At 38.7% G+C, this 72,089-nt stretch overlaps 1 protein-coding gene and 1 pseudogene across 1 annotated transcript; one reads left to right on the forward strand and one right to left on the reverse strand.

Annotated features, from left to right (window-relative positions):
- The first annotated feature begins 34,948 nt into the window (after positions 1 to 34,948).
- LOC132115901 (NXPE family member 3-like) lies at positions 34,949 to 58,533 on the forward strand (annotated as a pseudogene).
- Positions 42,443 to 44,127, reverse strand: LOC132115668 (carbohydrate sulfotransferase 2-like). The gene is given in 2 exon segments (XM_059524077.1): positions 42,443 to 43,909; positions 43,912 to 44,127. Coding segments are annotated over 2 exon segments (1,359 nt in total). The 5' UTR covers positions 43,996 to 44,127; the 3' UTR covers positions 42,443 to 42,634.
- Positions 58,534 to 72,089: the final 13,556 nt, after the last annotated feature.

Here is a 72,089-nt window from a genome sequence, read left to right on the forward strand (position 1 = left end):
TTTATTTCTGTGCTAGGAACGAGAGTGTGATATATTCAGGCTGCTGGAGGGAAAGTGGTATCAAGTTGGCATAGCAGTCATTTCTTTATTCTGCTGTCTTTATCAGTCCTTTCATTTTTGGCTGACTTTTGTGGGTGCAGGCCCACACAACCCTCTGATTACACCAGAGAGAAAACCAAGTTGTGTGCATTGGTTAGACCGTGTGGGGAGAGCTCTGGATACTAGAGATATAAAGTGTCTGGCACTGAAAACTAACCGATCACAGTCTGTTACCATCATTGCATTGCATCATATTAAGAAATCTGTTGTGTCCCATGCAGAGGTGGGTAGTAACGAGTTACATTTACTTCGTTACATTTACTTGAGTAATTTTTTGGGGTAACTAATACTTTTCGGAGTATATTTAAAGATCGGTACTTTATACTCTTACTTGAGTAAATTTTTGGGGGAAAATCTGTACTTTTACTTCATTACTGTGGGCGACGCTCCTCTCGTTACTTTATCTTAGGGGTGGTGTTACTTATAAGGTTATACTTATATAACCGTTACTTATAAGGGGTGGTGTTGGCGCAGTGGGTAAGACACATGCCATTGGTGTGAGAGACCTGGGTTCGAATCCACTGTGAGACACCAATGCGTCACTGAGCAAGACACTTAACCCCTAGTTGCTCCAGAGGCGTGCGACCTCTGACATATATAGCAATTGTAAGTCGCTTTGGATAAAAGCGTCAGATAAATTACATTACATTTAAATTACATTACATCTTAATGCAATAAATGTTATAAATGCTTCTGTTTATTCCAAACGTGCCATCTACTTTTCTCTGGGCGATGAGCGATGCCCATTCGTGAATGATTCATTCTTTTGAGTCAATTCTGTTCAAAGGCTTGATCAAACCAATTGGCAAACGAGTGAATTGGTTCATGAATCAGTTTGAATGATTCGTTCAGTTCCCTGCCGCACGCGCTGAGCGTCTGAAGCGGTTCACTCAGAGTTGTAACGTTTAAGAACAGAAAGAGCGTTGAAAACGGGGCTATGGAACTGCATTGAATTGAAAGCAAATCTGCAAAGGCTATTATTTGCTTGCGATGGAGATCCTTATTAGATGAACACCGCGTGTGCTGTCTACTGTTTAACAGGTAATAACTTGGGCTACATTCGATTACAGTACACGATACCACTGTGACATTAGTTTGTTGTACGTGTGTGGCATATAAGAGGGGAGTCAAGTTGAATGCAGTTTCCAAAAGACAAAAAATAGCTGATTAATATTTTATTAATATTAATACAATCACACCGGTGCGAGTATGTTCAGCAAGTCATATCATCAGCTGCTAAATTCAGATCTGTGATTGCTTGCTGGCGCTGAGCCAGAGATAGATGTGTTTTTACAGCACTGCGCATTATAACCAATCACACATGATTCTTTTGAGCTTATTAAAGCATTGGCCAATCAGAGGCGTTCCGATGAGTCATCGCTAAAATTCCGGTTCTTCCTTCACTCGCTCACTGACCGAATACCTCTTTCTGGCGAATTCTCTCGTCAGAAACAACAAAGTGCAGATGTGTGTACGAATCTATAATTAAGATATTGATTTCACAGTGTTAACAGTTTCAGTGATTTTAATGGGAGTTTCTGAGAGTGATTGAACTCTAGACTGTCAGTGAAAATGATCTTTAATAATGTAAATGTTATTTGCTCTCTTTCTGAACAATGAAAGATTAGTAGCAATATTTATATCACATTAACTTTCAATGTTAAATTCACATTTAATATAAAGTCAGTCGTATTAAAAATATGTTATGGCATGACACCTATATCTGTTACTTAAGTAAACAGACAGGGTTTTATAATAAATTAAATAAATTGGAGTAAAGGCTGATGAAATATATACATTTATACACACACACATACATTACATACATTTTATCTATATATCTAAATAAAAATAGGCTCAGCCTATATATGACCCAAAGTAACTAGTAACTAACTACTGGAGTAGATTTTTTATCCGATACTCTTTTACTCTTACTCAAGTAACTATTCAAGACTAGTACTTTTACTTTTACTTGAGTAAATATTTCTAGAAGTACTTTTACTTTTACTTGAGTACAGTTTTTGGGTACTCTACCCACCTCTGGTCCCATGGTAAAATATGAATATGATTACAGAAATTTTACAAGTATAAATTCCAATAAAGTAAGAAAGTAAGTAAGAGATAAGGATTCAGAGTACTGTCCTATAAGCTGAACAATAACCAGAGAGAAAAAGACAACAGGATGTCAATGAAAGCTTTGTCACAATGATAAAGATCAACAGACAGAAATAGGCACACCTTCTGTAAGCCTGATCAATCAAAAAGAGAAATGAGTCCCATGTATTCCAGTGCTTACACAGATACAATGGCAGAAATCATTGATGATTCAATGCTAAAGCAAGGACTTGTTGTGTAGTATGCCATGTTCCAACATTTTTAGGAAAGCTATTTTGAAATTGTAGCTACAAACTACTCATAATTGAACATATTGATAGTTTATTAAAAACAAGCTTTTTGCTTTGCAAGATGTTAATTGCTGGACTGGAGTCATGTGGATAACTTGTAGATTATTGTGATGTTTTAATCAGTTATCCGGACACTCATTCTGACAGCACCCATTCACTGCAAAGGATCCATTTGTGAGTATGTGATTGTAAAGCTAAATTTCTCCAAACATACTCATCTATATCTTGGATGGCCTGGAATAAGGTAAATCTTGAGCAAATTTTAATTTTTGGTGAACATTCATGACCCTGGCCAGACTTTCAGATGGCTGAACATGATTTCTAATGAACAAAAAAAAAAAAAAACCTTACTGGTCATGGAAAGGTATAGTCAGTTGCTTCATGAATTATAATAAACAGAATGAGTCTGGGAGAAGAGGTAGTTCACTTAACTAGATCTTCACATTGTGAATGGCAATGTTTGTTTGTGGCCATGTGCATAGAGAACCTGGCATTATATAGTGAATTTCATATTGTGCACTATACAGTATACGGAATAGGGAGTGATTTTGGACACAGCTCTACAAAACAACATCAAACAACACCTGGCTAAATTTGAGTGTGAAAGCCCTCTGGAGGAATAGGTAATTTCAATACTCACAATGTCAGTCTCTCTTCTTGTCTCCGTGGCTTGACAATGAAATCTGCTAGGAGCAATAATGGCTAAGCATTTGAGTGTCCACATTGAAAAGAAAGCGCCACTATCTGATTGTCATGGGGACTGAGCTTTGCTCTGGAGTCTCTGACACAATAAAGCCAGTCTCTGTAGCCAATAAACCACTACATTGCAGACAGAAAAAGGAGGTTAAGAAGTTCACTGTTCAATCAAACTATAGTTAATATCACATTATTTAAATACACAGGGTTTGCATTTCTATTGTATCCCTCAAAATGTGGTTCAAGAAGTAAATGTTTTACAGAAAACATTAAAATATGTCAACAACAGTAATGCGAAACACACAAAGGAAAATGACTGTTCATTTGCAGACATGTATATTTGCTTTCATACAGTATATGCACTAAGCTGGTTGTCTGTTTTACCTTTAAAGATCAAGGTATGCATAACCCAGTGAATGTTAGTCAGTTCATTCAAATTAATGACAGAAGAGAATGGACGGGTGAGGCACAAATGGTTTTAATATATAAGACATAAAGTCATGTTTTGGCAGCTTTCAAGACTGCGGCTACATAACTGTGGTATGAAATGCAGAGCTGTGGATAATTTTTGGAGGATGTGTATTATTTAAGCTGTTTGTGACAAGTGGGGTGGGGCCATGGCAACGAGGCCGGTGGAGTGATTGGGAAATGAGCGACACCTGCTCCACTCACCAGTCTCGCATCCAACAGAGGAGATGGAAGGATACAAAACAGGAGCAACGACAGTAAAAGACGAGAGAGGACCAGGCCTGGGCTTTATTTTGTGGTTTGGTTTTGTTTGTCTGTTTTTTGTTTATTTTGTAATTAAAATTTTCATTTGAATGTCCGCCAGTTCCTGCCTCTTTCTTCCCAAGATGATGTTTTTAATGTGTTACACTGTTCTTATTAAAATGTTGCTAATACATTTTAAGTGTTTTTGTACACTGCATGACCCCAATAAACTTAAAATGAAAGACTACTCCCATTGGAAACAACAAAACTAATATTGACTGAAACCAGTGTAGTAGACGAAAAAAAAGGGAAAGTAAATGTAGGTGGAAGTAAAGTAAATGCTGGGAAATATTTATTTATATCTATATCGCTTACTTCCTAATTTAAAGGGGTCATATTATGTTGCTAAAATTAACTTTTTTGGTGTATTTGGTGTAATGGAATTTGTTTATGCTGTTTAAGGTTTAAAAAAAAAAACATTATTTTCCACATACTGTTCATTATTGTTTCTCCACTATGCCCTGCCTTTCTGAAATGTGTCAATTTTTACAAAGCTCATCGTTCTAAAAAGTGAGGTGTCCTCTGACTGGCCAGCTATCCAGTGCATTGTGATTGGCCGAATACCTTAAGCATGTGACTGAAATGTTATGCCCTTACCATATTGGTACGAGACAAAAACAATAAAACCCATTACAAATGTGGCATTTGTTGCATCCAGTGCAACAATATAATTACTGATTATAATGAATTATATAGTCTTTTTAAGTGTTGTGTTGCATATCGTGGAGACTGGGGTCTAAAGTGAGCGGAGACCATGGGCTTGAATGAGTGGAGGCCATAGTCTAGAGCAAGTGGAAACCTGGCTTGAGTGAGCGGCAGCAACAGCGTTAAAAAAAATTATGCCTTCTTTCTTCGCATGAACATTTGTGTGTCATTATGCAAATCTTCCAATACAGTGAAGTCAACATGTGGGGGCGTGTTAGAACGAGCCATTTTAGGGGGGTATAGTTGACTCTTAACTTTTATAAAGAATATCTCTTTGGATTTCAGACTTTAGTCTTTGCAACTTAAAAGATCTTCTTTATGCACTAAGAGCTTGTAACACTTCAAAGAAAAAGGAAATTTTAAATCGGATCATATGACCCCTTTAATCCTAATATAAGGGCTGCTGTTAAAAAAAACACAAAAAAGGAAGTACTTTCATGAAATATATTGTGTGCTGGAAAATCATCTTGTGATGATCCTGAAAGAACATTTCTGTCTTAAACCACCAAAAACATCTAAACATCTAACATCTAAAAACACCTGCATGCATATGTTAAATATTCATGCAGTTTACAGTAATTACCAACATCAATCCATATTTGGAAGATGCATTCATTATCCACTTGGTTCAGAAATGAGGGACACGTGCAGTTTGCATGGGTCTGACACTCCCATAACTCCCATTAGGCTCCTCCCATAGGTTTGGGAGGAGCCTAATCATTCAGTCAAGTAATTTGTTATTATCGAGCATCGCGTTCGTTCAGTCAGGCCACGTTAGTCACGCTTGCATCAGCAGACAGTCAGCTGTTCATGACGTGTACCAATCCAGTCGACACCTACACCTGCGGCCTATTTAAATTCCCATTCTTCAGTGTGTCTTCCATCGTATTGCTGCTTGAAATTAACTCCCTCCTCCAACCCCAACTCCACCAACTGAACCTGTATTCCGATCTAACTTTGTTCTTTCTTTACTGTCTCTTCATTGGAAGCAGTCTCTATCACAATTTGTTTACAACTCATGTAATTGTGAATTGTAATTATGTATGCTTATAATGGTGCTGTTCTGTACCCCAGGGGGGTTTGTCTTGCTACTCTCCCCACTCTGTCCAAGCATGGCTGCATGGACAGGTGTGTGGAGTGTTGCCCAGAACATAACCATACCACCAACACTAAATGTATGCAATTATAATTGTCATAAATATACTTGACGGAAGTGGTCCTGATTGAAATAATCTATATAAGGAGCTGTCACTGCGCCATCCCAGCGACAATTCTTCTGGCATCCCTCCACCTCCCAATCTCCTCATCTATTCCTATTTTTCTTCTTCTAGATAGTACTAGCCTGATTACGTCAGACTTCGTACTTCCGCTCAATTTCAGTTTGCTTCTGTACTCAGTCTGAGATAGCAAGATAGCGATCTCCCAGTTTTCCTCCAGCTCCAAAACATCCGGCTAATCAACGATCAGAGGGCGGGCTGTCTTCAAGTGTGGGCAGTACGGTGAACACAGGGGACTAGTTTGTAGACAGGTGAGTACGTGTGATTCAGGAGTGTCAAAGCCACAGTCACAGATCACTCATATATGTTCTCTTCCTTCACAGAGGCCGAAGTTAATACCAGCTTGGGATATACGCAGGAGACTACAGAGACTGTTGAATCACAGGTAACGATGAGGTGATCCGTGGTCCTGAGGGCAGCAGAACAAGGACACAGGTTAGTGTTACAGAAGGGTGAGTATACGTTACGTCTGGTCGACAGTTAAGTGTCAGGAGCTCAGGAGACAAGTGCGAAGGGTCTGTTCCTGTTGGGATCCTGTTGCAGGCTCGACCTAGAACTGGGGCTGAGATGACTGCTTTATGGTGCCTTGATGAGATCGTTAATAAGGAACAGGTGTGGGTGCTTAGCTTGGCAGGATCCTGACACTACCCCCGCCTCCAGGGTCCGCGCCAGCGGACCTTTCCTTCCAACCATGTGGGGGTCTGCCGTGAGGACGTGGAGCCTGGAGAATCTTGAGGCCAACACCATGGTGGAGCAGACAGTAGGGAGAACCAGGGGGGAGCATTGACAGGGGGATTTCACAACACCCCGAGGCCGATCCACGGAGGCGGAACCAGGGTGCATGACGGAACCAGCGGAGCGGAGTGCTTGGGCAGACAGGCCTCGGTGGAGCCAAAGGGATGCAGAGACGGCACGGAGCCAGCGGGCTGACGGCCCGAGGTGGGGACATGGGTCTGGAGGGCCACAGTGCAGCAGGGGACTCCGCGCAATCCTGAGCTGGTGAATGGAAAACCTCTTCGGGTCTGTCGGGACATCGGGAGCCTCTTCTGAGCCTAACGGGAGATCGGGAGCCTCTTCATGGCCTGACGAGAGATCGGGAACCTCTTCGGAGTCTGACTGGAGATCGGGAGCCTCTTCAGGGCCTGATGGGAGATCGGGGACGTCTTCAGGGACTGACGGGACATCGGGAGCCTCTTCGGGGCCTGACAGGACATCGGGAGCCTCTTCGGGGCCTGACGGGACATTGAGAGCCTCCTTGGGGCTTAATTGGGGTTCAGGAGCCAGTTCTGGGCTTAACTGGGGTTCAGGAATCCTCCCTGGGCTTAACTGGTGATCGGGAGCCAATCCTGGGCTTAACTTGGGATCGGGAACCCATCCTGGGTTTAACTGGGGATCGATCAGGGGAAGATTTGTGGAAGAGTCGTCGTCTATAGGTTCCCCAAACACCTCTCTAAAATGGCAAATTAAATTCTGTAGGGATGAGGTGACCGCAGTTTCCTGAAACCACAACACTTCGGCTCATCCCTGGATAATTTGACGGATAATGAACGAGATTTTCGCCCTTTCTGTAGGGTAATGATGTGTGTGTTGTTCCAGGATGAGCAATCATTTTGATAAGAATTAATTGCAGTCCTCCTCCAGGCCGGAGAATGGCACTGGTCGAGAGACTGAGTTTACCATATACACCAACGTGGAAGCGGGATTTGTGGAAGCGCTGTCCTCGGGCTGTGCTGAATTCATTTTCGGTTTGCGCGAGCCTTCTGTCAGGATATGCACGGGAGACAAAAGAAGGTGAATTCAGTACAATGTTTATTTAATATACAAGTGCTCTGTGAATACTTTGTGTCTTCAGATTCACCAAATTTGTTCAAAACGTGGATTAAGGAATAAAATGCGGCTGTGGTTTGCTCGGGGATGAACAGTTCTGATTTGTCTTTATATTTTGGTTGGCAAAATTGAGCAAAACAGACAACATTGTGTCTAAAATAACACAATATTAACTTCTTAATGAACTGTTGTCCAAGATGAGTATCACATTTGCACTTGTGTGATATTGCACTTAGCCTACAGCTCGTGTGATATTTCGTAACCATGATGTAAATCTGAGACAAAATTTCAAACAGGGGCATTTTGCCCTATATCTTGAATTTTAGGGACATTTTCTAGGCTCTGTGACGCAGTAAGTTGTTGCTGTACCTCATATTAGTCATCAGTCGACTGTAAGAAATGGCAGATGATCCACATACAAGTGCTCTGTGAATACTTTGTGTCTTCAGATTCACCAAATTTGTTCAAAACGTGGATTAAGGAATAAAATGCGGCTGTGGTTTGCTCGGGGATGAACAGTTCTGATTTGTCTTTATATTTTGGTTGGCACAATTGAGCAAAACAGACAACATTGTGTCTAAAATAACACAATATTAACTTTATAATTTAATATTATTACTATTTAATATTAAAAGATGAGTATCACATTTGCACTTGTGTGATATTGCACTTAGCCTACAGCTCGTGTGATATTTCGTAACCATGATGTAAATCTGAGACAAAATTTCAAACAGGGGCATTTTGTATGTAAGTTGTTGCTTTACCTCATATTAGTCATCAGTCGACTGTAAGAAATGGCAGATGATCCACATAGGTCTGGGGTGAGGCAAGTTAACACGTTAATTAAAAGTAAAGGCACAACAGTTAGAAATTATTTGAAAGACTTTTGTCTAAAATATGTTGTGTTTGATATCATAGAATGGATTTCTTCTTCAGACCCTCATAACTTTCTGTTAAGGTCAGTAAATATCTTAAAATACTAAAATAAAAAGTTTAACAAAAAAAAGGTTTAAAAAGTGACTTTTCAAAGAATTAATGAAAAAAAATTATAATTCATGATATTTATGCTACATTTATATCTGTTTTACTTAACTTGGTTACACCACATAACTTTTTAAAGTCATTGGGCCTCATTCATGAAACTTAATATGAGTAAATTATGAGTAATTTGCATATAAAACAGACCCTCCCAAAAACTCTCTTTCAGATTCACAAACTCTTTGTAAACATCCGATTTGATAATTAAACGTGTATGTTAATGAATTACAATCATTCGTAAATAGGGTGCTCATGTACGCTCATTCACAATAAGCATAATCCCCGCCTATGAATTACAGATACACAAATTGCTTGTCTAGCAAAGCAGTGGAATATTCTGGTCTACTCTTTCAGGTTTGCATAAATACAAAGAAGACTAGGCCGTATACCTATCAATAAATATTCAATAATGTGTGACCACCATATTGTTGTTAGCCAGCTGAAAAATTGTCAGACGCTCTTCTTAACACAATAATGCACAATATTTATAGTAATTTTGAAACAACGTCTCAGTTACGTATAGTAACCCTTTTTCCCTGAAGGAGAGAATGGAGACGTCACATTGGTGATGACAAACTGGGATATCGCTTCGATAGACCAATCTACTTAGAGTGTAAACTAAACTAGCCAATGCACATTGGCATCTAATTATTGCATCCAGCTGCAGCTGATCACAGCTCCTCATACATCTGGTCATCAGAAGGAGCAGCAAAGGATTCAATTACATTTTATTTGTTTAGCTCTTTTTACGATACAAATCATTGCAAAGCAACTTTACAGAAAATTGATGTCTCTAATTTTTAGTAGTAGTTTATGAGTGGTGACTCAGTTTATGTACATATGGAAGAAATGTATGGAAAAATCAATCAGACAACGAACACTATTAAACAGTGGTGTAATGTAACGAAGTAAAAATACTTTGTTAAAGTACTTAAGTATTTTTTGGGAGTATCTGTACTTTACAGATACTCCCAATATCTTTCTTCCACCTCAGAAATATTGCAAGATTACGTCCTACATGTATGTTAAATTTTACAGTCATGGAAATGCTGATAAATGCCGTCGTCTCACAGTTAATGCTCTTTTAGCCTGGGACTAAGATTGGCAGCCATATTACTCTATTGTAAGAATCTCTGCACTGGCTCCCTTTCAGATTTAGAGTGGATTTCAAAATGATGATGCTTAATTTTAAAGAATTAAAGATTTTAAAGAATAAAAAGATGTAAGATTCTTGATCTCTTTCTCCCTTCCTCAGGTCTGAGTTCATAGATGTCTTTACTTACTTGACGATCAACTGTGTGAATTGTATCCTCCCAGTGATTTCTCAGTTTTCCTGGGCCGCCACGAGGTGTCAGATTTCTGATTAATACATGATCACCTGGCTGTAGTACTGATCTTCTCACCATACTGTCATAATGATGCTTGTTTTTCTGTGCAGCTTTTTTAGCATTTTCTCTGGTTCTCTCATATATTTTTTTTCCATGCCCTGCTTCCACTTTTCCATGTAGATATGATGGTTGCTGTCTCCCAGCTCTGGATTCAAACCGAACAACATGTCAACTGGCAAACGTGGGGAGTGACTATACAACAGATAAAAAGGTGAAAAACAGTCACTTCACTGGGAGTGCAGTTATATGCATAGATCAGTTTGTTTAATAACTGGACATGTACGTTTATTTTTATAAATCAAAACAATATTCTGCCATCTCAAGCTAAATTAATATGAAGGATGACATAATTTCCATTTCTAGGAATTCAAAAAGTTAAATGTTTCTAAAAATGCAATATTTCACTTCATTTGTTTACTATAAAAAATCATTGGGAAAAGTTAAGATACTACATTTTTCTTAAATTTTAATATACACTATACAAAGTGTAGAAACAATTTTCACTAAGAAACTGCTATTAAATTTCACAATTTATTACAAAGAAATAGCAAGACATATACTGAATTAAGCAAAATTTTGAATTACAAAGAAGGATTTTTTTTTTTGTTGTAAAACATACTTCAATAATCAGTGTAATTACTGTATGTCATTAGAAATGAAATTTTTCATGATTTTATAAATTATTTTAATTTTGAATTTACAAACATTGTGCTGAAGGTTGTGAGGGGGGGATGCTTGGATTTAGATTATTAAGAAAATATTAAATTAAAATAAAATATTACGTTATCAATTGTGAAAACCGTTGTAAAATCATGATAACAGGAATGACAATATTGTCCCCATTTGATAATCATAATAGATTCAATTGACTTTTTTTTTCTTTCTTTTGTCTTCTTTTGGAATAGTTTATTATTTTGAAAAATATGATGGTAACATGGTTCACGCAAACCCTAGAGACACAATTCCTTTTGTTTTATGGTAGTGAAAATCAATTAAAAACACTTGCTTTTGCATATTTGCATATTATATTCTCATTAAAATATGCATATTTGTTAATATGGCAAGGATATTTTCTTTAAAGAAAAAGGGGAAAAAAAGATGAAAAAAAATTGAAAAACACAAATGGCGCTCACTCTATAGAAGAACTTGAAATTAATTGGCTTTGGGCTTATATAGTGAGCTTTGCTTTGTCGGGAGCTTGACAAACTCTGCTATTGATTTAGTTTTTACTTTCTCATTCTATAGCTCCCTGAAATACAATATTACTCTCACTCCCTTCTTTTTAGGATTTGTCTATTGCATTCCCAACACAGACACCATGTCTCCTACAGCTGTTACGCACAGGTATTTCTCACCAACCTCTTCACAGCTGGAACAACGCTCAACCATACTGACACACAGCTAAATATGTCAGCAATCAGGAAGAGCTAACATTTCATCAACTGTGCCTGAACTCTGAGCTGACGAGTTGATGTGGGATGTAATGTGTGAAGAATGTTAATTGCACATCTTGCTCAGAGGCTCTGGTAATGAGACAGTGAGTTGCAGCAGGGATTACAGCACTGATGCTGATCAGAATTGAAATGTTATCTTGCCTAATCAGACAGCCCAGACACATTTTCCCCTCTTTCTCTCTGTCTCGCACTATTAAGATGCTAAGTTGCAGCACTCCTCATGGGGTTCTCTGTAAGTCTGTTCCAAAACTCAGTGAGCTGTCTTGCTATTTGCTGCCTACATAGACAGACTGTACTTTCACAAATGTGTGTGTGTGTGTGTGTTTTATGCAACATTAGAGGCATACATTCAAGTATCCAGCCAACATGTCCATTTGGGCCCCATATGGGATTTATCTGGGCTATGTGGGTGTCAACTGAGCATGGGCTCAGAGTGGGCACTTTGACGGGCTGAATGTGGGCCCCAGCTTGGATACAGTGTTTTTTTTTTTTTTTTTTTTGCAGATTATCTATTTTTATGCAGTTATGGGTAGCTACATAACCCTATCAATTAAATAAATTGATTTAATTGTATGTATTTCTTGTATTTAATGTTTTATATCATTAAGGATTATATCATAATGTAACAATCCAAGATTATTTGTTTTATGAATAATCTCATTTTATTTATAAGTATCTAATTTTTATATATATATATATATATATATATATATATATATATATATATATATATATATATATATATATATATATATATATATATATATATACATATATATAATCTAAAAGCACTTGTGTTATGCGGTCATTGAGTCATGCAATGATTGGCTTGCATGTCTTCCCGCCCCTTCTGATTTAAAAAAAAATCCTTGTCAATGGATAAATTCTCTAATCTATCAAGGTAAGATAATTAAATTTCACTTTATATTAGCCGAATTACTGCTGCTTTTATATAATTTGATATTTTTTTTTTTAAATATTAGAAAATTCAGTAATGACAGTCACTAATAAAACCCTTATAATATTGTTAATAATATATACATAAAATATATGTTTCTATTAAATATATGTTTAATATTATTTCTCTTTAATAATATTAGTTAACAAAAATACAATTTTTCATTGTTAATTCATGTTTGCCATCAAATTTAATAATGCATTAGTAAATGTTAGCTCGTGGAATGAACCTCATTGTAAAGTGTCACCCATATTTCATGTTTAGTGTACACTTAAGTATTACATGAATAGTTTGCTGAAGATGGATGATGTAGTTGAGCATTTCTTCAAATAATTTTTTTTTTTGCTTTCTACAGAAAGGATGTGGAGAAATTGTGTGTTATATGTCACTTGTTCACCAAGGGGTTATTTACAGTGAATGGGTGCTGTTAGAATGATAGTCCAAAAAGCTGATAAAAACATCACAATAATCCACAAGTAAATCACAAAACTTCAGTCCATCAATTCATATCTCGTGAAGCGAGAAGGCTGCATGTTTGTAAGAAACAAACTGATCATTAAGGTGTTTTAAATTCAAAGGGTTGCTTCTGGCCAAAATAGTTTGTACTTTATCTGTTTTTAGATTGGTTCTCCTTATGGCATTTGGGTATTTGTTTAAAATAAATAAAAGGATATACTGCTCTCATTCTGACGGCACCCATTCACTGCAGCTCAAATTGGTGAGCAAGTGATATAATGCTACATTTATCCAGACCTTTCCGATAAAAATCTAACTCATCTATATCTTGGATTGCCTGAGGGTAAGTAATTTTTTTTGTTTTGGGTGAGCAATAAAAAGATTGTGCAGATAGTCAGCTCAGGTTTTATAACAGAACTTCTCAGTTTCTCTCTTTCTCTCTCCACATCATGGGCCTCTTGGTCTCTCTGCAGTAGATGGTGCTGTGTTAAAGAGATAACATATGACAGTGCTGCAGACAGTGGTGAGAAGGGGACTGTTTAAAAGGGAAACCAGAGAAATCAACACCCTCCACTCGTCTAATCAAGCCAGCAGTCATTAGAACTGACATGACATCAATATCAACACAGTGAGAGATATGGACACAAAACTATAATAGCATGTGATAAACTGGCACCCTCTAAACACAGAAACAAGGTAGACTGTAGTGCTGTGTGTAGTTAGCTCCATCATACAAGTATCAGTGCTAGCGACCTGCTACATAACACAATTATATACAGTAATAACAAGTTAAAACTCATTATTGTCTGAACTACGGACTTGTCTATGTGTGTTTTTGCCCCTGTGACCCAGTTTCTGTCTCCCATGTCGTTAATTGGTTTCCAGGTATGTCTAGTTTCTTCCCCATCAGTTCCATGTCCTTGTATAATTTAGTCATTCCATCCACCTGTGTTTCCCCAAATATTCTGAGTTTAAAACCCCAGTCATTTGAGTTCAAGACTCTACCTGTGTGTGTCTTCACCTGCTCCTGTTTACCCTTTGGAATATTGAAAATAAAAGAAGAGTGTTGTGCATTCCATGTTTCCCCATTCCTCGCTTCTCACAACGCGCATATTGTGACAATTATTTATCTATCTATAAATAAATTCCACTATTTCATGTACTGTGTATTGTCCTGGGGATTTTTCTGTAACTCTCTCTACAGATCACGTCGTTACACCAGTATGAGGCTACTATAATTTATAAGTATAACTTAATAATAACTAATATAATCATTCACCCAACTGATTCATTTATAGATGCCTATTCAATTTGGAAATAAACATCTAAGGTTACGTATGTAACCATGGTTCCTCGAGGGAATGAGACGCTGCATCGGAGAACACTTTGGGAAACCCTTCCAGCGTGACAGCTCTGAATCACATGGGTAATCATTCCAATGGATGGGCGAGACGTCATAGGCAGGTGACGTCAGAGACGTAAGAAACCAGGAAGCTTAAAAGCCCTTGTGGTGAAGCCAGCATTTAGCCTCAAAGGATGAAGCAAGCACTGGCCAGAGATGAGTACCAACACACATGGTGACTTCTTAGGTCTGGGAGAAAGTAATGTAGTGCTCGAAGCACGGCCAGCATCTTCGGGCAGATGATATGCCATGTCAGATGGCAGCCACTCCACAGACCACGGGCAGGGTGGCCACTAATGACCGCACCCCAGCCGGTGAGGGACACGTCCGTCGCTAGTGTTGCATGGTGACAAGGAGCTCCCGGCACCGGGCCGAGAGACAAGAATCAAGGCTGCCTCCATATGTCCAAGACCTAGACCTTTAGCATGCAGAGCAGGTTTTCCCTTGGAGAGAACCCCTTGGTCTTGAGCAACCACTGTAGGGGTCTCATGTACAGCAGGCCAATAGTAATCACGTTGGATGCAGCTGCCATCAGACCCAGCTATCTCTGAGACTGCTTGACAGTGAGTGACTGGCCTTCTCTCACTCTCACGACTGCAGTGAGGATCGACTCGATCCGAGCAAGTGACATACGTGCCTGCATCATGGTCGGATCCCACACCACGCCCAGATACGTAAGTGGTACTCTGTACTGGAGAAAGCACACTTTTCTTGTCGTTAAGTCTTAACCCCGGCTCTTTCATGTGAGTGATAAAAACACCTCGATGCCCAACCGCCATCCACATTGTTCGAGCTAATATAAACCAATCGTCGATGTGGCTGAGTCATGAAAGTGTGGGGGGAGAGTGCAAGTCCAGAGGAAGAACTGAATTGGTAGGCTTTTGCCACCGGAACTCCGAGACCTCCGTAGAGGTAGTAAGCCTCTTAGCACCGTTACATTTCCGGGCGGCAACTGAGAAAAGCACTCGCCGGAGACTGCTACACCCTGGAACACCGGCAGGGTTGGCAGATCGATCTCCTGAGGGCCATGAGGAGAGACGGGCACCATGTAATGCAGTGTACACCGCTCATCCCCAGAGGGAGCTGGCCCTCAAAAAGTCCTAGGCCTTTTTGGCTATAAAAGGCTATACAGCGAAAATGAGAGTCCGCAGAACTGCTTTCCACTAGAAGCCTTCGGCCTGGGAGCGCCACTCTGACTCTAGCGTCTAGTGGCACGAGGGGCTGGAACACGGTAGGGTTGGGACTGCTCTGCCCAGCAGCCCCTGACCGCCTCAACCTCCTCAGAGGAAGAGAGGTAAACACATGTTCTCACTCGAGAAATTACATCCCAAGAGCCCCTATACATCTAACTTCTCATAGTCAGATTAATATTTCATTTTATTCTTCAGAATTAAATGTAGTCAACAACCAGATGAGTAAACACGGTTTGGTGTAGAATAATTCACATCAAAATGAAACTATGTAATACACGTTTCTTTTTTCTTTTCTTTTTTTGCCACTCTGTCACACAAACAACGTCAATCTCCTCAGAGAAAGATGAATGCTGCAGTGAGCTCTGCCTCAGAGGCAAGGCAAGGCAAGTTTATTTATATAGCACATTTCGTACACAATGGTAATTCAAAGTGCTTTACATAAAAGAATGTAAAATAATAAAAATAATAACAAGAATAAAACAAGAAATTTTAAATCTTTTAAAATTATTTAAAAAATTACTTATTTAAAATGAATTTGTCACGGCTGGGAGTAAGGACAGGAAGCAGTTGCGAGTAATGGATATTTATTGAACAGAGTAATGGTAAGAAGATGATGGTGGGTGACGCAGGGACCTCGACGGCAGCACAGACAGGTGAGGAGGTGTTTGAGTGCGCTGGTGGAGATGGTGGTGGTGAGTAATCCATGGCGATGACTGGTTAATCCAAGAGTGACCGAACTGGAACAAGACACGACGAAGTAGAGCTGGTGGAAGACAGACATGTAGCACGGAGGACCTCAAACAACGATCTGACAAACAAGAGACGAAAGACAGGGCATTTAATAGGCTGGTGGAATGAGCTGCAGCTGATCAGCGGTAACACCCACATGAACCAATCAACATGACGTAACATGAGACGAGCAGGAGACGGTGCATTCATGAACCGTGACAGTACCCCTCCTCCTAAGGACGCCTCCTGGCATCCCCAGATTCCCTTACCTGTCGATTGTAATCATCGATAAGAGAGTGATCCAGGATGTCTCTAGCAGGCACCCAACTTCTCTCCTCCAGTCCGTAACCTTCCCAGTCCACCAAGTACTGAAATCCGCGTCCCCTCCGTCTAGAGTCCAGTGACAGTACCCCTCCTCCTAAGGATGCCTCCTGGCGTCCCCAGATTCCCTTACCTGTCGATTGTAATCATCGATAAGAGAGTGCTCCAGGATGTCTCTAACAGGCACCCAACTTCTCTCCTCCGGACCATAACCTTCCCAGTCCACCAAGTACTGAAATCCGCGTCCCCTCTGTCTAGAGTCCAGAATACGATTGACCGAATACGTAGGTTCCCCATCTACGAGTCGCGGCGGAGGGGGGAACCGGGGTAGGCGGATTAATAGGAGAATGAAATACGGGCTTTATTTTAGATACATGAAAGGCGGGATGGATTCTCCTGCACGCTGGAGGAAGTTTGAGCGGACTGCCACCGGACTAATGATTTTGGTGACAGTGAATGGGCAAATAAATTTGGGAGCCATCTTATTAGAGACGGAACAGAGAGGAATATTCTTAGTAGAAAGCCACACTTTTTGACCCACGACATATACGGGAGGCCTAGACCGGTGACAATCGGCTTTAGCCTTGGTGCGCGCCCCCACTTTGAGTAGAGTCTCGCGGGCTCTAGTCCAAGTGCAGTGACACCTCTGGACGAAGGCGTGAACGGAGGGGACCGCGACTTCGGATTCCAGAGCCCCTACCCCCACCTCCGACGCGTCGACCTCCACCACAAACTGACGTGATGGATCAGGGGTGATCAGGATAGGGGCTGAAACGAAGTCAGATCTGAGTGGTCTGTTAGGCTTATATTCAGTGAGCATATCTGAAATATATTTCGGTCCTAGGTCATTTAGTGACTTATATACGAGTAAAAGTACTTTAAAATCAGTCCTAAATGTAACTAGAAGCCAGTGTAAGGACCTGAGGACGTGTGATATGCTCAGATTTTCCGGTTCTAGTCAGAATCCTGGCAGCAGTGTTCTGGATGAGCTGCAGCTGTCTAATGGTCTTTTTGGGAAGGCCGGTAAGGAGCCCATTACAATAGTCCACCCTGCTGGCGATAAAGGCATGAACAAGTTTCTCCAAGTCTTGGCTGGAAACAAAACATCTAATTCTTGCAATGTTTTTTAAATGATAGTATGCTGATTTAGTTACTGTTTTGACATGAGTACTGAAACTAAGGTCTGTCTCCAGAATCACACCAAGATTCCTGACTTGATTTTTAGTTGTTTGACCCCTAGAGTCGAGGTATGCATTCACCTTGAACACTTCATCTTTGTTTCCAAATGCAATGACTTCAGTTTTTTCCTTGTTTAACTGAAGAAAGTTCTGGCACATCCAACTATTAATTTCATCAATGCATTGGCAGAGGGAGAAAGAAACCCCAGCGTGGGCTTACAAGCCTCGAGAATGAGCTCTAGGTCTAAGGAACACGGGTGGAGATAGGACGAGCCGTTTCCAATCCGTTCACCAGATCATGTGCGATTCCCACGATCTTGGTCGCCGCCATGCCTCAGCAGCAGCATGACCGCAACCACAAAATTGCATGCACGGACACACTCCTCGGAGCATGCCCAGCAAGAGCAGAGTGCTCAACAGTGAGAAAAGCACAATCAGCCCCCCAAAGCCGACTGTGCGAGCTCCACTCCTCATTAAAGCAGCTCATTATAATATCAGGCATAATATGCTTGTGTAACTGATGCTTGTGCAACTGGTGAGCTCATCGATGCCTTCCACATCAATCTCCTCCTCCTTAGTTATCTTTTTATTTATTAAGTTAACACTTTGATGAAATTATTGTAAAAATTATTAGTATACATTAATTTAAATTGGACTATCACTTCTAAACACCACCACACAACCCTCAAAATGACTGACTGACAGTAAAGTGACATTGCAAGATATGTTGGATACTTATGTGTCCTTGTACTTGCAAGAAATTTAAAAGAAAGAGGTGCTAAGATGCATTTTCTTGTATGTAGCATTATTATTATTGGCTTTATGTGGGTTGTCACAGAAGAGTGTGTACAAAGGAAGAGGAATGAGTCCTCTGTTACCCATAACTCATCAACCCCCATTCCACCGTCAAAATCTGTCAGAATGAGCAGAACTTTTTATAGCAGAGCTATTCCTGGTATGTTAATTTCAGTCATGTTCCTCCTGATCATCAAAAATAAAATGGTTATGTTTAGAAATTCAGTCCTGGCAGAGAGGTTTCTGTTAAAGATGAACTAATATATTATTTACAGTGTACATACATATATACATATATACTGCGGGTAAAATACGTTATGAACATGTCACTATTTTTCTCAGTAAGTAAATTTCTAAAGGTGCTGTTGACTTGACATTTTCACCAGATGTCGATAACAACCCAAGTAATACATGCAAATAAAACAAAACTAATAAGTTCAGAAAATAAGTTAAATTGTAATAAAATGGAATGACACAGGGAGAAAGTACTGAACACCTGAAAAAAGGGAGGTGCAAAAAGGCATGGAAGGCCAAGACACCAGCTGAAATCTATCAGTAATTAGAAAGTAATCTGGGAATACTGGGAAACAGAGGGACATGTTGAATACTTATTTTATCTGCTGTATGTTTGCTGCATTGAATTAGTTTTTTCATATGGTGTTTGTAGCACTACTAAAAATAGTAATCTGACAACAGAGTTCTTTGCAAAATAAGAACTTTTTCAAGTAGCAAGCTACATCTCCAGTGTACAGTGGTATGGAACAGTAAAATGCCACATTGCTGTTATTTTAATGCCACTTTATGTTGTGCAAGCAGTTTTATAGCTGTGCAAGGCAATATTCAAACATACTGTCTTCTGATTCTGAAGTAGCTTCATTCAGACAATTGAGACAGTTGAGATACACAAACACAAACGGTGCAAACACACACACACATAGTCTTTGAATCTATGAAATACTGTATATTGAGTGTCTGTTTCTTGAAATAAAATACTAATACTTTCTCCAGTGTTTTTTTATTCAGTGGCTCTTTAGTGTTTCTTGGTTCATTAGGTGTATTCATGCATTATGAAACAATTATTATTATCTAGTATGGTTAAAAGTATAACCTTTATAGTTTAACTTTATAGTATAACATCCATGGAAGCTTTCCATTTCACAAAAGGTTCATTATAAGAAAAGGGTTCTTTAGATTTTTAATGGAGATCCACAAACCTGCAGGAAGAGGCCATTTGACAATATTTAAAATTGGCATTTTTTTTTTTTGATGCTACAACAAAATTTCTTGATTTAATGACAAAAACATGTTGGATTGCAAAAGTAGGCCATGTAAGTGATGTTGAGACTATCATTTATGTGATTCATTACCTGTAACCCTGGTTTGCAGTCCATATTCCTTTGTTTTTTCTAGTTATTGTTCCAATCCTGCATTTGTGCCTAATTTTGTTTCACTCCACAACCTTTTATTATCTGATCACAGACTAAAATAATTTCAAGTCGTTTCCAAACACAACAAACAGAAACACATGCCTTATTGATAGGTGATGCGTGACAAATGAAAACAGTGTTTTCTAAAACTGGCTCAAAATATCTAACATTTTTTATATATCCTTAGACTGAAAGGAAAGCTAGTCTAATGCTTAAAAAAAAAAAAAAACCTTTCATGAAATCTGTTAACTCAAATCTGCAGACTGGCTCTGACTTTAGGGAACTGGCATCAAGTTGTACAGACTGTAAATTGGGATAACTATCTGTGCAAAAGTCATGTATTCCAGCTATAATTACTTTTTTTTTTTTACATCTCCATTCATGTCCTCTCTTGGAATACACACATGTATTTTTTTCATTTATGAGGCCTCTTGGTTCACTTGAGTTCTTAAAATCTCAGTGCCTGAGCCGCATGCTATGTCAGCACACATCCCCCTCCATTAGTCACAGTGATTTATCTATAGTATAGTCACAAAGGGGAGCCATGATCATCTTCTTCTGCTTGTACTTTCTATTCTTGGAATATTTAAAATGTTTAATATTACTGGAAGTAAGTCACGAGACTTAAACTGGGAGTTGTTGTTATTTTCTGTTGTGCATTTGGCAGAAACTAATATTTTCATTTGGGCACAAAACAGACTGGGAGACATAAAGAAAGAATGAGAAATGAAAAAGGAATAAGGTTGTAAAGTGGACCATGAGAGTCACAGTGTAAGGGTCGAGTGGCTGGACTTGGCAAGCCCAAAGTAAGACATCTGTTCTTGTGTGTATAGCACAGCTGAATTAGTTCTCCTCTGGTTGTCCAGTCTGGCTCAGACCTCAGCCAAGTGCCTCAGATTCTAGCCTCCGCAACTCAGCACGACAGCACAGATGGTGCAGAACATGCTTATTTATGCTTGCCTACACTACCTCTGTGCCTATGTTGTTTGATGATGACTTAGTAAATGACTTGAGATTCATTTTTGTTTTGTCTGGATCTATAATAAGAAAAATTAAAAGAAATGTCAGGGAGATTGAAATATATATATAAAAAGTAAAAAAAAAGTAAAAAAAAAAAAGTTTTTATAACACTTGTCCACTAAATCAAAATCATGTGTTGTAGCTATAACAAGCATAAAACATAACATATGAAATTATATCATAGAAAGGACCCCTGAAGACCCATATAACCACTTGTTAAGGTCAATAAGTCTTTTAAAATGCTAGATAATTTGACATTTTAAAGACAAGGTTAGTATAGATTTAGATTGTAGAACGTTACAAGGTGCCTCAAAAATGTACCATCATCACAATAACGTATAATAAATATATTTCAAATTATTACATAGAGCACATCAAATTTGTTAAACAGAAGTTCAGCCTTACACTGTAACCACATTAATTCTTACAGAACTTCAAATTTACTGTGACACACAAGAACAAATGTCACTGGAAGGTTGAACAATCTTTATATGTGAATAAAAACCTAAATTGAATCTGTTAAACCACTCGATTCATATGGATTTGTTTGTGTGAACATTTTTTAAAAGCATGAACATTTTCGGTGTATGGACTTTCAACAGAGGGACATAAATAGTTTACATTTCATTATGAATTTCTTTATTTGTGTTTTTGAATATGTATGGAAGTCTTATGGGTTTGTAATAATTTTAATTCTTGGTTGAACGGTCCCTTTAAGAGCACCTCACAAGACGTTCTGTATGCCTCATAACTCCTTGTCATCTGACTGACTGCTGCTGTGATCCATTGGCTGAACACACTTTTAGCGACAGTTACTGGACAAAATGTCACCACAAGCAAGTTATTCCAATAAAACGTACTCGGTTACTAAACGTAACCTCGGTTCTCTCTAGAAGAGCGAACGAGTACTGCGTCTTAGATAAGACGCTACGGGAAAAGTCTCTTTTCACGAAATACTGAAGCAAAAAATTATCCTTAATTTTGTATTTTTGCAAAGCGCATTTGCAGCAGTACACAGCCATAGGCGAGACGACTCGTTCGCTCATTGGCTTGTTCTGCGGCAACTGCACAGCCTATTGAGCGCAGGCTGATGCAACATCAGACCAATAAGGGTCTTCGTGCCCTTCTTGCCACTTCCCGCCGAAACGAGTGTGGCCCAACCTATAAAAGGAGCTCGAAAAGGCTGACTCACCTGATTTATTTCATCGCCGAAGCGAACCAGAGTGAATCGTACGCATGGCAGAGAACGCAGTACTCGTTCGCTCTTCTAGAGAGAACCGAGGTTACGTTTAGTAACCGAGTACGTTCTCTTACGATAGCTCTCTCGTACTGCGTCTTAGCTAAGACGCTAAGGGAACCCAATGTAAAACGCCGTGCGCGCAGGGATCACACACCAATAAACCTGAAGCAACGCCCAGGATTTACAGTGCACAGTCACCTGAGGAACTCACAGAGAGTCCAGGACAGGAAGGGGGGAAGCCCTCTGTCCCAAATCTAGCAGCATCCGTAGATGCGGCAATATGACATCACACAGCCGAGGCAAGGGCTGACCAATGTGGCAATGCGGGTCTTACGCAATACTGCCCATATAACAGTCGGCAGCGCATAGCTCAGGGCCCTGATTCGACTATACCGACAGCAGCCTTGCTTGCAATGTGGGAACCTCCAGGTTATAGAACCTGATAAATGTAGACGGCGAGGCCCAACCTGCCGCCATACATATATCCTGCAAGGAGATCCCAGTAGACCACGCCCATGACGAGGCGACGCCCCTTGTGGAGTGTGCTCTGACGCCCAACGGGCACTGAAGGCCCCTGGAAGCGTAAGCTAACGCTATGGCGTCAACTATCCATCTGGATAGAGTCTGTCTCGAAACAGCCATTCCCTTGGAACGTCCACTGAACGAAACAAACAGCTGCTCCGTCTGCCGAAAGGCAGCAGAGCGAGACACATAAGCTCTTAAAACCCTGACAGGGCAAAGAAGACTCGAGTCTCTATCCTCTCCTGACACCGGCAGGGCAGACAGGGCAATAACCTGAGCCCGAAACGGCGTGTTGAGGGATTTCGGCACATAACCGTGCCTAGGTTTGAGTATGACCCTTGAGTCATTAGGCCCAAACTCCAAGCACGACTGGCTCACCGAGAGCGCGTGCAGATCACCCACATGCTTCACTGTAGCGAGAGCCAACAAGAATACTGTCTTGAACGACAGATGCTGAAGGCTAACTGATTGGATAGGCTCAAAAGGGGGACCCTTCATGGCCTCCAAAACCGCCACGAGGTCCCACATAGGGACTGACGGAGGTCTGGGAGGATTCAGCCTCCTAGCTCCTCTGAGGAACCGGATGACCAAATCATTCCTTCCTATGTACTGACCGAGCGCTGTTTCAGAAAACGCTGCGATGGCCGCCACATAAACTTTGAGCGTGGATGGGGCTCTGCCCTGTAGGAAGGAGAGAACCTCCGTCACCTCACAACTAAGGGGTGAATATCCTGGAAAATCTGCAGCGTGGCCATGGTGTGTAGCGCAGACGCAGCCTGCCCAGCAGCAGAGAAGATCCGTGCGAGCAGCGATGACGTCATGCGGCAGGCTTTGGATGGCAACGCCGCCTTAGTCCGCCGTCCAGCAGAGGGCGGGCAAAGGTGCGCTGCTATAGCCTGTTCCACCGGCGGAAGTGACAGGTAGCCTCTGTTTTTAGCACCGTCCAGTGTGGAGAATGCTGGCGAAACAGATGAACGGACTGTCGACGAAAATGGAGCGTTCCAAGCTTTCGCCACTTCTTCGTGAAGCTCAGAAAGAAAGGGGGCGTGCTTTGAGCTTGAAGAAGAACGCTCATCCGGGAGATAGCTACCATCCAGCCGGGAACGTGAAGGGGGCGCTGGTGCAGACCACTCGAGGCCGAGGCATCAGTTCCTTATCGATATCCCCCCGTCTGTGGGGCCTCTGAGCAGAGGGCGCGAGATCCACGGAGCTCGCCCAACCCTCACTGCCCGAAGCAAGCAGAGAGCACGTGTCCTCTTCCTCCGACGCGGGCCTGAGATCCACTTCCTCAGATGACGCGTCGGCAGACAGCGGACGCTGAACATCGGGAAGCGATGCAGGGGAGGCCGGCGAAGCGGAGGGAACTGGCGAGCTCGGCCGAGCTGGAGGCGGTTCCGGTAGATGCTGTGAGCGGCACTTCTTACGGCGCTGCGGCGCAGCGGATGATGCAGGCTTCGAGAAGAACGCCCGGCGAGTCCTCAGAGTCACCATAGGCAGTAGCTCGCAATGAGGGCAGCCGCCATCAGCGAGCGCGAGCGCTGCATGGTCCTCACCCAGACAGGAGACGCAGATGACGTGACGATCTCCTTCGCTGAGCGGGGCTCTGCACGAGCCGCACGAGGGCATCTTTAAAAAGACGCAGCTCTTTTTGTGAGTGTGCGTCGCAGGGCGAACACACACAGGATATATAAAGGATACAAAGGATATAGGCGCCGGACAGCGCAGCAGGAACGGCAGTGGAAGATGGCGAGGCCAACAGCTTCAGAATGGCTCGTCCCGCTGATATGCTTCTCAGACGGCGCCTGATTTTTTTTGGCGATCTAATTTTTGCCCTGTGTTCCACACAATCTTAGTAATGCTACTGCATCTGTAAAATTAATGAATTTAAATTTAAAGTGTTAAAAAAGAGGACCTGTAGGAGCCAGTGATTCTGTATCAAATTTTAACAAGTTAGCTTAAAAGAGAAGGGAAAACAGAGCTGGACTAAAAGTACAGTTTCTTTTAGACACTGAGAGGGGGTTGCAGCTTGACAGGCATCACAAAGTGAATCTGACAGAGCCTTTAGGGCCAGAACGGACCCATCTTCTACAGCTGCAGCTTGCTATGCCATGCAATTATTATTCTGCTCTTCAATTATTCAAAAGCACTCTTAAAATTTTATCACCTGCATAGAAGTTAAATATTCTTTTAAACCAGACAGAGAGAAAGAAGATTGCATGTGAAATGAAGAAAGATGACAGGGTAAGGAGATGAAAGTGGATTCGAACAAAGGATGCACAAATGTCTCACAGATTACTCGGGACATGCCATTTTTTCTTTTTGTACCCCACAGATTATAGAGCATATTTGAAGACCAGGTCAAAATTATATGATTCTGCTAAAAAAGAATAAGACAAGTGTTCATGTTCATCTTCTCACTGCTCTGCAGACATATAGCGAGAGTCCCCGGAACCAAATAAAAGTAAGTTGTTGTTTATACAGAAGTGTCTACTAGGGCTGCAACTAACGATTATTTTGATAATCGGTTAATCTGTCGATTAATTTTTACGATTAATCGATTAATCGGTTTATGTACTTATATTTTAGTTTTGCCCATTTTTTTCCCCAAGTAAATTATTAATAAAGGATCGTTATCATTCAACATAGACTTTTTAGAGATTTTAACCATTTTGCATTGTCTTATCCTCATCAAAAATATACCTGGAGTTGTTTTATTATGTGTTAGTAATCCTATGTCAAACTCTTCTGCAATCAAAACACTGACCCATACGTACTCTAGCAAATTTTGCAAGGAGATTTCAAATAATGTTTTCACCATGGCAGTCCTCAGGGCTCCTAAAGTAGTTTAACATCCCAAACAAAGCTTATTAAGGAATCTTTCAGAACATATTTTCACAAAGAATAAGAATAAAACAGAATAAGATTTCAGTACATTGCATTTTATAATTTTTTTCCTGTAAACACACAGCTTATACCTGGGAAACAGCTTTATAGCTTATGCTGTGAAATTGTAAACGATCCTTCGAATAAAGTGCCAAACCTGAATGGAACTCACATTTTAAATTAAAATCCATCAGAAGGTTGTCCAGAAAAAAAAAATTGGACACACACAAAAAACCTGCTGTGTGAAAAAGAGCAGTGAATACTTAGAAAAAAAGTGCATTTCAAATACATTTAAAAAATGTACCCCTCATTCAGTCATAATTAGGCTGCAAGACTGAATTATGAACTGGTAAACGACAAACTGATCACAGAACATGTTTGTAAAGCTTTAAATGTTAACTGTTAAAAAGCAATGTTATCAGCTTTTACGACTTTTGCAAACATTTGCAAACAACATTATACTGGAGAATCTGCACAAATAAAAGTCTTAAACAGTTAAACAGTTCAGTAGTGCAGAGTTTACAGGTTACTCTTCTTTTTTGAAGGCTCAAAGTAAAGTGCTCCCACACTTTGGATGACTTTGTTTGATTAGTTTTATCTTCCGCTTTTTTCTTTTTCTTTTCCTATTGGAGCGGACGTATCAGCGCGGCGCCATCTTGGATGGGTCCCCAATGCGCCGCCCGCCGAATTTATTTCTACTGAGGAAGGTGTATCCTCAATTACAATGATCATAACTCCCCGAGTTTTTACCGGATTTTCACACGGTTTGGTTTGTTACAAACGGCAGAGACTTAGTTATGACTTAGTTACGCTGTCACACATTGAAAAATTCTGCTTTCATGTTGAAAGACTTTGTATTACGCTCTTTAACAAAGACATATGGTAGACTATGGCATATTGATAAATGTATAAATGAATGAATTTGATATTTTAATAAAGAAACAAGTTTGATTGTTCATTTGAATTTATTTCTCTCTTTGATAAATTCATTTGAATTTATTTCTCTCTTTGATATTTTAATAAAGAAACAAGTTTGATTGTTCATTTGAATTTATTTCTCTCTCACACACACAAACAATGGCATATTGATAAATGTATAAATGAATGAATTTCATATTTTAATGAACAAGTTTGATTGTTCATTTGAATTTATTTCTCTCTCACACACTCACACAGGCATATTGATAAATGTATAAATGAATGAATTTTATATTTTAATAAAGAAACAAGTTTGATTTTTCATTTGAATATATTTCTCTCTCTCTCTCTCTCTCTCACACACACACACACACTCTCTCACACACTCTCACACACACTCTCACTCTCACACACTCTCACTCTCACACACTCACACACACACACACACACACACACACACTCACCTTCTGTAACTCATATACATACAAGCTCCCATATATACTGTACCAGCTCAGAATTTTTTTTAAAGGCCTAAAGTAAACGTTATAATTCCAGGTCATTCCAGCATCTTACATTACCCTGTCAGGCTTGCAACTGGGACTGGGGAGCTAAAATCCTTTAAAAAGAACTGTTTTGCACAGCTTCTTGCGTATGCTTGCACTCTGTAACTCCAGGGTAGTTAATTTTGCGATGTGGTGCAGCCTTACTTTGTGAAATACAGACACCACAAATGACACAAGCATGAAATGATGGTTCTCAATTCCAAATTGGGTGTCTGCAATGTGCTTCCCAAGTAAGAACACATCCTCTGAACCAATCTCCGCCCGAACGAAACGGTTGACGAAGGACACACGGACACCTTGTTCCCTTGAGTTTTGTCGAATCACCCTCTCTGCTGCTCTGACCACCTTCACTGTTCCCTCTGAGGGGATCATCAGCCCACCATTGTTTTTAAGTTCAAGCAGGTGGTAGCTCTGGTCAAAAGATGAGGGTACAGCAGCTGTGACGAGGCTTGCACGGCACACCTCACAGGACAGTTTTTTCAGAAATTTTCTGACAACAAACCCTGAAATGTAGACAAGGGCATTGTCCACAAGACCACCAAAGCGGGTGGGCAGGTAACTGTGGTCACATATGACTGAAGATATGTTTGCAAATGGAGACAGGAGCTCTTCCTCTGCCGTTAAAGCAGAGTGCATTTCTGCAGCTGATAGGGACACAGTTTTATCTTGTGCTGCCACGTTGCCTGACCCACTTGGTGAGACACCACAACGGACCATCAGACGACGGAAAATGCCTTGGAACTGCCCTGCAGTTGGATTGTTATTCCAGCCTCCTAAAAAAAAAAACACCTTTTACACACTTAGATTACAGAGATGTTTAATGAGGACAGTCAGAGTCATAATAGATATATCTTCTGAGGTTAAGTAAGGAAACTGTATAACCATTTTTTCCCCACAGGTAGGCTATAAAAGGTAAGTAAGGTAATAACTGTATAACCATGTTTCTTCCAAAGGTAGGCTATAAAAAAGATACACAATGGTGTCTGATGTGCCGTTTGCTTTAGGGGGTGGATTACTTCATGAAGTGATAGCCACCAATAAGTGACCAGTCTGAGAGGTCTATCACATCAAATCATACTGTAAACTAGGGATGTATAGGTACTGTATATATATATATATATATATATATATATATATATATAAAACTTCTACTATGATTTGCCCACCGAGAAGGTACCAATATCCGGTCTGGCCCGTGGACTAAAAAAACTAATTATAAATGTGAAAATTATACCTGATGCCCTGACAGAATTGAACAAAAGCTCCAAGTGATCCTGACTGAAGCGGTATGTGCAGATATAACGCTGAACTTGGAGCAGGTCAGGAATCATCATCAACAATGTGTCCATGTTGATGACAAAGCCAATGACTGACAGATACCTTCAAAACAAAACGTTCCATTAACAAGATCATGGCAAAACAAGACACCTCGAGAGCACCTAGTAATTGCAGTTATTGAAAGACATTAATTGACTTTTCTACAAATATTCATAACATGTAACACAACACATGGTGACAGAGACAGCGGCAGCAATACATGTTTTTCTCCAATAAAGTTCCTGAATGGTAAATGATTTAAGTATAGTACAAATCTACTGGGTGCAAAATTACTGGGTGCTTCTTGAGAGTATAAGTCAGTGTCAGGAACAACTAGGAACTATATTAAAACTGAACAAGGAGAGCTTAAAAACAAGAACATGTCATACATACCATTTGACACCTCTATGACCTGAAAAACACTGAACACAAGAAGATTCCAACATGCAGAGACAAACATCAAGAAGAAAAAGTGCAATACAAGAAATGCTCATTAAAGCAGGAGGGACTCACATTACCTTTTATGCCACGTGCATGCAATTCCTCCAGAGCATGGACAACCAGGACCTTCTGTGTGTCTGGAGACAGAGACTTTGTGAGGTAGTAGGCAATTGGAGCTTTCCAGTGACCCTGTATTCCTACCACCATAAAAACAAGCACCTCTTTGGCTAAATCAGTCTCATCCATGCCATTCCCCATATCCACATATCCAGACATTTTCTGGGTATGGGGATTGTACTGGACATGTTTTTTGATGGCCATGGCATCCAACATGAGGGCCACAGAGCCATATTTAGCAGGGTCTTCTTCACGTCTTCTCTTCAACATGTCCAACATCATTGTGTTGAGCCCAGGCCTGGCATCCACTGATTGCATCCACCTTTACAAAAAGAAAATAAATAGCTATTTAGTGCTTCAACCCTTGGATCCCTATTTTGGGAACTTTTTAATTTTTTCCTATGATTGTTCTTTTTTCCAATACTTTGGAAGACATTTTCCAAGAAAAAAATAGCACATACACGCTCAAAACTTCTACATCAGTTCCCTGTTTGTTGTACATTATGTAGGGCTGAAGTGTTTTAAGTATTTTAACCAGTATGTTTAAAAAGTGTAATAAAAAAAACATGTACTACACCGTTGCAATGTATGAGGATGTGGCAGGGGAAGATGCAGAGAATCCCTCAGGTAGCTGTAGGCTTTCGGACCATGGAGGTGCAGTGTGAGGGCAAACTCTCTCTGGTCCTTGGTGTATTCATGGCCCCGTTTTGAAAAGAGGTCTACCTGAAGATCTGAAATTCAGTTAAACTAGTTAGACAGACTAGTTAGAAAGTTCCCTTGAAATAATACCTTTTGTAAAGTCTGACAAAGAGTGTAAACAACATACAATTCAAGGTTGTATTATCAATTTATTTTTACCAGAGTGGAAGCCAAGCCTTTCATTCAACTCCTCATTTATAAGGTTATTTTCCTTCAGATCTTCCAGAAGACTCTTTACGGTTTTCTTTGCTCTCCGTTCTCGGGTCTTTGTATTTTGCTTCTCCCGCTCTAAACTCTCCACTCTAGCCAAAGCTTCACTGAGTCTAGCCTTTAGACGAGTAGGAGAATTGGGCAATGCATAGGAGTGGTCCTAGTAGAAAGAAGGATGAAAATATTTTCAGTGATGTTAATATCATACCACTCACAGTTGTTTGGTGCATAGCACTGCATATGTGCAGGCACACATTCTTAATTTCTTACCCGTAATATCACTGCCAGCACCATGAGTATGGGAAATAGAGAAAGGGTGCGTGTATGAGAGAATGTCAGTGAAAGAAGGTGTGTATTTGTTCATGTGTGTATTTATTTAATTATAACATATACTCATACACATATAAGTGTATGAGTATTTCTGAAAAGAGTTGCAGAAAGCAAGGGAGAGATTTTTATATGACCACAGCCATGATGCTCACAGCTGTATGGGACATATCATATAGCTTACAAATACTCACATCATTGGGCTGAGGTTCACTTTCAGGAAAATCTGAGAAAGACCCACTGGTAGGCTCTCTTCAGCTTTCCTTGAAGTTTTTGTTTTCCTCGTTACTACAGGCTAAAATATAATAAACATAATACTTAAAAACAACTTAATTAAAAACACTCGAAAAGGTTGTAGTATCCCACAGTGTATTTGAATACACAATACATCACTAATACAAGGTTTTACCGTTTTTGTTTTACATATGAATCATAGACATCTCTGTTAGCATGTAGAGTAAAATACACCTACTCTTTGGAGATGACATGGGAAGTTGAAGACAGATGGGGTCACACCATCTCTAAGCCTGACAATCTGACCCGTCCTGTCAAAATCATCAGGCTTGAAGTGTTCACTGCAGAGCTTTGACGACTCACTCAGTCACAACAAAACCCTGCCGTCTTATAGCAACTTCCCATTGCCTCCTCAAGCCTGTATCACTGGGAAACCTTCAAAGTGTGAAGAGAGAAAAAAAAACAGCAAGAGATAATGAGAGAGAGTAAGTTACCAGTTCCTGCTGAACGTTACACATATGTAACGTTAGTTACGATGACATAATTGTATAAATGGTAAAATAACCTAAATTATTATTCAATCTTACTTGTGAAATGTAATCCCATGCGATCTGGTATCAATACTGTGTCGGTTATTGCAACCGTAAGCTGCACAAAATACGGGCATAATTGCTCGCTCTCCGTTGACTCCGATTGACTCTGGTGCTAGCGTTGAGTGGAGAGGCCCAACCAATATGGCGGCGATGCTGGATCACGCTCCAGCACGTCATGAGGCGTCTACGTATATTATGTCTATGGTCTCTGCGGTCTCTGCGGTCTCTGCGACATTCAGCGAGATGACAGAGGCAGGCGGCAGTGGAGTAAGCTCGAGAAAGAAAAAGAAAAAAGCGGAAGATAAAACTAATCAAACAAAGTCATCCAAAGTGTGGGAGCACTTTACTTTGAGCCTTCAAAAAGAAGAGTAACCTGTAAACTCTGCACTACTGAACTGTTTAACTGTTTAAGACTTTTATTTGTGCAGATTCTCCAGTATAATGTTGTTTGCAAATGTTTAGTCCTAAAAGCTGATAACATTGCTTTTTAACAGTTAACATTTAAAGCTTTACAAACATGTTCTGTGATCAGTTTGTCGTTTACCAGTTCATAATTCAGTCTTGCAGCCTAATTATGACTGAATGAGAGGGGTAAATGTTTAAATGTATTTGAAATGCACTTTTTTGCACGTATTCACTGCTCTTTTTCACACAGCAGATTTTTTGTGTGTGTCCAATTTTTTTTTCTGGACAACCTGTATCTGGTAACAATCTGGTATCTGTCAGCAAAATTAACTACCCTGGAGTTACAGAGTGCAAGCATACGCAAGAAGCTGTGCAAAACAGTTCTTTTTAAAGGATTTTAGCTCCCCAGTCCCAGTTGCAAGCCTGACAGGGTAATGTAAGATGCTGGAATGACCTGGAATTATAACGTTTACTTTAGGCCTTTAAAAAAAAATTCTGAGCTGGTACAGTATATATGGGAGCTTGTATGTATATGAGTTACAGAAGGTGAGTGTGTGTGTGTGTGTGTGTGTGTGTGTGTGTGTGTGTGAGTGTGTGAGAGTGAGAGTGTGTGTGAGAGTGTGAGAGTGTGTGAGAGTGTGTGTGAGAGTGTGTTTGTGTGAGAGAGAAATAAATTCAAATGAACAATCAAACTTGTTTCTTTATTAAAATATAAAATTCATTCATTTATACATTTATCAATATGCCTGTGTGAGAGAGAAATAAATTCAAATGAACAATCAAACTTGTTCATTAAAATATGAAATTCATTCATTTATACATTTATCAATATGCCATTGTTTGTGTGTGTGAGAGAAAAATAAATTCAAATGAACAATCAAACTTGTTTCTTTATTAAAATATGAAATTCATTCATTTATACATTTATCAATATGCCATAGTCTACCATATGTCTTTGTTAAAGAGCGTAATACAGCGTCCTGTATCATAACTAAGTCTCTGCCGTTTGTAACAAACCAAACTGTGTGAAAATCCGGTAAAATCTCGGGGAGTTATGATCATTGTAGTTGAGGATACACCTTCCTCAGTAGAAATAAATGCGGCGGGCGGCGCATTGGGGACCCATCCAAGATGGCGCCGCACTGATATGTCCGCTCCAATAGGCAGCGTCAGTGTATGAGGCGTCTATTATACGTATATTATGTCTATGGTCTCTGCGGTCTCTGCGACATTCAGCGAGATGACAGAGGTAAATGTTTAAATGTATTTGAAATGTACTTTTTTTCTAAGTATTCACTGCTCTTTATCACACAGCAGGTTTTTTGTGTGTGTCCAATTTTTTTTTTTTCTGGACAACCTTCTGATGGATTTTACTTTAAAATGTGAGTTCCATTCAGGTTTGGCACTTTATTCGAAGGATCGTTTACAATTTCACAGCATAAGCTATAAAGCTGTTTCCCAGGTATAAGCTGTGTGTTTACAGGAAAAAAATTATAAAATGCAATGTACTGAAATCTTATTCTGTTTTATTCTTATTCTTCGTGAAAATATGTTCTGAAAGATTCCTTAATAAGCTTTGTTCGGCATGTTAAACTACTTTTAGGAGCCCTGAGGACTGCCATGGTGAAAACATTATTTGAAATCTCCTTGCAAAATTTGCTAGAGTACGTATGGGTCAGTGTTTTGATTGCAGAAGAGTTTGACATAGGATTACTAACACATAATAAAACAACTCCAGGTATATTTTTGATGAGGATAAGACAATGCAAAATGGTTAAAATCTCTAAAAAGTCTATGTTGAATGATAAAGATCCTTTATTAATAATTTACTTGGGGAAAAAATGGGCAAAACTAAAATATAAGTACATAAACAGATTAATCGATTAATCGTAAAAATAATCGACAGATTAACCGATTATCAAAATAATCGTTAGTTGCAGCCCTATACCTTATTGACACAACATGCTTTTTTTACAAAGGTTCTTTATAGGGACATATTGAGAAAGCTTTTTTATAACACAATTAACTTTTACATAGTACTTTCAAAGCATGTTTCTTAATAAAACCTTATAAAAAATATTCTAAAGGTTCTATTTAGCAGTAAAAAATATTTCTGCTATTGTTACAAGCTTAAATACTATAATCTGGTACTGTTTAGGAGCATTTTTCTAAGTGTGTAAGATGTCCATTACATGTTTGTAATAGATGTAACTTAACCAGTTTGTGCTTTATGAGAATTACAAATACGCCATCCATCCCTCCTTAAAACACTAAATAGATGAATGAGTGTCTATTTTCCAGTAGTGCAACATTGGACCAAATTAGAAACAGGCCTTTTCACAGAGCTAAGCTCTCATGAAGTCCATTTGAAGGCTTGATGACTAATTTTCATTTTCAAAAACTGGTTTAGTTGCTTGATTCTGTTCATAAGTGTTCATCCGTTTCAGCATATAAGTTTCACACAGAGATGTGTTTAGTGAAATAACCATAAAAGTTTTTTTGTCTTTGTATGTATAGATTACTTGGGTGGTTACCAAAGTCTGGTGAAAATTTTAAGTCAACAGCACCTTTAGAGACATATTTATTGAGAAAAATGGTGACATGTTCAATACTTATTTTACTCGCTGTATATCTATCTATCCTCAGTCATCCAGTTTGTCAAAGATTGTGCCTAGTCTATGAAGTACACTATTTAACTATTCAGCTATAATGTACACACATATCAAGGCTGTGTCACCATTATATTATCCATTCCATCTATTTTCCAAATGCCTATGCATTATATTATATTATATTATATTATATTATATTATATTATATTATATTATATTATATTATATTATATTATATTATATTATATTATATTCATATCACTTTTATTTTTGGGTGAACTATCCATTTGATTAAGTTTTTATTAACACTGGTTTATTTTTATGTTCAGATTTTTGTATTAACAATTAAATATGAAATTATTTTTGACAAATTTGTAACAAACAGCCTTCTGGAGTCTGTAGTCAAGTGTATTTTTTCTCATTCTGAAAGCACCCATTCACAGTAGAGGATCTATTGGCGGGCACGTTTTTGTTAAATATAATTTGCCTCAGAGATTGATCAGCTTGATTTCAGTACTCTGTAACTTTGTCTCTTTATGTAAATATTTGTGTAACTGTAAAATGTAAAAAACAGCATGTACCTTTGGACTATTCTAATTAATTTCATTGGACGATAATGAAACAAGGGTTGGGGGTTAAATAGATTAGATTAACTCTGTTAAACAAACTCTGTTTGTTCATGAAAGTTACATAAACTGATGCTGACCATAGTACACTTTGTGTCTGTATTCCTTTCATCCCTCAATCGTGCTTTCTTTGGAGAGGTGGACTGAGAACTGTGAAGAACAAGGGCTTCATAGACTAATTAATCTGTTTCGATGTAAAGCAAAATTTCTCCGAATCCGTTCTAAGGAAGAAACAAACTTCATCTTGCATGGTCCAAGAGTGAGTACATTTTCAGCAAATTTTCTCATTTATGTGAAGTTTTTTGCTTAATTAAAAATAATTGTCTGCTTGGATATGGGCCTTATACTGTATATCTTAACAGATATATGATTTGCTATTTTATTTAATATTTATTACTAAATATAAACTTATTAATTGATAGCTGATGTTTAAAAAATCATCACTTCTTTTTAAATAATTTATTGTATGATCAAATTCAAATTTTAAACTTTGGTTCATAACTATTTCTATCCTTGAATTTTGGGAGGTTCTGGTTTTCTTTTTAACTTTTATTTTCAAGGCTGTTTAACTTATGGTCACTACATTATTTCTTAAGATTTATTTGTATTATCTTTGACATAATAATGCATGCAAGTGCTTGAATTTGGTGATTGTTATTGTTTAAGAGCTGATAACTTTATTAATCCTCATCATCCACATCTTCCTGTCATCTCTGAATATGAAATAGTCCATTATAACATCTTTTAGGGCACTGATAACAGGCCAGTGTTTCTTCAACAGGGGGCATATTTTCATAACCATTCTCATGCATCCCCTCGATTTTGGCATAACTAGTATGCTGGAATTTGTGGATTAGGATGAGAATGGATTTTTCCATGCCAAGGAATGGAAGGCTCACCTCAGCTGGAGGGCTATTGCACACTGAACTTTCTTTGTTTGCAAGTGTCAATGTTTACGAATAGATTAAATGAAACGGGACAAAATTAATTTTTAATTCACAGATTGCTGTTTTTCAGTGGAAAGATTATAAAGAATGTATTTGTTAAATGTGTGTAATCAGTACACATCAAATATAAAACAAAAACGCTGTACATGCAAGTATAAACAAAACGCAGTACATACCAGATTTGTCATAATATCAAGTCATAAACGCATCCACAGAGGTAAATCACAGTTTAGTTTGGAAGGTAAGGGTCCACTGAATGACATCTCATGGAGCACGTTTAGTCCAACGAAGCAATAACGTTTTTAATATGTATGATAATTCCTTTGTTTACATTTCAGTTTTTCAGGGACAGTATTGTCTGTGTCCGTTATGGAATAACTCACGTTTAGAAACTGCGTCTTGGTAGTAAAAAGACAGCATGGTTTGTGACGCACCTGTCATCTGATGGAAGCGTAAATAGCGATCTGCTTTTTCTTTCTTTTTCCACATTTTTCATATATGTGTGAGTGTGTTTTATGGGAAATGTGTCTGTATCTGCATGATTACCATCTGTTTGAGTTCAAATCAGTAAGCTATTACTGTGTAATCACAGCTATTAATGTGAACGGTGTCTATATGAATAGTGTGATTATTGACTTTATAGCATATTTGTATGATTACCGTCTCTATAACTGGCCATCAGCACGTCAACACGTGATAATTGACTATATGACCAGAATTAATTGTAAATGCAACATTTCTAGCAATCTCAGGATGTTCTGTAATTGGCATACATGGTTAAATATTTTTTATTTTTCTTATTTAATTTTATTACTCAAATTATTCTCATTGTATTTTTCTAGTGCTCAAATAAATCACTTATATGATGTCTAAGTTTCTGTCTATTGTTTTATAATTGAAACTATGCAGTGGTATGTTTAATGACTAAAATAGTTTGTAGAACCCTTCAATACAGTTGGTAAATATTTTTTTTTATATTTGGGTGGTGGGGGGGGCTTTTCTTAGACTCAGAAAAATGGTTGCATGAATCAGATTTTTCATGTTATCTTCTTCGGATTTGAAATAGAAACTTGTGAGACGTGACTTTCAACCCATTACTTTTCTAGATTGCTCTAGGACTGATTTAATGTGTTTTATATAAAAAAAAGGAAAAAAAATCAAGGCACTTCAGTGACTATAACTTTTAAAATGATGTGTGTAACACACTGAAGTAAGGAACTGTTGCAATTATAAGTTAGGTAGGGCACTTTCAGCTGTGAGTCCCATAATGGGGGGTCTGGTTAACAGGTTAAGCCAGTAGATCACTAGCCGCTGCATCAGACGATGTAAGATAAATAGCATCATCATCCAGCAGCTCACACTCGCCTGTGACTGACAAGCGGAAAAATACCCTTTAACTCATCAGCCAGGTCCATCTGCAATCCCCATGAACTCATTTTCCTCCGTGCCTCAGAAACAGAGGGTCCTAAACCATGGTGAGCCAAAGTGCTGTCCCTCCTTCCTCGAAAAAAAAAAAGACAAATGACAACAGAGTCTTTCATAGAAAAAAGGTCACAGTGCATGCAAGCTGCCCCCTCGAGTACATTGTGCACGTGATCTTCACCCAAACAAAACAGCCCTTGAAGATGAAGAAGAGGATGACGTGTTCTCCTGGCTCCCTTTTATACTGTTGTCATGCCGGGTGATGACATCACAGGCTGTTGCCAGCCAATGTTATAATCATGTTTAGATGTATTTAGATGCTTCAGATACTGGTCACACTGAAGGTGTTCCCTCAAAGTGACCTCTAGGGAACGCAGTTTGAAGTTCCCTCAGAAGGGAACTTACAATCTCTTTAGGACAATTACAAAGCATTCTGCTCACTGTGTTTACTGTTTTGAGAACAGTGACCTGAGTTTGAAGACATGTGTCAAATTGATTGAGAAACTTTAATTATTTTGTATGTCATACTAAATATATTTATTTGAAATGTTAAATTTGAATTGGGATGGAAAACAGGATGCACAATTGTAAAGTTAATTTGATTATAAGAAAGTAGATGTCATGGATCAATCAGGCTCAGAACCCAATCAAAGTGGACTCCCTCACCCGCGTTACTTAAGCAAACACCTCATATCACCTAATTGTTCATCTCATTCATCTGAGGACTGCTTACCTGTTCTTCTGATCACCAGTGAATATATCCAGCAATTCCCTTCAGCATGTCTTCCCTTTCTTGTGATACCTGGATATACTTACACAAATGATAGAGTGTGTAACTCTCCATCTCTTTTCCCATCCATGATCTCCTGCACTTGCCAACAAGGAGAGTTTGGTTTACATTCTTATCATCAACTGTTTTAGTCTCCAACATAAAAATGTTGTTTACCTGTCATTAACTGCCATTTCCTTCCATTGCTCATACTGGTCACTAAAAGCCTGTTTGCTTCTTCAGTCTGTGTCCGTGTCCACATTCTGTAACAGAGGACTGAAACAGAACTGTCAACAGTATGAGCTCCCCTGGGCCCATTCCAGGAGACTTTGGATACCCTCAAGCGAGTCCTCACCACAGCTTCACTGAGAAAATAAAAAATTGTTGCAAATAGTTGCAATCAATTTATTTTAGCTACATTTAAATTAATTTAGTTGAATAGCTTTCAGCAAAATGTGTTTACTTAAATGTAGCCAAAATAAATTGATTAAAACCACTTACCTTAATAAAAAATGTTGTAAATTAAAAAAAAAAATTCAGTGTTCCTCCACTCCATCCACCATCACTTCCACAACCGCTCAACCTGCAATCAGCACAATGGACTTCTTCAGTGTACACTGGCCTTGGAAATGCAGCTGTATCGCTTTACCATACATCTCTTTGGGCCCTATCACACACCCGCCACTGACTCATCTCGCGGAGCTTTGGTGGATTCCTGCTTGTCCTGTAGATGATCGGCTCGCAAGTTTAACTTTGCACACGGGCAGATCGGTTTTTTCACCAGAGATGTGTTCAGCTTTTCCGCCATGTAAATAGTGATCCGCCAGGCACGAGTGCCTGTTTTGGTTGTGTCAGTTAAAGTGTTTCCTACACTATGCAACAAAAATGCTAACCCCTAAACCTACCCCACACCTTACCTTAACCAGTAAAATTGACTGAATGACAGGATTGGCACTGAATAGTGTGGTACATTGCAGTTCAGGAGATAAACAATTAATAAGATTATGCGATATGAGACTCACCGGACAATGACATTTTTTAGTTACACCCAACCTCACTACCCCCTCCTAGCCTGCGAATGTCGTGAACCGGGACAAACCCGTTGCTTGGAATAAAACGATAGAGTAAAATCTTTCCCTTCCGCTGGGATGGCTCCTGAGTGATTCCCGTTTACATCATGAAGAAGAGGTTCAAACTTGGGTCCAAACACCACTGGACACAAGCTTTGGGCTCTGCTCTCATGGAGAACATTTATTTATATAGCATATATTATTTTAGATGAACTAGAAACAATGTTTATAGTTTTATTTTAAAATGTAAGTCAGTAACAATTGGCTGAAGCCACAGCCAATGGTGAAAGTCTTTGCGAAAGGAGACCCCTCCCCATTTTGGAGGTTCTGCCCAATTTTGGAATTCACGCCCCATTTTGGAGAGCTCCGGTCTGCAGTTATACCCACTTGCGGCACATGGACCATTTTTTCGTCGTCAAAATAGCAAAAGTGGATTTGGACACGCCGTGAGTGCACCGTGTGCTTTACACTTTGTGTTTAGATCGTACATACCAGGGCCCTATGTGTATTACTTTACACCCAAAGTGAATATAAAATCACCATCCTACTTTTAAAATCACTTGCTTTGACAACAAATAAAAAGTTTAGTACCACGATATTTTTGCAAAACTTTAAAAAACTTTATTTAAAGAAAAAACATTTCATATCATAATAAATTAAATTATTACATGATTATGGTCTCTGGTCTGAGAAAAAAAAAAAACCTGCATATGATTTGGTATTTCTTTATATTTACACAGTTTACTAATGCTGCTCAAATGTGCCATTAATGTACTGACACAAACATCAGCAGATTCGGCAAGCTGCCCTTTCCTACTTCAGTAACATGTTATGGTATTACATCTATGAAATTACAAACAAAAATACACATTCTGAGATATGAACTGAATTAATGAACTGAATGAATTGTGAATTTTATTAACATTAAATCCTTCTCCCATTTTCATCTCAAAATTTTAGGGAAGCGTGCCTCCCCTGCGTCCCCCGACAAGCAGCCACTGGCTGGCTTTTGTCTCTTTTTATCATAAGGTTGAGTCTTCTTCACTACCTCCTCCGATAGCTTCAGTTCATAAACAAATAATAGCTACACCACCTTGAGCTGTGTGTAGTCATGGCAACTACACAAGACATTGTCAGAGGCAAGCAGAGAAATGCTCTGGTACCCGGTTATTATGATATTCATGGGGAATGAACTGTGCACAAGTGTGTTTCTGAGTACAACATTTAATATGAGCCTTAATATGATGCAGCATGTGTTTGTAGCCACTGTACAGAGCTCCTTTGAAGGGGCAGGTGCTCAAAGTATAAAAGGGGCACATGGAACACGGCTTTTAATAGGGCTATGCTCCTTGCTTAGACATGTACCGAAATGGGTGCTTCTGTGCTGATAGCAGCAAATGCTGTGAAACAGTTGTGAAAAAAAAAAAATATTTTTTTTAAAACTAGTTATATTCAAGTCCTGTTTTGATTTTATTTATTTTTTTATGATAATAATAATTATAAAAACAGGATTGATAAGTTTAAATCGGAGGATGAGGAAAACAGTGTAAGCCTGTTTTATCAGTGTTGTGATAATTATTTTTAAGGCACTCTACGTTGTTGCTTTTAAATAAATACTGTACTGTAATAATTAAAGTTCAAAGTAATAGTTTTTAGTAAGATAACATAAAGACAAGACCCCTCGATGCCCTTTAAACATTTCACAATCAAACAGCAAGAAAAAAAAAAGAGAAAAAAATACAGGGACCTTTGTTCATATTGTTTGTGTGTAGAACATTAGCTACATTTTCAGTATTTAATTTTAATGAAATGTAAATTTGTGCCCCGCCCTTTATTCGGGCATGTAGAGGTTTCTAGATTTAAATCTAGATTAGAATTCAAAGAGACAGTATGGATAGTCGATGCATGACCTAATGTTTTATTCGTATCCAAAATGAGAGGAAGTAAATATCTGGATGTAGTTTATGTTTATTAATTTATAGGCTACTCGAAGCTGGAGTGTGCTCTCATGCACAAAGTCCAAAACAGACTCGTAGACGTAATGACATGCTCGTAATAGCCTTTATAAACTGATCATAAAATTGTCATTAGGAAAATATTGAACAAAATTATTAAAGCCCCTTGCTTATATAAGTAGCCTATACCAGCACACGGCAGCCGCAGACCTTATTGAAGTCATCCTTATAGTCCGCTAAATTAAAGGTGTCTGAACGGGTGAGATCGTCAGTTGAAAGGTCATCATCATGTGGATATTTCTTTTTATGGCTAAATTATCATTCATAAATTTTACTAATAGATTAGGCAAGCCTTCACAAAATGACATTTATTACAAAATAAAAATAAAATTGCATTCACAAAAACGGCCACTTTGGGCATCAAGGTGAAAAGGGGCAACTGCTCAAGCACCCCACTCTGCACGTGCCTGCTGCAGCAGCCAAGTTTAGTTCCTCAAAGGCCTGTAAAACAGTCCCAAATGCCCCTGAAAAATACTGCTTATGGTAAAAGAAAGACAATAGCCCTTGTTTCACCTAAATATTCAGAGAGCTATCTTTGAGACTGTGCTGTCCATAGATATGCTCACTCTTCTTTTACTGCAAGTAAAATGCATGATGAAAATAACTTGAGAAAAGAAATGTTGATTTGTAGGCTTTGCCAATGAATTTGGGCCAAAGATTTATCTGATTGTGGTAGATTTTGGTTTACTTACTGTTCTGGGATTAACAATTTGCAACTTTCAGGAACACAAGTAAAGGTCTGTGTACACTAACTGTAATGATACGTACAACACAAGAACTCAAGACTAGTTATGTCATCTGCTGCTTTAAATGCTTAAGCAGAAAGGATTCTGATTGACTGTCAAAAATTTTATCATTCAACTGCTGGGGGAATTTTTTTTAAGTGATTTCAACAACATTGTTCCACTGTTCCACCATAGATGTGAACTTTGCCATTTTTTTTATTTATTTTTTGCATTTAGTGATTTTTAAAAGTATATCTTTAACATTATTGTTACAAAATTGTGCTGTTTTTGTTAAAACACTGAGCAGTTGATCTGGATTTTTCTTTTTCTTTTTTTTTTTTATTACAATAGGCTGAAAAATAGATGATTTAGTCTTATTTGCTTTCTTCCCAGCATGTACGAAATGGTGCTAAAGTAACAATTTGCATTAAATGATTAAAATCTGCATAAAATCTGACACTTCAAATAATTCCACAGTCAAAGTGGAAAGACAAGTGTCTAATTCTGGTTAATTGTTTACTTGTTGCTTTGGATTGTTACCATTGAAAACTATTTTCCAAATAATCTTATGCAAACATTTTTTTTATGGGGGGGGGGGGGGCAATGCGACATTTGGTTTGTATGTACAGTATAAATTTTCCAGTTGTGGTTCACAGATGCTAATGTATCAATCATCTACAGGTCCATTTAGAAAAGGAAGGGTGCTGTACTGAATGATCAGAAAAGAACTATGACATTCCATAAAGAGATTTTGAAATCCTACAAAAGCACTTTGATTTAAACAAACAAATCCACTGTTACTGAGCTGATGCTCTGTTTCAGGTAGACATTTGAAAGCTGTCACAGTTTGGAAGCAGTCAATAAAGATTTACTCAAGTCTTTTGCTTCTCCAGCTGTTCTTACACGTTCATAATTAAGGATTGCCATTGCATGATGACCGTACTCCTCCACTTGTTGTATCTGTTGAATACTTAACACTGTTCTCCATGCACTGGTCGCCTGTGTCGCATTCCTGGCAGACACAATAAATGGCTTTGAGGAAGAGCTTGTGCCATTCGTCATGTTAAGAGAAAAAGACTCGATGTCAAGGTTGGCACTTAGATTGGCAAACTGATAAACATTCCGGAGCGTTTTGACAGGGTTTTCCACCAGATCCTCATAGTGCACCACCAGGTATTTCCCTTTCAGCCAGCTGGGCTGATTTAAGGCAATCTTCAGGCTTCTGTAGGTCCGATCACATATTACCTCCATAGCTCCAACTGAATGGTAATCTGCTCCGTCTTTTTTGCTAATTTTGTGGCTAGGATCCACAAAGGGTATCCTACGCAATTTGGGATCCCTGCTTCGAACCACTTGCAAGTTCTCACGAATCAACCCGTGCCTCGATTTGATCCTGGAGTTGGCCACGGCTCTGGGATCTCGCACAAGGTGAATCACCTTGAGATCCAGAGACGGATCCTTCATAAGGGGTGCCAAAACATTGACATCCAGAATCCAGACCCCTTTTATGACTATAGTGTTGTACTTAAAACATTCTTCTTCTAAGAGCCTGAGGCTTTGTGGAGGACATTTTTTGCACACTTTGTCATCCACCATCCCAACCACTTCTTTCCTATTAGAGGAGCAAAGAGGATACGAGCAGATGACTTTATTAAGCGTGGCCCCAAAAAGTTCAAGGGAGGTGAAGTTTTTGCCCCCAGGGCTGTTGTACAGCTGAAAAACTGAAAGATCACAGCGGTACAACGAGCTTAGCATGTCCCTTGCTACTCCTTGTAAGGACACAGCAACACCCGGGTACAGCTTTTGCCAGATGTGCCACATCGGTTCATAAAGAAAGAAAACCTCTGGGTGTTGATTAAATAGCTCTCCAAAAAAAGATGAGCCGGACCTCCATGTGGTCAAAACATAGATGAGCTGTCTCTTCCTAGCAAGAGATAGTCTGTAAAGGAACCGAATGTCTGATCTACCCTGATATGGAGTGCTTCTCATCTGGAGATTACACTGTTGGGGTTCTTTAGTCCACCTGTAGTTAGCCAAGTTCAACATGGTAAGAACTAACAGCAGAAAATAAGCTATAAATAGCACAATTGTTTTTCTCCGTTTTTCGTGTTTTTTGTGGGATATGTTTCGAGATTTCTGCCATAAACACCATTCTTTTCCCCTAGTGCAGGCAACTGAAGTTGTAGGAATTTGCTTCTCATTTTGCTTTGAACCAGTCAGTCACACTGGATGAGCAGCAAACGCTATTAAATTCAACTGATGTTTTCATGCAAGCTAAATTTGTTCTTAATGAAAACCCAAATGTGACCTGTTTTGCCATCAAACACCTAATATCCATCTATGGAATGATATCGCGGACTTTATTCAAAAGGCATTGCAAATTGTATTTGCAATTGCGTTTTCAATTTGTGGACGCATAAAATGTGACATAATCCAAACGCAAATGCAAATCGCGCATTACCGTTTTCATTTTCGATTAAGTGAACGCACAGTGTCTGCCAAATTTAAAATGGAAATGCAAAGTCCTTTTGCAATTGTGTTTCCCATATCTTACGAGCTATGAGCCTGTCATATTTAAATAGCAATATTAATTACCACATTTGCCTTTTCACTCTCTCTGCACTGTGCATGTAAACTGCCAAAACTCAAATGGAATCGCAATACCTTTTGCATTTGAATTTCCAACGTCTACAAGGAAACCTGTCAATCAAGTGACAGGGGTGGGGCCATTTTATTGGGCGTGTTTGCATTGGGAAGTGACGATCGTACTAAAATGTACCATGTTTTTACTAGGGTAAATATGAGTTAACGATAGTGTTTATAATTAAGCCACAGTAGCCACAAATGTACAGTTGTCTGAGACGTTATGAAATGTTTTTTAACATCATGAACCATAAAATGTAGTCAGTGTTCTGATATTGTTTATTTTCATAATAGGTAAACATAGGCCACAAGTTAACACGGTCACATTTCCTTGATTCAGCAGCTGCACGATGTAGTCCTGTCTTGAATCTAGAGATCTAGTGCTGATTCAGTGTAGCTTGGTAGTTCAGTGGTTAGGTGACTGTCATCTCTCACGGCATACCGTCTTTTAGCGCGTGTTCGAAACCCGGGCAAACACAGAAGTTCTTTATTTTTTTGTTTATCCTACTAACTTCAACCGCTGATTTTGGACTTGCTTCCTCAGTAGTTCAGACTTTGTGCATTCGACTCGGGAGTGTGATGTCGCCCGTTTGGCGGCTGAAGTTAGTTTGAATAAAGTCCGCAATATCATTCCATATCCATCACATCCACAGTCCAATCGCGTGCATTGCCGAATGTAGCCTTACTGCAGTGCGCAGAATCTCCCCTCAGTCCTCAGAAAAATATCACGGACGTTTACAATATCATACCCGTTTGTAGATCCATCAACAGCGACCGTTAGAGAAATCCTTTTAGCAGCGATTGCCTTTAACGTGGCTCCTGCGAAGATGGAGAACCACTACAGTCGCGGAAGAGACTTCATTAAAACATTTTAACTGCGTCAGCGTAGTGAATGTGGCCACGATGAATTCATCACTTTGCAAACATCAGCCGGCGTTTTGTTTTCCAGTCGCGTGTCGTGATGCGCGTCTGTTTCTGCCGATGCGGCGTCTGTCTCCGGCTCCAACTGAACTGAACTGACTCAGTCTCGGTCTGGAGGTACTAAAGACCCTCCCCTTCTCCACAGCCAGTCGAAATACCGTGTGCTTTCGCCACTTCAAAAGCCCCCCACCACATTGTTTGCAGTGAACAGCAAAACAGTCGAGAAGACTGAACAAAGCAAGTGAACACGGCTGGGAACTAGAAAACGGAGTTAAATACAGGAAAAGGGCACAACCTTATTTTTATTTTTTTTTCACTTTAGTCTTTCATAACAACTAATAAAATTCCAAAACGATTGTCAGGCAGATAACACAACAATATAAACCAAGCAAAATGCATTTGTCAGTTAAGTTTATTGACCACCAGATAAGTTACTTGTGAATGACCAGATTCTTTTCCATTCTACTGTTAATAATATTCATTAATACTATTCAACTTTAAGAGGAAAATACATTTTCACACCATTTTTTATATATTTAAGATTTCTATTTAAAGTCATCAAGCATTTTATTTAAGACTTTTAGGATGAAATGTGCAATTTTTAAATGATTTATTTTTCTATCTGTCTCTCTCCCAATGAAGCAATCAAACAGGTTAACAAAACCTGGGACTATCGTTGGAATAGAATACTAACTCAACTCGTATCTTGTAATGATAAATGTTTCCAACAATATGCTAAATGCAAAGCAATCAGTCTGACAGATGAATTATGAGAAATATCACTAGGTTTGGTGGTCTGATTTGATAAAAGTGGTTTGAAAAGCCTTGGGTCCAAGTTGTTTGATTACCAATTTGTCTTGAATTTGCAATCAGTCAAATGAAGTTTGCAATAAAAAAAGACAGTTATTATAACAAATGCTTATTGTTCGCCATGTTTGCAATTAATTTCCGTCATGCTTCCCCTGCACCCTAATGCTATAGTTATGAGCTGAGCTTGGTATAGCCTACAGTCGTGGCCAAAAGTTTTGAGAATTACATAAATTTTGGAAATTGGAAAAGTTGCTGCTTAAGTTTTTATAATAGCAATTTGCATAAACTCCAGAATGTTATGAAGAGTGATCAGATGAATTGCATAGTCCTTCTTTGCCATGAAAATTAACTTAATCCCAAAAAAAAACCTTTCCAGTGCATTTCATTGCTGTCATTAAAGGACCTGCTGAGATCATTTCAGTAATCGTCTTGTTAACTCAGGTGAGAATGTTGATGAGCACAAGGCTGGAGATCATTATGTCAGGCTGATTGGGTTAGAATGGCAGACTTGACATGTTAAAAGGAAGGTGATGCTTGAAATCATTGTTCTTCCATTGTTAACCATGGTGACCTGCAAAGAAACGCATGCAGCCATCATTGCATTGCATAAAAATGGCTTCACAGGCAAGGATATTGTGGCTACTAAGATTGCACCTAAATCAACAATTTATAGGATCATCAAGAACTTCAAGGAAAGAGGTTCAAATCTTGTAAAGAAGGCTTCAGGGCGTCCAAGAAAGTTCAGCAAGTGCCAGGATCGTCTCCTAAAGAGGATTCAGCTGCGGGATCAGAGTGCCACCAGTGCAGAGCTTGCTCAGGAATGGCAGCAGGCAGATGTGAGCGCATCTGCACACACAGTGAGGCAAAGACTTTTGGAAGATGGCCTAGTGTCAAGAAGGGCAGCAAAGAAGCCACTTCTCTCCAAAATCAACATCAGGGACAGATTGATCTTCTGCAGAAAGTATAGTTAATGGACTGCTGAGGACTGGGGCAAAGTCATATTCTCAGATGAAGCCCCTTTCCGATTGTTTGGGGCATCTGGAAAAAGGCTTGTCCGGAGAAGAAAAGGTGAGCGCTACCATCAGTCCTGTGTCATGCCAACAGTAAAGCATCCTGACACCATTCATGTGTGGGTTGCTTCTCATCCAAGGGAGTGGGCTCACTCACAATTCTGCCCAAAAACACAGCCATGAATAAAGAATGGTACCAAAACACCCTTCAACAGCAACTTCTTCCATCAATCCAACAACAGTTTGGTGAAGAACAATGCATTTTCCAGCACGATGGAGCACCGTGCCATAAGGCAAAAGTGATAACTAAGTGGCTCGGGGACCAGAATGTTGAAATTTTGGGTCCATGGCCTGGAAACTCCCCAGATCTTAATCCCATTGAGAATCTGTGGTCAATCCTCAAGAGGCGGGTGGACAAACAAAAACCCACTAATTCTGACAAACTCCAAGAAGTGATTATGAAAGAATGGGTTGCTATCAGTCAGGATTTGGCCCAGAAGTTGATTGAGAGCATGCCCAGTCGAATTGCAGAGGTCCTGAAAAAGAAGGGCCAACACTGCAAATACTGACCCTTTGCATAAATGTCATGTAATTGTCGATAAAAGCCTTTGAAACGTATGAAGTGCTTGTAATTATATTTCAGTACATCACAGAAACAACTGAAACAAAGATCTAAAAGCAGTTTAGCAGCAAACTTTTTGAAAACTATTTATGTAATTCTCAAAACTTTTGGCCACGACTGTACACTTTGCATTTATACAGTGCACTATGTACTCAAGCATCTAGTGTTTGAATTATATGGGAGTATTTTGTCATTCAACATGATAGCCTGATAGTCCCGCAACCTCTGATACATAAATAAAGCTGCATCTGTTGCCTGCATGAAGTGTCTAAAAATCACACACTTTGGTTTTTCATAATGTGTATCATCCCGATATTTAATGTGTGCTTTTCGGTGTAAACATGCTTTTAAGAGAGAGAGAGAGAGAGAGAGAGAGAGAGAGAGAGAGAGAGAAGAATAGTGCATAAGTATGCAAATTGGGACACATCTAAAGATACACAAAATAAAATTTTATTTGTAGACCTAATTGTCTCGGACCAGGGGGCAGGGGTTTAGAGTCTGTATGGGTTTGTTTCCCCTCGGCTAGGGGTGGGCAATATGATTTTCTATTTTGTAATTAATAGATTAATAGAAAATAATTATCTATTTTGCAAGCTGTTTGAGCATCACAACCAAACTAATTTCCCTATTATAAAGCCTTTTAAGGTATAACTGCGATTCCGGAAAATACACAGGTAATGTGTCCCAGCAATTGTTCCCGGGTCGCTAGATTTAGCACTTTCACACTGCCAGTGATTACCCAGAATATGTGCGTGCGTTCACACACAACCTGTAAAGGTCCCATAAAGACACGTGACATCAGGGTGTGACGTGTAATGTACGAGTCGAAAACGCTAGGCACATTAACTTTCACTTAAGCTAGCGAACGATCTCAGCTTCAGCGCGGAAAGTGAGGAACTAACTGATCTCTGCTTCATTACAGTTTGCACATATTTTTTTTGTCGCGAACATTGATCTACATTCAAAACACCCAGTAAAAGAGTCACGCGATAACGTGCGTCATCACTACAACACAGCCTTTATGGCATTAGTTCTGGCTTTTGTTCACACAGCGCTCGTTCCGGGACTGAACCCGGCAATGTTACTAGGTCAATGACCCAGGACCAATCCCGGAATCAATCCCGGGATGTGTTTGCTTTCCCACAGAAGGTGACCCGGCAATGTTATGGCAATTTTCCGGTTCCAGTGTGCTGTGTGAAAGGGGCTTAATTAAATTTTAGGGTGAACTATCCCTTTAATTACATTTGGCAGCATGTAGCCTACTGTCCCTTTAAGACCTGCAGGCATCTAATATACAGACATGCATCTGTTTCTTTCAGTTGTTTACTTTCATTTTAGACATATCTAAGTCTATACATAAACCTTGTGTGTTTTGACAGTATTAGCAAAAAACATAACTTCAGGCACAGTTTGACGTCGACATGCATGAAATATTTAAATAACTGATAAGGCTTTAAAGCAGATGCAAAAATAATGTTCTTTTGTGAAAAAGTGCAGTGTCCCGTGAGAGCAAATCTACCACTGAGCAACACTGATGTTAATGTATGTCGCATTATAGCTTATTGATTCGGTGGCGCCAGAACTACAGCTGATAGAATGTGCGCTGTAGCACAACACAATGATATTTCCTCAAAAGCAGATGTTGGAGACATTTTTATCATCCACGATCAAAAAATTTCTTATCCTACCCTCAGCAGAAATCGTTGACTGGGGGCAGACCGGACCGCAAGGGCACTTTAGCGCCAGACCCCATAGGGGCTTTATAGAAATAGACACCGGCATTGTAGGCTACTCTCACAGGAAAAGTCCTCGTACTCCGTAAAATGCGCTGCACGCATCTGAATATTCCGGTTGAAATTTTCTGGAACAGTGTTGTAAATACAACTTAACCACTGATTTCTAGTTATGTCCTCTTTTGGAAGACCAAACAATGAAGCTTTGCTTTCACAATAGCCATGTTTCCACTATCAGGCCAAAAGTGAGTGTGCTGGTGCGTGCCAGGGCCAGTTGCGTTTCCACTGTCACTTCCGGTGCTTGATCGTGCCTCGTTGGTGCTTCCTCAGGTGCTAACGGCCTTGGTTTTTTGGCCCGACAAAAACCTTGGGCCAAAGCGGGCCACCTGGGGCTAAAGGAGTGGTTATGAACAAAATTTGAAATAACTTGATCCGATGTGGATTATAATCACCATACAAGGAAGAAATATGTATAAGCGATGCAAAAGACATGCATGCTAGGCTTTAACGTTACCATAGTAAACATGGTAAATATGACTGCTTAAAGATATTAGACTTCAGCTTCTTATTCTCTATCACAACTGTGTATTTAGTTAGGTACAATTAGGCTATCTGTAATAATTCTCATCTCGAGTTTAGCTCCGCATAGCCTATGTCATTAAAATATAATAATGTTTTTTGTTCGGGAGCTTTTATAAAAATGTGGTGTATGTGACTACAAATAAACAGAAACCGACTTGACTGAATAAGCAGGCTAAGTTCATAATGCTTTATTTCTGTGTCACTAATTTTCAATCCTGATAAATTAAATAATTATGATCAATGTATCACGTATTATAGTAAAACACTGATACTTTTGGATAAAAAACAAAAAAAACAAAAAAACAAAGCATGCAAAAAAAACAACCGCTTTTATCATGTTTGTTTAGTGATCGCGTTAGTTCCAGTGACTTATACCTTATTAGTTTTCTAATAACTTCTCTTTGTTTGTGAAATGATTGGGTTGGGTGACGTTGTTTCTGAGAGGCAGGTTTTAGTGAAGCCAAGCGGAACTTCTGGTCTGACGGTGGAAACGCAGTGCTATTTGGCCTCTGTGCTACAGATCCGAGGCTATTAGCCCCACCCGGCCCATTTGAAGCGCTGGCTCACACTGGCCCGACAGTGGAAAAGTGGCTATTGAAACATAGAGTGTATCCACGACATGTCGGCAGTGGCAACAGCAAGAATAAAAGTTTCACCTTTTCTTCTTTGCTAGAACACTAGGTTGGTGTTGTGCAAATTTTCCCACATTGTGACGTAAACATGTGGGGGCGTGTTAGAATGAGTAATTTTAGGTAGATGTGGTTGACTTAACTTTTATAAAGAATATCACTTTGGATTTGAGACTTTAGTCTTTGCGAATTTACAGATCTTCTTTATGCACCAAGAGCTTGTAATGCTCCAAAGAGAAAGGGGAAAAAAATAATCGTATCATATGACCCCTTTAATAGAATTAAGCATATACTTGTGAAAAAAATAATAATAATTCTGAATGTACACACACAGGAGCAGGACTGGCACTGCACATTATACTTGTTAATGTATCTTAAAAAGAAGGAAAGCATCGGATGTGACCATGTTCATTATTTCACCCACACCTGATTATTTAGGTAAATAGCAGCTTATAGAGAACGTATTTTGAATACGATTAGAATATAAACCTATAAACCAACACCAATGGCCAAATCAAATAACTCCTTAAGGTTGCATCTGCAAATTTTCACTCATTATAGTGTCTTATTAGTTCACAGGATAACACGTCGTTGCATTTGCTTTTTGCTAATGTGTCTATGGACAACCATCTGTCTGGTAAGTTCATGTATACTGCTCAAAAGTTAATGATTTTAATATATACTTCAAAACATACAGTAGTTTATTCCTGTGGTGGCAAAGCTGAATTTTCATCAGGTATTACTATAGTTTTCAATGTTTTCAAATTAGGTTTGTGATCATAAAATGATAACAAAAATATAAACATAAATATAAACTGATTTCTTGGTCATCTTTTAGACTTTATGGCATTTCCTGGAGAGTGGTCATCCGATACAACAATTCCAGCCCCCCATTCCTAGACATGATACAAAAAAACAGACACAAACAAATTCTTCTGTAATTTCTGCGCTTGAGATGGGAATCAGCGATGAGGAGTGGGAAAGACTACAGAAGACTCTCGACTGGCGTGGTCCAGATCAACAAATCACTCAGCTGGATCTGAGCACAAGCCCAGTCCACTCAACATTCTCTGTTGTGGAACTGAAAAAGAGTTACAAAGTGGGAGATAACATTTCCGTCATTATCACAGCCAGAGACCACAACAAGAACCTGAAAAGATATGGAGGAGATTTTTTCAAAGCAAAGCTTTTCAATTCAAAGCTAAAGGTGCTTTTTTATATTTTATATTATGAACAATTAAAATAAAAAATAATAAAAATAATTATATACAGATATTTATTTATTTAGTGTTCCTGTAGCTCAAGTGGTAGAGCATTGCATTAGCAAGCGCAAGGTTGGGGGTTTGAATCCCTGGGAACACATGTTAGGAAAAATTGTAAGACTGAATGCAATGTAAGTCGCTTAAACGTCTGCTTCAATGCATAAATTTAATTTTAATTTTTAATTTAATATTTATCATATTGAGTTTGTCTTCTTGTTAAAGGTGTGATAAGTGATTTCTGAGAAACACTGTTGAAAATTTTAATCAACACCCAAACAAATGATTTTGTGGGTATTTGCTAGCTGTCTGTTCTGTGTGTGTGCTAAAACAATATTGTGTTTGTATGCAGTTTTGGCTGTGTAGTCAATCAACAATAGGGGACATTTATGCTCATGGGTTTGTTTAGGTGTCAATTTTTAAATATCAACAGTGTATTACATATTATATGTTTTAGTTTTATAAAATTGCTTGACATACAGACATTAGTCTTCTGCATTACACTTAACCTTTTTTATTCTTCTTGAAGGCAAGTGTGTACGGGGAGGTTTTGGATCATCGTAATGGGACTTACTCATTGTTCTTCTTCTTCCCTGGGAAGGTCAGGCACAAGTTTTTGTACGTCTTGAGCACTCCAGTGAGGTTGTGCAGATTCTTAAATACAGGGAGTCTTCATTCCCACGTAGCCACTATAATGGCCACTTTGAAGGGCCAGGACCCAATAAAACCAGGATCAGTGAAGTAGTAGAATGTAATCTTAAGTGGGGTGGAGAAGGAAGCTGGAGGAAACACAACTGCTGCTGTGAGTATAAGGATATAAAAACTGGAACGGTGTGGCAGTGTGAAAATCCGAAGAAACTTTCCTGTGACAAACTGGTTTATCACTCTTTGGGAGCTTTGGAAAATCCATTAAATCCTACTGAAAAGCAGATTTTCACAAAGTAAGTGGAAAATTATTCAAAACAAATTCCAGAAGAATTGTAGAACTATAGAGATCGTCATTATTTTTCCACAGGAAATTGACAAATGTTGGTATTACTGGTGACACACAAGCCATAAATGTCCTTCCCAACACTGCAAGCAATGGTATGTATCATCTAAAATCAAATGTAGTTACAAGAAAATGAGTAATAAGCATAATCATGACAGTCTTTTATGATAAATCTTTCATTGCTTTAGGCAAAATGCTGAGATGCAGATCAGGATTGACAACACCAGTTCCTGCAGGTTTCTATTTGAAAGATGTTTGGAAGTCTTTTGTATGCTACACTCAACAGTTTAATTCGACACGAATGGGAAACTGCCTTAAAAACAAGATATTCAACTTGTTGGGCGACTCCACCACAAGGCAGTGGTTTGAATATTTAGAAAGAAATGTGCCAGGCAAGTTAGTCAGTTGTCTAAATATCTTTGATATAACTTTGATTAAATGTTTTTAAGACTTGATACGTATCATAAATGTAATATAAATTGAATTTATAGTACACTATAAAAAATAATGAATCAGCGATAAATGATGGATACAGAGGCCCCAAAAGTATTTTTGGACACTTAAACTGAATGAATGATAACTGCCAAATATACAGGCTAATATATAAATGCATGTCCCTGTTACATGAATATTACATGCTGTTAATTACCACAGATGAGAATTTTGAGTCTTTGCCCATTATTATGTAAAACCAAAATCTAAATACTATCATAATTTATTCACCTTAATGTTTATGTCCACACTTCTGTGATTTGCTTTCTTTTGTGAAACAAAATTTTTTTTCTTCATACATTTTGATTACCTTTAATCTAGGGACTTGAAACATTCTCCAGTGTCTGTTTTTTTTTCAAGCAAAAGAAAGTCAGTCATTCCGATTTTAGAATAACATGAGGGTGTGTAAATGATGACAGAATGTACAGGTCCTTCTCAAAAAAAATAGCATATTGTGATAAAGTTCACTATTTTCCATAATGTAATGATACAAATTAAACATTCATATATTTTAGATTCATTGCACACCAACTGAAATATTTCAGGTCTTTTATTGTTTTAATACTGATGATTTTGGCATACAGCCCATGAAAACCCAAAATGCCTGTCTCAAAAAATTAGCATATCATGAAAATGTTCTCTAAACAAGCTATTAACCTAATCATCTAAATCAACTAATTAACTCTAAACACCTGCAAAAGATTCCTGAGGCTTTTAAAAACTCCCAGCCTGGTTCATTACTCAAAACCGCAATAATGGGTAAGACTGCCAACCTGACTGCTGTCCAGAAGGCCATCATTGACACCCTCAAGCGAGAGGGTAAGACACAGAAAGAAATTTCTGAACGAATAGGCTGTTCCCAGAGTGCTGTATCAAGGCACCTCAGTGGGAAGTCTGTGGGAAGGAAAAAGTGTGGCAAAAAACGCTGCACAACGAGAAGAGGTGACCGGACCCTGAGGAAGATTGTGGAGAAGGACCGATTCCAGACCTTGGGGGACCTGCGGAAGCAGTGGACTGAGTCTGGAGTAGAAACATCCAGAGCCACCGTGCACAGGCGTGTGGAGGAAATGGGCTACAGGTGCCGCATTCCCCAGTTCAAGCCACTTTTGAACCAGAAACAGTAGCAGAAGCGCCTGACCTGGGCTACAGAGAAGCAGCACTGGACTTTTGGACAAATTTTGCATGTCATTCGGAAATCAAGGTGCCAGAGTCTGGAGGAAGACTGGGGAGAAGGAAATGCCAAAATGCCTGAAGTCCAGTGTCAAGTACCCACAGTCAGTGATGGTCTGGGGTGCCATGTCAGCTGCTGGTGTTGGTCCACTGTGTTTTATCAAGGGCAGGGTCAATGCAGCTAGCTATCAGGAGATTTTGGAGCACTTCATGCTTCCATCTGCTGAAAAGCTTTATGGAGATGAAGATTTCGTTTTTCAGCACGACCTGGCACCTGCTCACAGTGGCAAAACCACTGGTAAATGGTTTACTGACCATGGTATTACTGTGCTCAATTGGCCTGCCAACTCTCCTGACCTGAACCCCATAGAGAATCTGTGGGATATTGTGAAGAGAAAGTTGAGAGACGCAAGACCCAACACTCTGGATGAGCTTAAGGCCGCTATCGAAGCATCCTGGGCCTCCATAACACCTCAGCAGTAACACAGGCTGATTGCCTCCATGCCACGCCGCATTGAAGCAGTCATTTCTGCAAAAGGATTCCCGACCAAGTATTGAGTGCATAACTGAACATAATTATTTGAAGGTTGATTTTTTTTTGTATTAAAAACACTTTTCTTTTATTGGTCGGATGAAATATGCTAATTTTTTTGAGACAGGCATTTTGGGTTTTCATTATCTGTATGCCAAAATCATCAGTATTAAAAATAAAAGACCTGAAATATTTCAGTTGGTGTGCAATTAATCTAAAATATATGAAAGTTTAATTTTTATCATTACATTATGGAAAATAATGAACTTTATCACAATATGATAATTTTTTGAGAAGGACCTGTACGTTCTCTGAATTTTATTATCCCTTAGGTGCCTATAAAACTTTTGGCCTGCAGTGTACAATAAGGAAATAAACTCTGGAAAGATATTTGATCAATTAAAACAATGAGTCTAATGCAAGTTTTACTTATCTTTCTTAGGAATTAAAAGAATGGACCTCCACACGCCTCGTACAGGTGGACCCCTGATGGCTGTGGAATTGAAAAATAATATCATTATTCACTGGAGGCCACATGGTGTTCCTTTACGATTTACTAAAATGCTTATAACTGACCTGAATTATATCGGCAATGATATAGATGAAATAGCTGGTGGTCCTCATGCAGTTGTTGTCTTTACACTCTTTGCCCACCTGGTGTTTCACCCAATAACATTTTATGTTCATGAAGTGGACAAAATCCGTCAGTCTGTGGTTGCTCTGCTGAGTCGTGCACCACAGACCACCGTCGTCATCAAGTCTGGAAACACTGCAGGACTAAAGGTACACTTGGTCACTTCCAATCCTACTTTGTCTTGTTTCCTTAATTTCATACATCTGTGGGAGAAACAAAATAACATTGCATTTATTTATTTATTTTTGCCAAGAAAAATGGTCACGACCAATGGTTACTTGACATTTGGCTATAAATATCTCCTTATGAGTTTATGAGAGAACTATTCAGTGTTGGGCAGTAACCCGTTACTAACGCATTACAGTAATTTGATAACTTTTTTATTAACAGAGTAATCTAACGCATTATCATTTTCAAAATAGCAATTAGAGTATCACTACAAGCCGAGGTCTCTATACGTTACTGCCGCATTACTTTGCTGACAGAATGCAGTGTTTTATAATTTAGAGATTGTAAAAGGGATAGCACACGCACTGGCAAATCAGGTGCCAGTGGATTAGAGACCTTCTCCCGCAAAACCCGACAAGACTTGATAAACGAGTGCAGAGACTCATGTGTGTGTGGGATTGAGTAAAATGATTCACGGGACTCCAGTAAAATAGAAATATCTAAAACAAATAAATTGTTATTCATCTATTGCACAAAAGCAACATGAACTAATATAAAATATAAAGGATTAGCAGGCGCAAGTGTATGCAGAATTTCTATTTAGGCTATAACACGTGTTTGCAGCATTGAGCAATGCAGTGCTGAAATTAGCATGCTCACGTTTCCTCTCATTATAACATGAATTGAAATATTAAATATTAATTATGCATACATTTATTCTGTTATAACAGAGATTTGTGAGATTGCATGAACTGAGATCATAGGGGGAGGGTGAACAAACTCCAGCGTAAGGCTAAAAGAAGCCAAATGTATTAACAGGGTGGCCACTACTAATGAAAGCGTAGCCACTCCTTTGGCCACCCCACTCAAAACAGTTTTTGTCCATTTTTTTCTTTACAAGAAATGCATTTATTTAGATGCGGAACCGCCGTATCTCTTTAGGGTATGACCACATCAAAAGGGAGAATTTTCATACGCACACTTGAGCTTCACCTCAGCATCAGGCGCGAGTCAAACGAGCGTGGAAAAGCTACAGCAGCCAAATGAGCTTCAGTAGAACAACTGTGAACTGCAGTCTGATGAGATATTGTTTCTAGAAGCTGAATAAAACAATAAAGCTATAGTGAGGCCCTTTATTAAAATACCTGAGGTGAGGAATAATAAAAAAGTTGTCATATTCACCCAGTATTACTTGATCTAATTTACAAATATCTCAGTTAGAGATGTTATGATGTTATTAAACATCATAAACACGTCTATTTTTGGCAAGAACCAGTCATGGGTGTCATGTAGGGTAAGTAAATATATATATATATATATATATATATATATATATATTATGGGACGTAATTTGTATTTAACGAGATTACAATTTAATAATAATGCAGAAATGTATAATTATATAATGTTTCCTTTCCACGATTATTCAAACAGCGAATAAATTATATAGAGAGAGTGACATTATCACTAACATTGATCTATCGCACATTTAAGCACTCTCAAGATTCAAGAGTCAAGTTATTCTAATAGTTATTGTCTCGGCTGATTTTCTCAAAAATCTAAACAAAACTATCGTTATAGTCACAAAAGCTGTATAAACTGTGACATTAATCTCTTTGTACATACATCTGTGCTTTGCCGTTTATGATGAGAGAATTCACAAGAGTCCTGAATTCAGTCAGCGCACAAGCTCAGCAAAACTGAAGAGTTTCAGTGAGGACTCATCTGAACGCTTCTGTTTTGTCATTGCATTCCTAAACAGAATTGTGTGTGATTGGTTAAAATATGAAACACTGTAAAAATGCCTAAAATAAAATACGGCGACATGCAACATGAGAAGATCTTAATTTAATGCCGCATTCAACACTATTCATATTCACTTTGTTAGCAACAGACATAATAGATTATAATTTATTTGTACAGGGGCATTTATTTTTTTTTAAATAACTGTGTTCTGTGAATATTGATGTTTAAATAACAAATTTTTATCGGGAGTGTGTATGTTGGGATTTCATAAATTTCATAGAGAAAAAGTAACGTAACTAATTACTTTTAAAATAAAGTAATTAGAACAGTAACGTGATTACTTTTAAAGGGAGTAATCAGTAATCAGTAATTTGATTACATTTTCAGAGTAACTTGCCCAACACTGGAACTATTTTTATTTTACTGGATAGGCCAATAAAGACAAAGTAGGTCAGGTACAGCATAACATGTGACAGACAAATATAAAAGCCACATATACTGTATGTTAATATATATATATATATATATATATATATAGTAATTTTTGTTACATATCTGTGTTGTTCCAGGACATTTTTCAAAGTGACTGGTATGCGATGCAGCTGAACACAGTAATGCAAGAGATGTTCAGAGATATTGATGTAGCAATTTATTTAGATGTCTGGCAGATGACTTCTTGTCACTATCTACTGGAAAATGTTCACCCAGGTGCTGCTATCATAGCTAATGAAATCAACATGTTGCTCTCATATGTCTGTCCTACCTGACACAATTAAATACTTGGCTTTCTCTTAAAACATAGCACCTTTCACTGTATAATCTCAACATTTATAATCTTGTTGTATTCGTTTTATTTCGATTTTAAATTACATTTTAAAATTGTGGACCATGTAATATTTGACATTATTATATACAGCTCTTGAATTTTAGCTACACTCCAAGAACACTGATATACAATGAAGGGTTTTTTCACAAAATCAGTGTATGCAACTGATGTATCCCCTGGTACATTTTATTCAGCATAAACACACAACCTCAACTTTCAGTTCTTAAAAACTGAGGTCAATTTTAATGTATGTAAGCAGCCATATCAATGTACAGTATTCTCTAAAAATAATCTACTCATAAGGAGGTAATGTTCAAGGGTGTCACGGGCCGGCGAAGAAAGAACAGGGTCTGGGTCCAAATGCAGGGAAGATTAACTTTAATAGAACAAAAAGGCCAACACGGCAAAAACAAAACCAAGATGCAAAAAACACGAGAACCAGGAACACTTCGAAATCACAAGTAACATTAATACAGCCAGACAGGGGGGTGTGTGAGAAGAGAATATATAGTCCATGACAATGAGCAACAGCTGTGTGTGATTCAGAGACAGGTGTGCGGAGTGAAGGTAAATGAGTCCGGGAGCAAGGTGGAGAACAAGGTATAAAAGGTTCGCCCCAGGGGCACCGAGAGAGGATGCCGCCGCCTGTGGGAACTGTGAGTAAATGCCGCCGCGGCCTAGGGGAACTCCGAGCGGACGCCGCCGCCGCCTAGGGGGAACTGAGAGCGGACGCCGCCTCCCCCGCCTCGAGGGGAACTTTGAGCGGACGCCGCGGCCTCGGTCGCCGCCTCCCCTGCCTTGGGGAAACCGAGAGCGGACGCCGCCGCCCGAGAGGGTAGGTAGTGGATGCCGCCGCCTCCGGAGCTTTCAGAGCGGCCAGTGGCGCTCGTGGGAATGGTGAGCGGCCACCGGGGCCTCGTGAGAATGGTGAGCGGCCACCGGGGCCTCGTGGGAATGGTGAGCGGCCACCGGCGCCTCGTGGGAATGGTGAGTGGCCACTGCATCCTCGTGGGTATGGTGAGTGGCCACCGGCGCCTCGTGGGAATCCTGAGCGGCCACCGGCGCCTCGAGGGAATCCTGAGCGGCCACCGGCGCCTCGTGGGAATCCTGAGAGGACACCGGCGCCTCGTGGGAATCCTGAGCGGACAGCGCCGACTCGGGGGCATCATGAGCGGACACCGCCGCCTCGGAGGCATTTTGAACGGACACCACCGCCTCAGGGGCATCGTGAGCGGACACCGCCGCCTCGGGGGACTTGTGAGAGGACACCGCCTCCACTGTTTTGATGTCATAGTCCTTGAAATCAGAACAGTGACGTAACATAGTAGCCTTACCATAGAACCCATGTAAGCGAATTTGTTTCTAACCTAATTTACTTCCACTAAAAATCACAATTTATATGTCTCCCTATATCTCTGTTTCGAAAATGAGGTTATAAAACACAGCTGTCCTTAGTAACACGATTATGTTTGACCAGTTGCCTTCTAGTAAAATAATCTTGCTCTAAAGATTATTATTATTGTTTTTTTGTTTATTTTTCAATAAGAACACAATCATTTCTCAGAAAGTGTAGGCTCTGTGGCACTTTTATAACATTAGCACAAGGAAAATATACCACAAGGAACACTGATACAAATGCACTGCAAGATGGCACCAACAAAGTATTAATAGATCAAATTAAATGACCAGATTGCAGGTGAGAACTAACTATGATGGAGAAATGGGTTTGTTTCAGAAAAGGCAGACATTGCATGGTGTTTTCTTTTTCTCTTTCTTTCTCTCTTTCTTTCTTGCTTTCTTTCAATGTCACATTAAATGTAAAAAGGTCTAACATGATTTATCATGGATTTATTTTTATACATACTGTAAACAATCTTAACTTTTAAATTTTCCCATATCCCTCATTTAGTCTCAGTCTGTGATTTTTTCCTACTTTATTTTTTTTATTTAATAGGTGAAAATTTTAAGTCCATCTGCTTGAAAAAGAAATAGCACACACAAGCCGCATAAAGCTGGGTGTTTTCAGAGTGCTGTCCATTACAGCAATAGACATCATGCTTTAAACAGCTTATTCTCAACAAAACGGCTCCTCCTCTGCCTTCAAAACTGTGGCAAGTGCTAACAGTTGGAGGTGTAGACTTCTGTTTGAGGTATTTGCACGGAATGCTGATTAGACTGTAAAATGATCAGACTCATAACATTCCTCAGATGGTGAGATAAAGAGGCGAAGTTGTCTTTGTGTATGACTGTGTGGCGTGACAAAGCCAGAAGACAGAATGCAGAGGGTGCTTGTATATCAGAATTGTTTTCTCTAATATGACATGTGCATTTGGGCATGGCGGGTTACTCACACAAAGCATGGGATGCCTCGTTTCAACCATGTTATGATGATTGAGTGAGAGTTATCTGTCTTGAGATTTCTCTAGAAACACTCGAGACCCTTTTACACTGAACGTGAAAATGTGGTGCAAATCTTTGGTGTAATGGCGCTTTTGAATCAAAACAATAGATCCCTATGGGACACCAGGAGCAATCATTCATGGTACGAAAAAGCAAGGATTTTTTTTTCCGCGTTGCTCTGCGTCAAAAGGGTGAAGGTGGTGACACGGGCAACGCTTACTCAAGATCTGTCAATAATGGTAAAATATCTCATATATATATATATATATATATATATGAATATATAAATACACACATTTACATGTATATATATGTATAAAATTATATATAAATTATTTATATTACAGAAAATATGTATTTAATATAAACATCACATTTCTTCTTAAATATATACATGTGTGTGCAGTGGCGGACTGGGACAGTAAATCAGGCTGGGAATTTGACTCCACCCCAGGCCACCTATGTTGCTGCACATGAATTGACTGCTCCAACTCAAAAGCTGAACGGTCTTTTTCAACAGCATGAGCACTTGCAGCACTAGTGCTACTGTTTCCTTCGTCACCTTCAAAATAAATAAATAAGCATTGTACACTAGGCTACATATAGTAAGCTAGAAATGGAAAATCAACACTTCTGGTCAAATTTGCCACTAGAAAAATTATTCATCCCCATATGTAAAACAGTGTGCTACTTTGTCATTAAGATGCTCTTTTAAAACTTCTATCATTATATATATATTTGTAATATATATATATATATATATATATATATATATATATATATATTTTATAATAGAATTTATCTATTGTAAGACAATTTGAATGAAAGCGTCCATCTACCAAATGATTACGTAAATATTAGGGTGGAACAGTTCAACTTTTTCACAGTTTGGTTTGAATCACGGTTTCGGTACCATTGTATGTGCTATGTTTATGGAAAAACGAACCTTTCAAAAAAATAATTTTTGAAATATAAATTTATCATATTATTAATAATATTCTAACAACAAGCAACAGCACAAATAAATACAATAGAGTAAAGATACAAAGAAAATTAAAGCTGCAAGCAGCGATGAACGGGCCCTCGCACCCGGGCTCACCGGCAGCGAGTGGCTTTAGTAAATTGGTGAACGGTGAGAAATATGCATTTAAACTCATAAATATAAGTAGAATATATCAATGTTTATTCCATATATGTGCCAATCTTCCTGTTGCCAGAAGGTGGCGCTATCATTATAATGGAATATTGGCCTTCAGATGTGTCCAGGGCTGCACTCGAACATGTGAAGTTTGGGGAAGATCAAACATTTTATGCCTGAGTTACAACAACTTCTCTTGCTGTGGCCAGACATCAAATTTTGTCATTTTTGCCATGGACACGCTATTTAACAAAAACTCAAGATTGCCACGATTTAACATTACACAGGCCTTTAGATTAGACGGACCACAAAAATACATTAATGTCAAAAAATCTCTAGGAGTAGTTTGATTGAATATGGGCATGTAGATCTGTTAAGGGCAGAAGTCTTTTCTAACATGCGAAGTTTGGGGCAAATTGGACATTGTATGTCTGAGTTACAGCAACTTCCTTTTTCATGGTAAAACATCGAAATTTGTCAGGCCGCCATGGACACGCCCTTTAACGAAATCTCAAGATCTTCACAATTTAACTTCGCAAAGGCCTTTAGATTTAACGTTGATCTGAATAAATCTCTAGGAGGAGTTTGTTAAAGTACAACCCCTGAAAATGCCAAAAACAACACCAATTTTGCAGAGAACATTCTAAATAACTGACTTCCTGTTTGGATTCGGATTTCATACCAAGTGACTTTTTCGTAGATATTGGTGTGTTACATGTATGTACCTATTTTTGTTCATGTACGTGAAACATAGCTTGAGGCGCACTCCGTTGAAAATGTACATGCACACAGTTGAAAGTGTATAGGTGGCGCTATTGAGCCATTTTGCCACACCCAATGGAATATTGTCTTTGTGTGTTTGAAGATTGGAGAAGTAAGTTTTTTGCCATCTAGCCAATATACTTTTGTACGTTTTGAATATCCTGTGCATAAGCGCTTTATCGTTTATATCATGAGACATTGGCCAAGTTTACTAAACAAGAAAAACTAATCGCCCATATAGCAACAATAAACATTATATAGCCTGTAAAAGGTGATGATAGCATATAATGCGCTGCACTTGCCTCAGACGCGGAGAAAACACAGATCTCCTCATTCGCCTACATAGCCTAATACAGCATGTGGAGCGTGCGAGTACCAAATGGCTTAAAATACTTAAAAGGTGTGCAAATTACAAATTTTTGTGACAATGACAATGCCAATGCAACTAGAACTAGGGTGTTCTGGTACTCTTTAAAGGTTGACTCTAGAACACACAGTCTATTGTACAGTGACTTAATGTTTTTTCATGGTTTTTGTTTATATTGCGAACAGGTTAGATAAATAATCTCCGTTCTGGATAAGTAACTCTTCATGGTAAGATTGGTTTAGTGCGTTTCAGTGTTGCCAGAAATGCTTTGATTCTAGAGATTGTTCTATTACTTTTCTTTCTTTTTCATTCTTAGGATGTTCTTTATATTGTTTAAGTCTTGTGTAGGTTTTGTATTTTTGGTTCACAAAAGATGGGGGCAGGCAGAGGCAGTTTCATCTTAATATCGAGAATGTATAATAAACCTTTTACGATCATATTGTAAATACAATTGTTAGGCTAAGTGCTGATTCAGTTTAGGTTGTTGTAATGCAATTACTCTTTCATTCGAATAATTTGTCTTTCTTTAGCATATTCCTTTCCTGTCAGCCAGTTGAACGGTCTTACCTGTCTGATATGGCTGATGCTCAGTGGGCTCTTCCTTACTCTCTGAGCCCGTTTCTGTCTCATCTTCAATGGAAGTATAAGTATTTGACATTAAATTTAATATTATACAGCATAAATCTATATTAGATACCAGGGGTGTGAACTCTGGTCCTGGAAATCCTCAGCCCTGCAGGGCTGCAGCTCTCCAAGACCGATGTTATATACTAAAAAACAACTCCTTTATAACATTTATATGACCTTATATTTTGTTGTGAATATCTTATTGTCAACTATTATGATATATATATATATATAAGTTGTGAGAGAGAGAAAAAAAAAAAAAAAAAAAAAAAAAAAAAAGGAGAGGGTAAAACATGAGTTAGTCACCAAAATCCACAGCTAGTTTATTTGTGACCCTGGACCACAAAACCTTGTGTGTCAATTTTTATACATCATATTAATATAAGTATAAATGTGTCAAAATTTATACATCATCTGAAATCTGAATAATTAAACTTTCCATTGATGTATGGTTTGATAGGATCGGACAAGATTTGGCCGAGATACAACTGTTTGAAAATCTGAAATCTGAGGGCGCAAACAAGTCTAAATGCTGTGAAAATCGCCTTTAAAAGTTATTCAGATGAATTCTTAGAAAGGCATATTACTGATCAAAAATAAGGTTGATATATTTACAGTATGAAATTTACTAAATATACACTGTTAAAAAAAAAACTGTCAAATTTACGGTTGCCAGGAATATACCGTAAAAAAAAGTGGAATCCGTAAAAGACAATACGGTATACTGGTTTTGTAACCCCTAAATTTTACAGTAGAAAACGTATTTTTTTACCAAAATCATGGTAGAAAAAAAAATATATATATTTGTCAATATACAGTAATTTTATGTAAAAAAATGCAACTTGCCATAGCTTTTTACGGATATTTGCAGTAAAAAAAAAGTTATAATATATACACTGTAAAAAAAAAAGTTGCATCAACCTAAAAAAATAAGGCAACTTAGTGACAGTGACATTCAGCCAAGTATGGAGACTTATACTGAGAATTCATGCTCTACATTTAACCCATCGTGCACACACACACCCAGAGCAGTGTTCATCATTTACGCTGCAGCACCCGGGGAGCAGTTGGGGGTTCAGTGGCTTGCTCAAGGGCACCTCAGTCGTGGTATTGCCAGCCCGAGTTTCGAACTCACAACCCTAGGGTTAGGAGTCAAACTCTCTAACCACTAGGCCACAACTTTACTTTATTCAAGTTGTCTAAATAAATAACAGACCATAACACCGGTCAAACAACTATTTTTATTATTGAAAGTTTGTGTCCAAAGCACAAGGACATACCAAGTCTTGTATATTAACTTCTTTACTCAATGCATTTTACACTGAACTCAACACATAGTACATAATGCAAGTTAAATAAATCCAGTGTTAATTATACCTTCATACGTTAGCAGTCTTGTGGCATGAAGTCACATGTATTTAACATTTTTGTTTGTTTTTAAAAGGAACTATTACATGAAAATTACTATATTGCATATTTTAACATCAACCTAATCCACTGGGCAAAGTTATGTCTTTGCAGACGTTGAAAAGATGTCCACTGAGGAGACAGAATGTTTTTATGATGTCTTTTTTTTTTTAAATGTTTTTTACGTCTTGTGTACGTCCGATATAGACGTTCACAGATCCTCCTTACAAGGTTTTGTGACTATTTCTGTCAGACATCTAGAGAAGCTCTTATTGAGAATTAACAGAGGTTTAAATGTTGATACTTGATTCACTTAAAGTCACCATTGTGGTGGAAAGTGTTTGCTTTAGTTGGGATCTTGGTCCAGTTACTTCTTGTGTAAGCTTGTCTCTTGCTGCTGTAACAGTGTGTTTTAAAACGCTGTTTTTGTGGCAAAGAAAGACAAAATTTAAATGAGCTCAGGTGTTATCAGCTCTTTGTTGATGATGAGAAAGTCATCACATAATAAGTTTTTTTGTTTGATATTTTTAACACGCACCAGGAGCAAAATACTTATCTTGAAGATGGTCAAAATGAATGCGTTTGGAATAATTGGAGTAAAAGTTTCACGTACTCACACAGACTTCTAGATTTAGCATCTGCATCACAACAACGGTGAGAAACAAAAGAAAAAAAAAAGTTATTTGACCCGTGGTATGGTGTTTTATTTATTTAGACGACTTGAATAATATAAAGTTGTGGCCTAGTGGTTAGAGAGTTTGACTCCTAACCCTAGGGTTGTGAGTTCAAAACTCGGGTCGGCAATAACACGACTGAGGTGCCCTTGAGCAAGCCACTGAACCACCAACTGCTTCCCGGGTGCTGCAGCGTAAATTGTGTGTGCGAGTATAAGTCTCCATACTTGGCTGAATGTCATGCCACTTTTTTCACTTTAAAATTGTGTATGCTTATAGATAATAGGCCTTGTGTTCAGTAAACAAAATATATTTTGTTCTGATATTTTTAAGGTTAACATGACTATTTATGTTGTTACAACTTATAAATTATTATTATTATTTTAAGTTGGGTTGACTTTAGTCCCGTTTGTTAAGTTTACTCAAAAAAGCGCTTGCGATAAGTTGCCCTATTTTTTTTAAGTTGATGCAACTTTTTTTTTTACAGTGATATATTATATTATAACTTTTTTTTTACAGCAAATATCCGTAAAAAGCTATGTAAAGTTGCATTTTTTACTGTATAATTGACAAATATATTTGTTTTTTTCTATCATGATTTTGGTAAAAAAAAATACGTTGTCTAATGTAAAATTTAGGGTTACAAAACCAGTATACCGTATTGTCTTTTACAGATTCCACATTTTTCACTGTATATTCCTGGCAACCCCCCCCCCCCCCCCCCCAAAGTCTCGTTCATTTCAGACCCTGATTCTCTCATGCTTCATGACTCTCTTCGACATTTCTGAATCAGTTCTGAGCTTAGCTTTTCCATATGTGCAGTGGCACTAGAGGCAGTCTGTATTCTGCCAATTACACACAAACACACAGCATTAAAATAAGTATAAGCTTGTATGATGCTTCACGATTGAAGTGGATTAATTGCACAGAATACATGTTGAGAAACGTGTGGTTTCACCCATATTTTACCTTCCAGATGCATCTGTAAGCATCATTTATGCCATGAATGAAGCACACTTACTGACAGACGGCTGCTTTCAAATGCTCACGTGCACTTTGTGTGATCATACTGAAGGTGCTCGTGGCATGTGACTGTGCATAACTCTGTGTGAGTGGTAAATGCATTTTCATCTCAGTGCAAAATTAATGTAAACAATCAGCTGTGTCTTGAAGACAGGACAAAACATCTGATTTCACAGACAGATCTGTTCATTAGAGTGAATGCAGCCTATTGGAGCTGCCGCTGTTTATGATGTCACCAAGTCTTTGTTGCCTTTTTCTCTATCACACTCTATAAATCTTAAGAAATTATATTTCACTTGAAAACTTAATCTCAAAAGTCACCCTTTGAAACCCATTTTAAATTCAAACATTGCATTATCATGAAACTTGTACATCAAAATCATGTTACAAAATGTTTTCGGTCATGAAATATAAAAATGTAGGTTTGGATCATGCACTTTCAAGTCTATGTTCAAAAATGTGAGTGACAGTTAACAGTTAAACGTGTTGTCTAGAAACTCTCAGATACTGAAATAACTTTGTTTTTCACTTGACGTGTTTCTTTGTTCATCTTTTTTACTAATTTGCAATATTTTTATGTACTTTATACATAATGTAATGTACTTTTATTGGTAATTAAATTAAAAAAATAATAAATTTGATATTCAAGTCCGTAAACTCAGTTAATAATAATAAAAAAAAAAAAAGAGGTGTTCAACGATTGTTTTGGAATCGGATCATGATTCCCAGAATCAAAACATTATCATGAGGTGGATCAATGGCTGATCATCAGCATTTGAGAATGTTTGGCATTAATCTATGCATCATATGACTACATTTTTACCATTCAGAAGAACTACTGTAATTTTTATGAGACAAATCCTGAACCACCAGATTCCAGTTTCACATGAACTACTGACCACAGTTTCTTATTCAGAGTGAAGCATCCTGCTCAGCTGAGTATAGTGTGTGTGAGCGACCAAACCTGTTGTATGCGTGTGTGACTCTGTTGTTCTTGTAGATCCAGGCGTGCGTGGAGCACGGTCACTGTGTCTTTTAGTTCCTCATTCTCGTGACAAGTCATCTTTAAGCGCTGCTTGAGTGTTTGCTCCCGCTGCGTGAGCCATGCCACCTGAAAGCACACAAACACACACATTAGTCTATAAATCAACACATTCTACAGTCATTCACACTACAGATGCGGTCGCTTTATCATGTAGTTCTTGTTACAGTAAAATAGCCATGTTTGAATATAATCCTTGAATGGAAGAGAAGGTAGACCGATTTTAAATTTAAAGGGATAGTTCTCCCATAAATAATTAATTACCTACCCTCATACCATTCCAAACCTCGATGTAGAACATAAAATTATATTTTGAAGAATGTTGCTAACCGACATTGACTTCTAGAGTATGAAAACAAATAAAATAAAAATACTATGGAAGTCACTGGCTGTTTACCAACTGTTTGGTTACCAACATTATGCAAAATACTTTTTCACGTTCAATAGAAGAAAGAAACTCATACAGGTTTGGAACAAGGGGGTATGATGACAGAATTTTAAGTTTTGGGTTTAACCCTAACATTACAACAACAAAAAAAACTTTAAAGCAGTTTAAATGTTGGCAAGTCATAAGATGCAATTTTATAGATAGCTTATTCATGTAAATATATCTACTGTATATAAATTGGCCAAGGTGAACATTAGGCAGGTTGTGAACCCGGTTTAGCTTTTTGATTTTTAAGGTGAAGGTGTGGCCTTTGAAGTTCTTCCAAGGATGCAGACTCTGAAATGGGACACAGCTATTGTCTAGTATGTGCCACAAATGTAATGCTCTTTAAATGTTCCAATCAAATTCGAGGTCTGGAACTGACCACTGCATACCATTTAATAATCAGGCATGTGTGTAGAGCTGCAGATTCAATGTAAAACGATTTTTAAAGTATATTTTCATTGTAATTAAAGCATTTACCATTTTATAATATCAAATACCATACAGTGTGTTAGTATGTTTCAGTTTCTCACCTGTTCTCTAAGTGCGTTGATGATTTCTTCGTCCTGGGGTCTTGCTTGCCTCCTTTCTCTCATTTCTACTTTCAGTCTTTGAAGCTCGCTGGTCATGGCTTGCTCCACTTCCATTCCCTAAACATACACAACACCGCTCACCAATCAAACCACTGTACGTCCAAACGCTTATTCAGCTTTCAGATGTTTAGAACTCAAATGGATATCAAGGAGAGGCATCATCATTCAGAAGAGAAAGTAACCTAACAAAAAGACATGTTTTTTCCACTAAGGAATGTGTCCCATTTTCATAGTGAAAAGAAGTTAAGTTCGCTTGATAAGAGCATGCACTGGCTGCTCAGGGGCCTCTGGTGATGAACCTGAATCAGCAGATAACTGGACAGACGTCAGCGTGCATCACACGCATTCAGAAGCAGATCAAAGAGCTGCATGACCGATGCAGCTTGGCATCTTGGTCTTGGCAGTGGCATCAGTCACTGGGAGCCTGTATGGGACAGGGGCGGGGAACGACCCCATGCTCAACAGCATTTGGAGGGGTGGCTAGAGGTCCTGGTTTAGTTAGACTCAACTACCGACCGCCGCAATGTTATTGACCCCATGAGGGAAAGACAACCATTGCATTGTAGCATTCAGTAACACTCCTGCCAGCTGATGCCCCAAGCCAGACAGCATCTTCAAACAAGTAAATCTCCATTTATTTCAATAATATTATCAGAAAATATGACAAGCTTTATTAAAAAAGGACTGTATTTGCTCAAAGAAGAAAATTCAGAAGAAAAACCAACTCCAAATGAGTTTGAACTGTGGTTGTTCAAACACAGAGAAAAATGCGCAATGCTTGGCCTTGGCATAACAAATGTGATTGGATATTAGAGTAGATGGTAGTCCAATGGGAGAAGAACATGTGAAATAGTTTTACTCACAAAATAAGTCAATATGAGCATGTGGATCTAAATGCAAGACATGGAGAGGACACCAAAACAAGAGCATCTGACTCCAAAAACCATCTAATAGAACAGCAACTACTATTAGAAAATACATTGTTCATTCTCCAATGTTCTTTTATAATGAAGTGTTTTAATAACATTGTAAAGGCAGACAGTATTCTTCAGAAGGCATATCAGTGTGGCATCTCCAAACTAATAAATCTCTATTAATGACCGAATTAGACTGTATCACTGAAGGGACTGCATTACTAGCAGTATTCACTAAAATAAGGTTATTTTACATGGCACTAAAGCTTTCAAAGTAGAGAATTAGCTTAAGGTGAACAATTCCAAAGACAAACAAACCAGGAAATACAGGGGACAACAATGCTGCACACAACTCCGAGGAAACAGCTTTATGTAATTGTAACTAAGTTCATCTTGGTGCTCCAACGGTCCAGGTTTTTAATGCATATTAGCATTAGTGTCCCTGGTTAAAGTTTTAGCAAATTCATGAATGTTTGTTTCGCAAATTGCTCTGTGGCTGATTTTTTTGTGGAAACAGGGTCTTCATGCTGAATCTTGAGCCATGTATTGCACAATGGGGATAGCATTTAACTTTCATGATGGTCACAGACTTTGATTCCATCCAGTTGGAGGATATCACACATTTTTTACATTTTGAAATGATTTTAGAACACATTGTTTTCATTTGTCATGCGTCTCCTAGCAACAAGGCACACATTTCTGTGCGAGTTTGTTGCGATCAGAAAAACTTGAAAGTATGGTAGTCAGTCGTTAAGTGAATGACAAACTTTTTTTTTTTTTTTACCCCATTTAAAGACTTGTGTAGTATATTCCAGACTTTAGTGATCGACAGCCTCTATCATTTACTTTCAGTTTTCACCTACAATTCTCTTTTGCTGATGCTTTTCTTTTTTGCTATGCTTTGTGAGTACACAGTAAAGAATGCTGTTCTTAGAAACACCAAACTACTGGGCCATGAAGGTTACAGATGCTCCTGTTAAACGGGCTCCCATGATCTGATCTTTTTGAATATCTAGTCACGAAGCACTTTTACTGAACACTGCTGAAAAGAATGTGTACTACACTGATATACAACCTAGAGAATATAGACAACAAAGAAATAAAAGTTGATATTAACCCATATAATAATAGGGGTTCACATAACTTTGTCCAATCCCTGTATATTGTGAAGAATTTTTTTTTGTTTCCCCTAAAGTCATGCTAGAATGCATCACTATCTCCACTGCTCTTACAGCTATTAAACTTCGGGAAATAACTTGAATGGTACCTCAGATCATGCAGTTTGTGGAGAACAGGTGTGGCATTTACAGCACAGCAGGTGACTGGAGAACAGCACGAGTGTTAATGATTTACAAAGCCATGCAATTAAACCGTGACTGATCTTGTGACCACAGCAACTCCACACATCCAGTATGCTTCTTTAAAGCAAACAATTAAAATAGATACTCCTGAATGTTTGTTAGTTTAGTTAGAAAAACTCCTAAAAAAAAAACCTAGAAAAAAAAAAGTCCTGATAGACTCGCTTAGCGCTTGTGTGCTGTACAGACGGTTAGACTCTAAGAGTTTGTCATAAACAGTAACACCCAATCGAAAGGTTGTGAGTTCGAGTCCCGGGCTGGCAGGAATTGTGGGTGGGGGGAGTGCATGTACAGTTCTCTCTCCTCCCTCAATACCACGACTTAGGTGCCCTTGAGCAAGGCATCGAACCCCCAACTGCTCCCCGGGCGCCGCAGCATAAATGGCTGCCCACTGCTCCGGGTGTGTGCTCACAGTGTGTGTGTGTGTGTGTGTTCACTGCTCTGTGTGTGCATTTTGGATGGGTTAAATGCAGAGCACAAATTCTGAGTATGGGTCACCATACTTGGCTGAATGTCACGTCACTTTCACTTTTTTCACTTTCACTAGGAACGACTCACAGATACACACATTTGACCTAACCTCATCCAAAACCTCACACAAAGTTCTCTGCATCTATATGAAGACATTACAGTATTTAATAAGTTAATTAAACATATGAAGATGGTTTCAGGTTGTTCTTTCTTTGTGGGTACAACACAAAACACACACACACACACACTTACTTTTGACCCCAAAAGTAAAACCCACTACAAGCACAGACATTCACACACACACACACAAATACTTACCAT

This window comes from Carassius carassius, chromosome 35 (genome assembly GCF_963082965.1).
Source record: "Carassius carassius chromosome 35, fCarCar2.1, whole genome shotgun sequence".
Classification (NCBI taxonomy): Eukaryota; Metazoa; Chordata; class Actinopteri; order Cypriniformes; family Cyprinidae; genus Carassius; species Carassius carassius.